General features: G+C 47.1%; 1 protein-coding gene across 1 annotated transcript; it reads right to left on the bottom strand.

Moving 5' to 3' along the window:
* Positions 1 to 15,329: 15,329 nt before the first annotated feature.
* On the bottom strand, positions 15,330 to 23,868 carry LOC115081155 (vomeronasal type-2 receptor 26-like). Its single transcript, XM_029585661.1, has 4 exons — positions 23,754 to 23,868; positions 23,476 to 23,554; positions 23,273 to 23,294; positions 15,330 to 16,280 (listed from the first exon to the last, which is right to left on the bottom strand). Exons 1-4 carry the CDS (start codon positions 23,866 to 23,868, stop codon positions 15,330 to 15,332), a joined length of 1,167 nt encoding a protein of 388 aa, XP_029441521.1.
* Positions 23,869 to 72,089: the final 48,221 nt, after the last annotated feature.

Below are 72,089 nucleotides of genomic sequence, written 5' to 3'. Positions count from 1 at the left end.
TCAACATTGAAAAAACAGAATTTATACATCTTGAACGAAAAAACATTGAAAGAATTCAAAATCCCATTCAACTTAAAAATGACAAATCAATAGAATTAACTGATAAAGCTAGAAACTTAGGAGTAATTATAGACACGGAACTGAGCCTTAAGCAACACATATCAATAAAAGCAAGAGGAGGCTACGCCAAACTAATGGTCCTTAGAAGACTAAAAGCCTTATTAAATCAGGAACACTTTCGTACAGTACTACAAGCATTAATATTTGCCAGCACGGACTACTGTAATTCACTTTTCCTAGGATTACCATACACCACTATCAGACCACTGCAAATACTACAAAATTCGGCTGCCAGAATACTTACTGGTAAAGGCAGAAGAGATCATATCACCCAAACACTTGCAGATTTACACTGGCTCCCAGTAGAACAGAGAGTTCAATTTAAAACATTATGCACAGTTCATAAGCTAATAAATGACGAAAATTCTGACTGGCTAAACACCGCATTACGATTACATGACCCTCAAAGAAATCTCAGATTGGCCAATAAAGCTCTGCTAACCATACCCTCAGTCAAAACAGCAAAATTGACCCAAGTTAGAGAGAGAGCACTATCTTTGGCAGGAACATTACTATGGAACACATTACCACTGGAATTAAGACTAATGAAGGAATTAAAACTCTTCAAACAAGGCTTAAAAACATGGCTCTTCAAAAAAGCATTTCACAATGAGGTAGCGGAATAACAACACATACACAAAGCAGAAAGCCACCAAGATAAAGCAGAACTGCTTATTTTTTTTATCTCCTCACAATTAAGTATTAAATGAGAGACAGTTAATCGTTAATGGTAACCACACCCATTCCCCATTTAGAGTATATTATTGAACTATGAAACCGTATAATAATGGCACCCCATGGATAATTTAGAAACCACATATTTGTGCCTAACTGTAAACCTTTGTGATGGTACACTACTAAACGACGGTACAGAAAAGCTTTAAATAAATAAATAAATAAATAAATGGACACTTACAGAAAATAAGGCCATCTTGAAAAGATAAAATGATTTCTTTGCTTCAGTGTTTACTGAAGAAGATATTGGAGAGAAACCCATCCCAGAGAAGATTTTCATGGGTGATGATTCAGATCAACTGAACCAAATCATGGTGAACCTGGAAGATGTGGTAGGCCTGATTGACAAATTGAAGAGTAGTAAATCACCTGGACCGGATAGTATACTCCCCAGGGTTCTGAAAGAACTAAAAAATGAAATTTCAGACCTATTAGTAAACATTTTTAACCTATCATTAAAATAATCTGCACCTGAAGAATGGAATATGGCCAAATTAACCCCTATATTTAAAAAGAAATCCAGGGGTGATCTGGGAAACTATAGACTGGGAAAAATCTTGGAAATGTTATAAAAAAATAAAATCACAAAAACATTTAGATAGACATGGTTTAATGGGACACAACCAGCATGGATTAATCCAAGGGAAGTCTTGTCTCACACATCTCCCACATTTTTTGAAGGGGTGAATAAACATGTGGACAAAGGTGAAACAGTAAATTTGTTGTATTTGGATTTCCCTCATGAGAGGATTCTAGGACAACTAAAAAGTCATGGGATAGGAGGTGATGTCCTTTTGTGGATTGCAAGTTAGTTAAAAGACAGGAAACAGGGAGTAGGATTAAATGGTCAGTTTTCACAGTGGAAAAACAGTGGAATGCCTCAGGGATTTATATTTGGACTGTTGCTTTTTAATATATTTATAAATGATCTGGAAAGGGGTACAGTGAATGAGATGATCAAATTTGTAGATGACACAAAATTATGCAGAATAGTTAAATCTCAATCAGATTGTGATGAATTGCAGGAGGATCTTGTGAGACTGAAAGATTGGTCTTCCAAATGGCAGATGAAATTTAACGTGGACAAGTGCAAAGTGATGCAAACAGGGAAAACTAACCCTTGCTGCATTTATACAATATTAGGTTCTATCTTAGGAGTTAACACCCAGGAAAAAGATCTAGACATCATAGTGGATAATACATTGAAATCGTCGGCCCAGTGTGCTGTAGCGATCAAGAAAGCAAACAATGTTAGGAATTATTAGGAAGGGAATGGAAAATAAAATGGAGGATGTCATAATGCCTCTTTATTATTTTATTTATTTATTTAGATTTATATTCCGCTTTCGCACTTTGTTCAGCACTTCAAAGTGGATTACATTCAGGTACTGTAGGTAGTTCCCTCCCTCCATGGTGAGACTGCACCTTGAATACTGTGTGCAGTTCTGGTCACACATCTCAAAAAGGATATTGCTGCACTGGAGAAAGTGCAAAGAAGGGGAACCAAAATAATAAGGGTTATGGAACAGCTGCCCTGTGAGGAAAAGCTAAAGAAGTTAGAGCTCTTCAGTTTGGAGAAGAAACGACTGAGGGGGGATATGATAGAAGTTTACAAAATCATGAAAGGACTTGAACAAGTTAATGTAAATTGGTTATTTACTCTCTCATATAATAGAAGGACCGGGGGCACTCCATGAAGTTAGCAAGTAGCTCATTTAAAACAAATCGAAGAAAATTCTTTTTCACTCAGTGCATAATTAAGCTCTGGAATTCATTGCCAGAGGATGTGGTTACAGTATTTAGTGTAATTGGTTTTAAAAAAGGTTTGGATAAGTTACTAGAGGATAAATCCATAAACTGCTATGACTGTAATTAATAAGCAATAGTAGTTTGTGATCTATTTAATTTTTGGGTACCTGCCAGGTACTTGTGACTTGGATTGGCCACTGTTGGAAACAGGATTCTGGGCTTGATGGACCCTTGATCTGACCCAGTACGGCATATCTTATGTTCTTATGTTCTAAGAGAGAGGAGCATCAAGGGGAATAGAAAAGACAACAACCGGAGATAAAAGGAGCAGTGAGGTGAGATGGGGCAGGGAGTGGAATAGCAGGGGCAATAACCAGAGATATAGGAGTAGTGAGGGGCAGGAGGAGTTAAGCAGGGGCAGTAACTGGAGACACAGACACTGCTGATGGCGAGAAAGAGAGGGGCAGGGAGAGAGGAAGCAGGTAGATCAGACACCGGAAGGTGAGTTTCCTAGAAAACCTCTAAATCATTTGAAATCTCTGGAGAAGAGGAATGCTCTTCCCATCCCCTGAAAGGCTATGGACCTGATTTAAATAACAAAGAAAACCAAGAAATTATCAGTTTCATTTGCTTTTCTCTTGACTGCAGCATCCGGAAGGTAAACAAATCTACGAAACTGAGTCTGCAGTCACCCTGGAGGGTCTTCTGCCCACAATGATTTTCTTTTACCCCAGGTATCTTATTTCTGAGCCCGGTAAATAAATCCCATCCTGCAGTTTTCTGTTCTGTGCTATCTTTCAGCTTAGTGACAGATTCTCAAATGTTATCTTAAAGAAATATTTTAAAATCTTACTCACTGCCTTCTGACGTCCTTCAGAGCAAAGCTGGAGCTCTCACACGCAGGGTCTGATGCAGCTGCTGCTGACTACCCTCTTATAACTTTCATTTATTCCCCATCACTAGGAACAATTTCCATGATGGGATAATAACTAATTGCTTTATGATTGTCGCAGGCCCTGGGGGGAGAAGATGTGATTGATAAACAAAGGAACAAAACTTTGAAAAGTAGATTGAAGGGACATTACTGCTTCATGAGTGTGCAGTGTTAAAAGGAGACCTGCCAGTGTCCATAGTCTGGAATCAGCATGAGTGGGGTGCAAAGGAGACCTGCACCTTCTTCTCAGGTTAAGGATGTTAGGAAGTTCCTGGCAAATTCAAACTTGAAAAGTCTGTTTCATGTCGCTCTCCCCACCAAAGCCTGTCAACATGCACTGAGCTACAGATTCAATGATTTGTACACACTCACCCCCAAAGATCCTCTTCCCAGGTAGTAACTCCTAATATGATGCCAGCACTTTGTACACATACGGGCCGATACAGTAAAGTGCGCTCCGGTGGAGAGCACTGTTAGCCCGTGTTTGGCCGCGCGTTTTCCATGCTCTATTTTTACCCCTTATACAGTAAGGGGTAATAGCGTGACAAAAACACGCGGCCAATCCCCCCAAAACGAATAGGTCCCACAACATGCAAATGCATGTTTATGGACCTATTAGTCATTCCCGTGCGATCCAGAAAGTAAAATGCGCAGCCAAGCCGCAGATTTAAATTTTGTCTGGCACCAGGAAAGTGTACAGAAAAGCAGAAAAAAAACTGCTTTTCTGTACAGCCTCTGACTTAATATCATAGCGATATTATTTATTTATTTATTTATTTATTTAAGTTTTTTTTATATACCAACATTCAGGACGATAGTCCCATCATGCTGGTTCACAAGAAACAGGGGTGTAATAATAATAAAACTTTACAATTTGAACAATAGTGCAGAAAAAGCAGTTACATATAACAAGGAAATCAATAACTTGGAGTGAGAAGGAAAATGAAGATCAGATAATTATATATAAGTATAGATAGCATTGAATAAATAACATTTATTAACGTTATTACTAGCGAAGCGTATTGATTGATGGGAGATTAAATAATGTTGGAGTTAGGAAATGCCTGCGTGAACAGCCACGTCTTGAGTTTTTTCTTGAATGTTGAGATGCTGGGTTCCATTCTAAGATCCGGGGGAATGGAGTTCCATAAAGTTGGACCGGCTGTGGAGAATGCCCGATCTCTAAGCGTGATGTGTCTGGTAGTTTTGGCTGGAGGTACTTGAAGTTATTTATTTATTTATTTAAGTTTTTTTTATATACCAACATTCAGGACGATAGTCCCATCATGCTGGTTCACAAGTCGGAGGCTTGCCTGGATACTTACATAAATGCCGCTGCACGCACATCTCAGAATTTCTGATAAAAGGGTGGGGTGAGGGCATTGTCAGGGCAAGGCATGGGCAGGACATTGATGTTCTGGGATTTTAATCTGATATTTGCATGTAAATGCTTACGCGCTCTGGCACACCCCTTTATTTCTACTATGGAAGATGTGTAAGTAATAAAACAAAAGACCTTAGAAGATCAGTGGGGAAAGGAAAGCTATTAAACCAAGGGGGTTTGGAAGAGCTATTTCCTTAATTGGGTGAACTGGAAACGAAATGGGAAAACTGGCAATGGTATTGAGTCAAGTTCCTTTTTAAATTCCAGTACTTATGCAGTAGAAGCAGGATTTGTATGCAGTTGTGCACGCACACTTAAAATTCAGCACACGTGCTCACGGCCAAGTTATTTTATAACATTTAGAAGTTAAACAATCAAAACTTTAACATTTGTTATCAACTCAAACAGTTTCACATTATCATTAACAGAAATTTGTAGAATACAACACTACAAATATGCTAATCAAATACCTTAAAACTTTTTTCTTTCCTTTCCTTTTAGAGGATCTTTGTATCAGAACTGATACTGCAGAACTGCCTATCAGATAGGAATATTTTCATGTCTTTGGACTGATAGTGACTTAGAATGTGATGTCAATAGTCACTGAATTTAAAGAATTTGATTCTTTGTTTGAACTTCTTTTTGCAGGTGTTCATGTGTTGCCTGTTGAAGAATTGTAGGTAAGTAGACATTATTATTCTCTTGTTGAATGTCTCTGTACTTTACTCTGTTTCTTCCTCTTTTATTTGTCTCAGAGTGTGTAAGCCTTGTGTTATTCTTTGGCTCAGTGTGTGCGCACACATAGCTGTCAATGGATAATAGTGTGGCCCTTTCCCCACTGAGGGCTGTTGGCGCACTTGGCTAACTTTCATGGCTAGTGCAGCTGTCAGACCCAGTGTAGGTTCTCATTTTCTCTCTCTGTTGTCCTGGAACCTTTGAGTGTGTTTTCTTCATTCGAGGTGGCCTTTTTCTGACAACAATGTAATCCCTATTCTTTAAATAAAACAATCTATCTACACCGAACCTGCAATTCTTCCACAGAGGGATCAACAAAGAGTGGAAGTAACAATGATCTTTTCCTCAGGCTCTCTTTCTCGTTTTTGGGGATGTTATATTCTTGGTGTAAGAATGTATGCTGTCACAGATCTGCTCTTATTGCAGTTCTGCTCTCTTCTGACATTATTAATGAAATGATGGGTTTCTCTTATCTTCAGTATATTCATTGCCAGTGGTAAAATATGTTAATAGATTTGATTTCAATCCTACTGCAGGCTCTTATTATTCAGAGATACTTTCAAAATCCTCCAATTATTTGAATAATCTGTTCCCTGATATGAGGTTACTTGCAGGATTATCACAGTAATTGTAAATAATTATCCAAAATTTAACTCAGATTTAGTTCAGAATCTGGTAGCATTCAGTATTTTTATGTGACAGAGAAGATGCCAAGCACATCTGTTGCTGAGCAGTGTGCATGGGTGTTCCTCGCCAAGATTTGTCCTCACCGATGCCTTTTCTGCTTAACAGTTATCCCTGCTTTCCCTATGATGTCACTAGGAAATAGACTCAGTGGGTGCTTTAACCAGATACTTATGGTGAAATAAACAATTGAAAACATTTCTGCTCTGGATTACTGCAAAGGATTAGAAATTTTAATGTACTTTAAATTAATTGTTTGGGTCCTAAATACTTTCAACTTGACAAATCACTATCTGATTGGCATTGTTCTTATGCTAACCTCTTCACATTGTTTCCTTTTTCTGCTTCCTTAAATGAGGACATTTGGAAAGTTGCCAAATCTTGCTTCACAGTAAGTGAAGTCATCACTTGCTCCAACCATGAAGCCCACACTTCCTTGTTCATCTGGGGGCTTCCCAAGGAACCCCAGACACCAAAATGAGGCCTCCCAAAGCAGTGGCAGTGTCCCCACAGCTGCCGGAGCAAACATGAATAAAACCCACAACACCCTTTAATTGTCCTGTAATTATGGGCAGCTGCAGCACACATCCTCCAGCACTGCAGGATACAGTAGAGCTCCTGTGGTTATTCTTCAGCCTCACCTGGGCTTGGCACCGTTGGGAAGGGGGGGGGGGGGGATAGAGGAGGGAGACACATGCCTCAGCCTCCCTGCTGCAGTTGCCATCTCTAGAACCCAACACAGTGCTGAGCTCAACAGCATTGTTGAGATGTGAACCTTTGGGCCAAGGCAGAGTTGACGTTACCATGTGGAGAGAACAAGCATGGGAATGAGAGACTGGTGAGTGTGTGTGAGAAAGAGAAAGTGATTATGAGCGTGAGAAGCCCATATATGTAAGTGGAACACGGGAGTGGGAAGCCTCTGTATGTGTATGGCATGAGAGAAACTGTTCAGGAAGGTGACTGGTGTGTTTGTCAAAGACTGTTTGGGAGATGATTGGTGTGTGAGAGACAGAAACTGGTCATGGGGGCATGACTGATATGGTGTGTGTGTGAGAGATATGGGCCCTAAGGAAGAGGACCATGAGTATAGAGCTTAGCCACTACTGCTGCTTCTGATGTGTGCTACAACCTGCATGGAAGAGGAGTAGGAGAGCTGCTGGAGGGGGTAAGTAAAGGTGGCTTTTTAAGTTTATTTTTCTTGATTGACTGCCATTTTAATTATTTAATATTATGTGATGTGTCTGCTTTTTTTGAAATATTTTATTGGTGTTTGGAGAATTTTTAATAGTTTTTATGAGTTTTTAATTGTTGGATGTTATACTGTTCATAGCTGTTTTGAAACATTTATTCTGCTTATTAGTATAGTTTTACAATTATTTCTGTGTGGGGATCTATAGCTGCTTGCTAGTTCTGTTTTCCTAATAAGAGGTGTATTGGTTTTTTAGGGCCTGATTTAATATTTGTAGTGTTGCCTTTTCATAGATAGGGTTGCTCCTGTTTGAGTGTATTCCATAATACAGGTGTAACTGTGTGCGGATTAGTTTATGTGCATTACTACAGATCCTAGGAGTATGTTAGGTCGGTTATGTGTGTGTTACCGAGATGAGATATTTTACCAGCATGTAAGCGTTTGTATCAGTCTTATTTGTTGTGTTTTCTCAAGAGGACATGCATTGGTGGTAAACTGCTGTCTTTTCATAAGTAGGGCTATTGAGCCTGGAAGTAGAAGGAGTTTGAGTTGCTGTTAGATGACACCAGAACCAGAATATCTTTTTTGTAGGGTGAGTTGTATGGGGAATGTCATAATTTTGCTTTACATCCATTATTGTGGGTCAGGGGGGTTCCCGTGGATGCAAACTGTACTTTTACATCTAGCCCCGTGACGATCATGGGTCAGTGTGTCACGCATGTGAGAACCATCTGTCAGGTGTGTCCCGACAGAAAAAAGGTTGAGAACCACTGCCCTAGGGGGAAGCTCCTGCCCTGTTCCTACTTCTCTCGGAAATTCACATCAACGGAAAAGAATTACGGAATAGGGGATAAAGAATTACTAGCCATTAAATTGGCATTCGAAGAGTGGCGTCAGTGGTTGGAGGGGGCCCAACAGCCGGTGATTGTTTATACAGACCATAAAAACCTGGAATACTTATGCCGTGCCCAGCGTCTCAACCCCCGGCAGGCCAGGTGGTCGCTATTCTTCAGCCGCTTTGATTTTCGTCTTCGCTACCAGCCGGCCGATAAGAATGTTCGAGCGGACGCTCTGTCCCGTACCGCTGAAATGGAAGATTTGCCAGACCCACCACGGTACATTCTTGATCCGGCCAAAGTGCTCCTCGCGGCTACCAACACGGTCCCGACAGGGAAGACTGTGGTATCCCTCAGACTGCGGAAAAAAGTTCTCTCCTGGGCACACAACTCTCTGACAGCCGGTCACCCGGGAGTAGCCAGGACCCAAGAATTACTTTCAGAATATTACTGGTGGCCCCAATTTAAGAAAGATGTTCGCCTCTACATTAACTCTTGCCCAACCTGTGCCAGACAGAAGATTCCCGTTGGTCGCCCCTGGGGGTCTTCTTCAGTCTCTGCCGATTCCCACGGAACCGTGGACTCACTTATCCACGGACTTTATTGTAGATCTGCCTGCCTCAGAGGGGAAGACGGTGATTTGGGTTGTCATAGATAGATTCTCCAAGATGGCCCATTTTGTGCCCCTCTCCAAACTACCTTCGGCGCCTGAACTGGCGAATTTGTTTACGCGACATATCTTTCGCCTTCATGGGCTTCCTCTCCACATTGCCTCGGACAGGGGTTCTCAGTTTATGGCACGATATTGGCGAGCACTGTGTGAAAAGTTCGGGGTTCAGCTTGACTTTACCACCGCTTTCCATCCCCAAGCTAAAGGGCAAGTAGAACGGGTAAACCGGTCCTTGAAGACGTTCCTTCGTGCCTTTGTGGGAGACCTGCAAGATGACTGGGTGGCCTTGCTTCCGTGGGCAGAATTTTCCTTTAATCATCACAAGCACTCTTCCACTAGCAAGTCCCCCTTCTACACGGTCTACGGCAGACGCCTGCGGCCTCCTTTACCGGTACCAGTAGATGTGCCGTCTCCCACCGTGCAAACCACCGCCCGACAGTTACGCCAGATCTGGCATTCCACTCGGAACAGACTCCAGCGTGCGGCGGTCATCATGAAGAAAGTGGCCGATCGTTTGCGACGGCCAGCCCCAGTGTTCCTTCCTGGTGAGAAGGTATGGCTGAGTACTAAATACCTTCATCTACGACTTCCTTCGATGAGGTTGGCTCCTAAGTACATTGGACCCTTCGCAGTTAAGGACAGGATTGGGGCTGTCTCCTATCGCCTTCAACTTCCACGCACGCTCAGGATTCACAACGTCTTCCACGTGTCCTTGTTGAAACCCTTGGTCCTTTCCCCGTATCATAAAAAGGTACCCACACCAGCCACACCTATGGCACAGGAAGATGCCATCTATCAAGTTAAAGACGTGTTGGATGTATGGCATCATCACAGGCGCTGGGAGTACCTTCTTTCCTGGGAGGGTTATGGTCCCGAAGAGTATTCCTGGGAACCCACCGTCAATATTCTGGACAAAAACCTCCACCATCAATTCCATTTGGATCACCCAAGTAAACCCAGACCTCCTGGGAGGGGGCGTAGGAGAGGGGGTACTGTTGCGGTCCCGGGCCGTACCCCGGTCCCTCCACCTACCTCGGGGGCGGCCTGGGCCGTTTCGAGTCCTCCCTGGGTTGTTTCCACCAGGCTCCGGGCCTGCAGGCCTTCCAGCGCGTCTCTCCCTCCTCGGGAGAGACGCCGACGCTCCGACGCGGCTGGCCCCACTCCCTGACGCGCGCGCATGGGGAGGAGCCCCATTTAAAGGGGCCAGCGCGGGAAATACCTCTCCTGGGCTGAGAATGATGTCAGACACCCTCAGGGTACAAGTACCCTGCAACGAGCTCTTTTCTGTGCCTTGCAACAAGGTTCCTGGTCTTCGGCCTGCTGTAGCTGTGTTCCTGGTTCTCTCTCTTCATCCTGCTTCTGCCTTGCCCTCCTTCCTGGATTGCTTCGCTGGACTTCGACCCCTGGATTGGCTTTGGACCGCTCGCTGGACACCGACCCCTGGACTGGCTGCGGACCACTCTTTGGATCCAGACTCCTGGACCGACTTCTGGATAACCTACGACCTGCTGGAGGCGCCAGCCGTCCGGAACCCACGACCTGCAGGAGGCGCCTGCATCCGCACCATCTTCCACCGTCGGGGAGTCGCCTAAGTCCCAGCGGCCGTGTCCCTACGGGCCCCCCCTGGAGGGACTTCGGCTTCCAGGGTGATTCTCCACAAGTCCCAGTGGCTGGATTCCTAAGGGCTCCTCCCGGGGGAGTACCGGTCTCCAGGGCGAAGAATCTTCAACTACCGGGGTCCAACGCCTGCCATCCTCCCAGTGGGTACAGAGTTCTTGGTCGCATAGGACTCCTCTGTAGTCCAGCATCCCAAAGCACTCCGGCTCTCCGAACCGCCTCCTGGTTGGGACACTTGCTGCAGACCGCACAGCACACCATCCTCTGTCCCAACCGGCCCAAGGGTCCACGAGTATAACATGGACTACCATTCACTACCATCCATCCTCTCCAAATCCTACAGAACACAGCTGCCAGAATTCTGACTGTATCAAAAAAATATGAACACATCACACCAACACTCATCTCATTACACTGGCTCCCAATAAAATACCGAATAGAATACAAAGTACTGACAACCCTGCATAAAATAATCATAGGACAACAAAACAATTGGCTAAGCAAATCCATTGTACACACTCCAAAATGGAACCTATGCTCAACGAATAAAGGCCTCCTCAAAATCCCTCGCACAAGAACCACTCGACTGAACACAACAAGTGAGAGAACCATATCCATCGCCAGCCCCACACTATGGAACTCAATACCAATTGGAATAAAAACTCAACCAAGCATTAAGATGTTCAAAAAAGAGTTGAAAACCTGGCTGTTCACCAGAGCCTACTCAAATTCACTCAACCAACCAGCCTGCCAAGTACACACGCAACCCAAAAACAAGAAAGATGAAACATCCCCAGATCTACCAAAGAACTCTTAACAATGGATCACCCAACCAACCTCATATAGTATATATTACTTCATATAAAGATACTTTGAATTGTTAAACCCCCTGCTGTTAGAGATCCAAATGTATAATACCTCATCCAACCTATACACATTCCTCTCTCCCTCACGTATTAACCCAAGCCTATATGTAACAACAGTGTCTATGTAATATCTTTGCTGTTTGTAATACCTTTACTGTATATAATAAGCCTTACAAGTAATAACTATTATATGTAATCAACTTACACTACATGATAAGATACTGTGATGATGTTTAGACAACCTGTTGCATGATTCTGTAAACCGTTCTGATGACGAAACCGAATGATGGTATACAAAACACGTCAACTAACTAAATAAATAAATAAATAAGTTAATAAATCTCTAAAATCCTGGCCACTAAGCACCAGTTTTCCCTAAAGACAGTTCTGTATCATTGGTGTAACAAAACATGCCATAAATTTTAGCCTGCTTAAGATATTAATACTAATGGCTAACTTACTTACACCTGATTCCAACTTCAAGAGATTCCTCTGTCTCCTCTGAAGCAGGTTCCGCCTGGAGAGCTGGAGAGTGTAGGCAGGGGAGATGATTGATTCCTGGGCTTTGTGCTGGCAGAGTAGGCAGGCTGTGCTGGATGGAGGCAGGCTTCTGGCTCTGGTGCTTGCTGGCTGTCTGGGCTGGTTCTCACCCTTACTCGTCTATGACTCCGTGTCACTCTTCGTACCTGAGCCGGGGTCTCTTCTCTCTGATCACCTGGCCACACCTGGTCTTCTCCCTTCTCGACAGCTATGAAGGCTGCTTTCTCTGGCCCCCCTTTGCTTTCAGGGATGCTTTGGCACAGGTTTCAGGTCACTGTCAGGATCCGCTTTCCGTGTTTTCTCCCAGGGTTTGCGTTCATGGTTTGTGCCTCCTCTTATTCTAGGGGTCCGTTGCTTGCCTTCCTTCTTCCTTGCCCCCGTGTCTTATACTTTCCAGCTGATGAATATGCATAACCATGTGTATAACCTTGTGGTGGGTGGAGGGTCTTTTGCTGCATTGCAGGTCTTTTCGCCCCTCCCATTCCTTCGGGAGGAGAACTGCCACGTCGGCTACCAAGCTGTGTGTCAAAGTGTTTTTCTCCATCTCAGGCAGCCCCACCCTCTAAGGGTGAGGATCTTGCTGATCTCTGCTTGCTTGCTAGCTGTCCCTAGCTCTTGCTTAAGATCTTAAGTTGTTGCCTCTCTGACTGCTTTATATTTGTACAGGAACTGACAAACAGGCACATCTGATTAGGTATCCTTCAGTGTATCAGGACAAGACCTCTTCATTTTCCACAGGGACAATGTTTTAAAGTTCACCTGGGCAAAGTTCCTTCTCTGCTGTTACAGTGCCTATGGTCTGTCAGAATTTGGCTTGTGCGTGTCTATTATAATTCACCTGATGTATTTGAGTTTATTTTGAAAAATTTCAAAACTCTTTTTGAACAAATTTTGGGGAGTTAGTCAGGAAAACTAAAACATCATAGGCAAATGTCGCAATTTTAATAGACATATTTTAAATACATTCTACCTTTCTTAATTAGGGGTCCATAATAGATATAAAAGAGGTGAAAGAGGAAAACCTTACCTTGTGCCCCTGTACAAAACCCTTCCTCGGACAACTGGCCATTAGCAATAACAGCAAATTTTGGATTTTTATTTTATATATATATATATGAAAACTGCATCTATGATAGTGGAGTTTGACGCCTGGAAAGCATTCGAATGAGCATCCTGATCGTAATTGTTTTCTGTGCTTCCAAGATATGGCTTTCATGACAGGATTTTACAGTAGAACATAAGAACTTAAGATATATATATATATATGTGTGTGTGTGTGGCCATCCAATTTTATAACATGCGCATCCATGTGCGTGCTTCGGAAACCACACAAACATGGATGCGTGCACGCTGCCTTAAAAATCTACCCCACAGAGAGGAGGAGAAAATGGCTTCTGGGAGGATACTTGCCCTGCTGGCAGAAGGAAGCCATGCGGGGGCAATCAGAAGCAGCCGGGGTGATCTAGCATTGGGAGACCATGCGGCCAGAGCCAGCTAATAGGTATGAGCCACGAGCCATGGAATGAGTTTGCGGGTCCACCAAATGTAACAGGTAAATCCCAGTTTACAGGATGAGAGAGAGAAATGGCTGTGAAAATGGATGAAGTGAACGTAAGGATGTAGTCTGGGTCACACAAACTTTGGATAGCGATTGATCTATCAGAGATGATACCAAGCTTTATGCATTTTAAGAGAAGTGTTTACTAGAGATGTGAATCGTGTGATCGATCGTCTTAACGATCGATTTCGGCTGGGAGGGGGAGGGAATCGGATCGTCACAGTTTGGGTTTTTTAAATATCGTGTAAATCGAAAACCGGCACACTAAAACATCCCTAAAACCCACCCCGACCCTTTAAAATAAATCCCCCACCCTCCCGAACCCCCCCAAAAATGCCTTAAATTACCTGGGGTCCAGTGGGGGGGGAGGGGAAGGGGGAGGGCGGGAAAACCGGCACACAAAAACAACCCTAAAACCCACCCCGACCCTTTAAAATAAATCCCCCACCCTCCCGAACCCCCCCAAAATGCCTTAAATTACCTGGGGTCCAGAGGAAGGGTCCCGGTGTGATCTTTTACTCTCGGACCTCCGGTGCGTTGTAGAAATGGCGCCGGCGCTACGTTTGACCTGTCATATGACAGGGCAAAGTTAGTGCCGGCGCCATTTTGTTTTTTTGTCCCTCGACGGCAGGAGCGTAGGAGATCGCTCCCGGACCCCCGCTGGACCCCCAGGGACTTTTGGCCAGCTTAGGGGGGCCTCCTGACCCCCACAAGACTTGCCAAAAGTCCAGCGGGGGTCCGGAACGACCTCCTGCAGTCGAATCGTGTTGCCGTACGGCCGGCGCCATTTTGCGCAAAATGGCGCCGGCCGTACGGCAACACGATTCGACTGCAGGAGGTCGTTCCGGACCCCCGCTGGACTTTTGGCAAGTCTTGTGGGGGTCAGGAGGCCCCCCCAAGCTGGCCAAAAGTCCCTGGGGGTCCAGCGGGGGTCCGGAAGCGATCTCCTACCGCGAATCGTTTTTCCGTACGGAAAAACGATTTGCGTGCAGGAAGTCGTTCCCGGACCCCCGCTGGACTTTTGGCAAGTCTTGTGGGGGTCAGGAGGCTCCCCCCAAGCTGGCCAAAAGTCCCTGGGGGTCCAGCGGGGGTCCGGGAGCAATCTCCTACGCTCCTGACATCGGGGGACAAAAAACAAAATGGCGCTGGCGCTACCTTTGACCTGTCATATGACAAGGCAAAGGTAGCGCCGGCGCCATTTCTACAACGCACCGGAGGTCAGAGAGTAAAAGATCACACCGGGACCCTTCCTCTGGACCCCAGGTAATTTAAGGCATTTTGGGAGGGTTCGGGAGGGTGGGGGATTTATTTTAAAGGGTCGGGGTGGGTTTTAGGGTTGTTTTCGTGTGCCGGTTTTCCCGCCCTCCCCCTTCCCCTCCCCCTTCCCCCGATTTATGATTTTTTGACGATAAATCGGGGGAATTGTTATTGTATCGCGGCTCTAACGATTTTTGACGATTTAAAATATATCGGACGAAATTTTAAATCGTCAAAAAACGATTCACATCCCTAGTGTTTACAATCACTGGTAGCACCAGATTGGCAGAGATAATATTATTTCTACGTACCAATGTTAAGTTTCACAGAGGGGTGATTTTTGTTTAGATCTTTTTTATTTTACTAGGGCTGTTGCTTCAAGAAAAAGTATTTTCAGAAAAAAAGATTACATCGTGTAAATTGAGATATCTATTAATCAATATGCTACAATTCAATTACTTTGATTTCTTGAGGCTCCCTGGGGCTTTTCCCATTAGGAATTCCTTGGTGTTCATGTCTGGTCTGATTAGGATGATATAACATTTGGGGAAGAATATACAACCCAGCAACCCAACACTGGAGGTCAAAATTGCAAATATTTCCACAGCCACTGTGTATTTCCCTGCTGTGCTTAGATAAGCAGGAATGAAAGAAAGCCAGACAGCAATGAATATAAGCATGCTGAAGGTGATGAACTTAGCCTCATTAAAGCTGTCGGGCAACCTTCTAGCTAAAAAGGCAACAATGAAGCTGATAATAGACAACAAGCCCATGTAACCCAGCATGAGGCAGAATGCAAACAATGACCCTTCATTGCATTCAAGGACTATCTTTCCCATCTGGGATTTCATGTTCATTTGGTAAAATGGGGGAGCCACTATCAGCCAAGTGACACAGATGAGGACCTGGATCAGGCTGCAGGATAATACCAGGGCATTGGACAGTCGTGGTCCCATCAATAACTTTAGGTTGCTGGTTGGCTTGGTGGCCTTGAAGGCTATGACTACCATGATGGTCTTTGCGAGCAGGCAAGAGATGCAGATGGCAAATACAATTCCAAATGTCATCTGTTGCACCATGCATGTCAGTGTTGTGGGGTGGCCTATGAATACTAATGAGCACCCAAAGGACAGGATGAGGGCTAATAACAGGAGGTAGCTGAGTTCACGGTTGTTTGCTTTTACAACTGGGGTGTTGCGGTTCTGGATGAAGATAACAAGGATAGAAGCTGGCATCAGGGCACCAAGCACAGAGATAACTGCCAGGACCATGCCCAAGGGTTCTACATAGGACAGAAATTCAATGGTCTTCTTCTGGCATCCATCTTGTCTCTTGGCTGGCCATTGGTCTTCTGGGCACTTCATACACTCCTTGGCATCTGTAAGAAGAAGCAATTCCAGGTCTGGCTATGATGAGGATAATCATAATGGGAGTATCATTCATCTTAAGAAATTAAGAACATAAGAACATGCCATATTGGGTCAGAACAAGTGTCCATCAAGCCCAGCATACTGTCTCCAACAGTGGCAAATCCAGGCCATAAGAACCTGGAAAGTTGAAAAAAACTAAGTCTATCCCATGTTACTGTTGCTAGTAATTGCAGTGGCTATTTTCTAAGTCAACTTAATTAATAGCAGGTAATGGATTTCTCCAAGAACTCATCCAATCCTTTTTTAAACCCAGCTACACTAACTGCACTAACCACATCCCCTGACAACAAATTCCAGAGTTTAATTGTGCGTTGAGTGAAAAAGAACTTTCTCCGATTAGTTTTAAATGTGCTACATGCTAACCTCACTGAGTGCCCCCAAGTCCTTCTATTATCCGAAAGAGTAAATAACTGATTCACATCTACCCATTCTAGACCTCTCATGATTTTAAACACCTCTATCATATCCCCCCTCAGCAGTCTCTTCTCCAAGCTAAAAAGTCCTAACCTCTTTAATCTTTCCTCATAGGGGAGCTGTTCCATTCCCCTTATCAGTTTGGTAGCCCTTCTCTGTACCTTCTCAATCACAATTATATCTTTTTTGAGATGCGGCGACCAGAATTGTACACAATATTTAAGGTGCGGTCTCACCATGGAGCGATACTGTTGCATCCATCAGTCACAGACGGCTGCGACTTCTCTGCCTCACCTCTCTTCTGTCATTCTCCTCCTCCCTTGGAAGGATGGTTGCCTTCGCTGCTGGTTGCCGAAGTCCTCGGTGTCTCCGAGACGGCATGGGCGTCCCCATCCACCATTCTTCTTCATGAGGCCTCCTAGGGCACGTGTGCGCATGCTGCCTAAGCTTTTGAATACGTCATTGCGGGAACCTCGGGGGTGTCCCCACCGCATGACGTCAGTACTTCCAGGTATTTAAACCTCAGCTCCACTCCACTACAACGAATTAGCAAGGACTTCAGGTTTGTTACTCTGACCACTTCTAAGCTGCTCACTTGGATTCCTCCCAACCCTCCGGGTATCTCGCTCCTTCAGAAGCTCTGGGTACCCGCTTCTCAGGGGCCTCTCGCTACCACCTGCCTTTGGGGTTCAACTACCTAACATTAAGGATACCTGCTCCTCAGGGGTCCTGTCTGCTTTCTTTCAGGAATCTTCAGCGCTCATAGGTACATGCTTCTTGAGGGCCTATTCTACCCAGGGTATCCTGCACCTCGGACCACGGGTCCTTCTCTACATGCTTCTACCAAAGGATGCTTATCAGCACTGCAATGTTGTGTCTCTACGCTCCAGCTCTTCCTATTCCACCCTTCAGGTTCACGGCCTATCCCGCGCTGCGGAACACTACAGGACCTTTGCTACAACTGGGTGAGCCCATCTACTACAGTCTGAGCTTACTGCAATACCACTGGACTACATACTGCCTATTCCTTGGGCAAGATTCAACCTTAACTACAGGAGTATAATAAAGGTTTCTTTCCTCAGTGTCTGCTTACTAAGAGTCTAGCCAATCATTGTGGCTCCCCACGGGGCCTCTCCCCGTGGTATGAGTCATCACCACCTCGACCAAGAGTCCACAAATATGCCACAAACCCAACAGATTGCTAACTCCATGGACTCGGCTCAGCTTGCAGCCTTGAATGCCATTCCTGCCCTAGCCCAGCGGATCACTGAGCAACAAAAGTCTCTGGAAAGCCTGGCTGCTGCCTTCAATCAGTTACATGCACAACTGAATACTTCAGCAACTCCAGTGAAAGAAGTGCTGTCTCCAGTGGTTACTGTCAAGACCACCGTACTGCTATCCACGCCTACCCGCTTCACGGGTGAAGCACAGATGTGTAGAGGGTTTGTCAACCAATGCAGTATGCATTTTTCCTTACAACCTACCCTCTTTCCCACAGAAGCATCCAAGCCCACCTATATCTTATCTCTACTAGAAGGAAGAGCCTTGGCTTGGGCTTCACCGTTATGGGAACATGAAGATCCTATCCTGAATGACCTATCAGGAATTCTGAAACTTTTTAAGTCTGTCTTCGATGATCCGGCTTGCCATACCGTTGCTGGATCTGCTCTGCTTAATCTCCAGAAAAGTAATAAGCCACTTTCAGACTATGTGATCGAATTCAAGACTTTAGCATCCGAACTACACTGGGACACTGGATGTTAAGAACATAAGAACATAAGAAATTGCATGCTGGGTCACACCAAGGGTCCATCCTGCCCAGCATCCTGTTTCCAACAGGAGCCAAACCAGGCCACAAGAACCTGGCAATTACACAAACAATAAGAAGATACCATGCTACTGATGCAATTAATAGCAGTGGCTATTCCCTAAGTAAACTTGATTAATAGCCGTTAATGGACTTCTCCTCCAAGAACTTATCCAAACCTTTTTTGAACCCAGCTACACTAACTGCACTAACCACATCCTCTGACAACAAATTCCAGAGCTTTATTGTGCAGTGAGTAAAAAAGAATTTTGTCCGATTAGTCTTAAATATGCTACTTGCTAACTTCATGGAATGCCCCCTAGTCCTTCTATTATTCGAAAGTGTAAATAACCAATTCACATCTACTCGTTCAAGACCTCTCATGATCTTAAAGACCTCTATCATATCCCCCCTCAGCCCTCTCTTTGCCAAGCTGAACAGCCCTAACCTCTTCAGCCTTTCCTCATAGGGAAGCTGTTCCATCCCCTTTACGTGTTTACGTGCTATCTTCTTGGAGGCCTCAACTCTCACTTAAAGGACGAACTGGTGGCTCGCGACCTGCCTGATACCCTTGAGTCTCTTATGGAACTGGCTGGGAGATGTGACCGCCATATTCGAGACCGAACTCAAGAGGTTAAGAGTCCTCCGAAGCCTGTCCTGGGAGCTAACCGCCCTAAACCTGTGCCAATTGCCTCAAGCCGCCCGTCTGTTCCCTTAGAAGATGAGCCTATGCAACTAGGACGAAGTCATTTAACTTCTAAAGAAAGATGTTTTTGCAAACGCATGGGGTTATGCATGTACTTTGGCTAATCAGGCCCCACCGTCCAAACCTGTCCCATCTGTCCGGGAAACTGACTGGCCTAGGATCTGCAGGAGGACTTCTCCTAGGTCTCACCGCTCCAACTCTTTCATTATCTCTACCAGTCTCACTTCTCTGCGGAAGCCTTGAATTTCAGACCCTGTCCCTCATAGACTCTGGTGCCGGAGGAAATTTCATCTTAAAATGCTTAGTAGAACATCTATGGATTCCTACCACACCAATAGCTAAACCATTGCTATTATCTTCAATCCATGAAGAACCACTTCCTGGAGAGGTTTCATTAATTACTCAGGCCATTGGCCTGCGAACCGGAGCTTTACACTCTGAATCCATCTCCTTCCTCATATTGGAAAAGGCCATACATCCAGTGCTACTTGGACTGCCCTGGCTGCAAGATGATATGCCACAGTTCAATTGGGCAACGCTGGAATTATCGCGGTGTGGACCTGGCTGCCATGGCCAGTGTTTCACGGAAGTCTCGCCGCTAATGTGCATGCCCACTACACCATCGTTACCAGGCTTACCTCCACAATACGCCTCCTTCCAGGATGTCTTCTCTAAACAAGCAGCAGATGTACTTCCACCTCACAGAGTTTTTGACTGCACTATAAACCTGAAACCCAATGCGGATCCTCCAAAACCTCCGCTCAGCAAACAAAGCACTACTAACAATCCCTTCAGTAAAGTCAGCAAAATTAACCCAAGTGAGAGAAAGGGCTTTATCATTGGCTGGGCCCATACTATGGAACACGATGCCCCCCGAACTCAGATTACAGAATAATCTCAAAACTTTTAAGAAAAATCTAAAAACATGGCTCTTTAAAAAAGCCTTCACTAAAGAGTGTGGAGGGTAGAGAATGAAAGTACAAGGTAATGCAGATGAGAATGAATTTACTCAATTCTACATTTAAGAAGTAATATTTCAAAGCGATAGTAACTCAATAATATACCTGGACTTGACCAACATTACTCAAATAATGATTTTATTTATGAAATTGTAACCGAACTTTATTGGCACCTGTTAGAATGTAAGATATCCTACATTTAATTACCTTAGTCTATGTGCCTATTTGTAAACCGTTGCGATGGTATATAACTTAGCGACGGTATAGAAAAGTTTTTAAATAAATAAAATAAATAAATAAACAAAATGAAGAGTTTACTAGGGATGTGCAGCCCGAAAGTTTATGTTCATAAGTCGATAAGTCGAATGGGGGGCTCATTTGCGGTCAATATGGACATATGGAGAATTCCATAAGTTGAGTCTATGTCCATATGTGCAAATAAAAATTTAAATAAAAATTTAAACCCCTCACCCTCCTTAATCCCCCCCAAAACTTACCAAAATTCCCTGGTGGTCCAGCGGGGAGTCAGGAAGCCATTCCTCCCAGTGGTTTTGTGAGGAGCACGTGACGTCCGCGTCATGTCGATGACGCGGCCGTCACGTGGTCCACCGGGGTTCCGCTCCCGGAGCCCTCGTTTTGAACAAACTGAACTTTTGGCCAGCTTGGGGGGGTCAGGAGGCCCCCCCAAGCTGGCCAAAAGTTCAGTTTGTTCAAAACGAGGGCTCCGGGAGCGGAACCCCGGTGGACCACGTGACGGCCGCGTCACGTCGATGACGCGGGCCGTCACGTGGTCCACCGGGATTTCGCTCCCGGAGCCCTCGTTTTGAACAAACTGAACTTTTGGCCAGCTTGGGGGGGTCAGGAGGCCCCCCCAAGCTGGCCAAAAGTTCCTTTTGGGCCCAACGAGGGTTCCGGGAGCGGACCGCGATGGACCACGTGACGTCGGCGTCACGACGGAGTGACGCCGACGTCACGTGATTCCCCTCAGGTCTGCTCCCGGGACCCTCACGGAACTTTTGGCCAGCTTGGGGAGTTTTGGTAAGTCTTGGGGGGGGGGGAATTAAGGAGGGTGAGGGGTTTAAATTTTTATTTAGATCAACAATCGCGATTTCCAACGTATTCAACATAGCTATGTTGAATAAGTTGGAAATCCGATCGTTTACGCCTCATCATTTTTTTAAGTTAAAAAAAAAAAAAAAGTTGCGTTTTCCATTTAAGTTCAAAACGAATGCACACCCCTAGAGTTTACCCTCTTTCTGCAATTGAGACTAAGGCCATGTCCACCTATTTACAAGAGAACCTTCAAAAGGGATTCATCAGACCCTCCAAATCCCCTGCTGGTGCAGGTTTCTTTTTTGTGGGGAAAAAAGATGGCACCTTACGTCCCTGCATTGACTACAGGGGTCTAAATGAAATTACCATCAAGGACAGGTATCCCCTGCCCTTAATTTCTGAACTATTTGACAGAATCCAAGGAGACAAGATATATTCTAAACTGGATCTCAAAGGAGCTTACAACTTGGTGTGTATTCGTGAAGGAGACAAATGGAAGACAGCTTTTAACACCCGCGATGGACACTTAGAATATCTCGGCATGCCCTTCGGACTAAGTAATGCACCTGCAGTCTTTCACAATATGATGAATGACATCTTATGAGACTTACTATATCAATGTGTAGTAGTATACTTTGATGATATTTTGATCTTCTCACAAGATCTACAAACACATCAAGAGGATGTCAAGAAGGTTATAAGATGCCTGTGGGAGTACCACTTATATGCGAAAATAGAGAAGTGTGAGTTCCACAAAGAGTCTGTACCCTTCCTGGGCTACATTGATTCTAAAAATGGGTTTCAGATGGACCCCAAGAAATTAGAAAGCATCCTGGATTGGCCCCAACCTACAGGCCTGAAGGCACTGTGCCACTTCTTGGGCTTCACGAACTACTACCATTCCTTTATCAAGAACTACTCATCATTGACGGTCCCTCTTACTGCTATGACTGCCAACTGGTCTCCTGAAGCCATATCAGCCTTTCTGACTCTCAAAGAGGCTTTTCCAAAGAAGCCATGCCTCTGCCATCCAGACCCACATCACCCATTCATCATCGAGGTTGATGCATTGGACGTCGGCGTGGGAGCAGTTTTGAGCCAGTACAGTGAATCCAATGTGCTCCATTCCTGCTCCTTTTCTCAAGGCAGTTCTCGCCTGACAAAAGAAATTACGGAATCAGAGACAAAGAGTTACTCGCAATTAAGTTGGCCTTTCAAGAGTGGCATCCTTGGCTGGAAGGCGCAAAAACATCAGATAGTAGTGTACACCGATCACAAGAACTTGGAGTACCTCATACATGCACAGCGACTCAATCACCGTCAAGCAAGATGGTCACTGTTCTTTAACAGATTAGACTTCTTTTTGAAATACCGTCTGGGAGAGAAGAACACCCGGGCTGATGCCCTGTCACATCCTCTCTCCCCTCAGGATGTGCCTGACAAAACCCCATCACATTATTGACCACGGGAGGGTGGTTCTTGCAACCACTCATATTGTACCAGCTAGGAAGACAGTTATGGCTAGAAATCAAAGGAAAAATCTGTTGACGTGGGCACACGATTCCTGCCTGGCCAGCCATCCTGGACAAAGTCGTACCTTGGCCATGTTACAACAGTATTACTGGTGGCCAACCATGAAAAAGGATGTACAAACTTATGTGGGTTCATGCGCTGTCTGCGCCAAGCAAAAACCACCAGACGGACGTCCTTGGGGTCTGCTTCAACCCTTACCAGCACCGGATGAACCCTGGACCCATATAGCAACCGATTTTGGGGTAGACTTACCACTTTCCAATGGGAACAATAGCATTTGGGTCACAGTTGATCACTTCTCCAAGATGGCACATTTTGTAGCCTTACCAGGATTACCCTCTGCCATGGAGTTAGCGAGACTCTTCATCAAACATATCTTCCACATTCATGGAATGCCTAAGCATATTCTGTCCGACAGAGTAGTACAATTCACTGCTAAATTCTGGAGAGCCTTATGTCAAAGTTTGACATTTCCTTGGACTTAACTTCCACTTACCATCCGAGGTCGAATGGACAGACTGAAAGAATGAACATAACGCTTAAACATTTTCTACGATCCTACGTTAATTCAAGACAGAGTGACTGGGCGGAACTGCTGCCTTGGGCAGAATTTGCTATCAACTCGCATCCTGCTACATCTACAGGGTCTTCTCCCTTCCAACTCTATAGATGACAGCTGCTTCGTCCTCTGCCAGTTACCTTGTCAGTGGCTTCTCCAGCTGCACAGGCGACTGCAGCAGAGTTGTCTCAGCTTTGGAAGCAAACGAAGGATCTGCTCCTTAAGGCAGGACAGAAAGAAAAAAAGATCTATGATGCTCATCATCGAGAGGCACCTCAGTTTCAGCCAGGAGACAAGGTCTGGCTGAGTACCAAGTTCCTCCATCTTAAACTACCTTCAGCACGTTTTGCACCTCGCTATGTAGGACCCTTTGCAATCCTTTGGCGCCTGGGAAATCTGACGTACAGTTTGAAACTACCTCCATCAATGAGAATACACAACACCTTCCATGCCTCTCTGTTAAAACCTTTGATGCTCTCAGAGTTCTCTAAGAAGACCCCAGAACCCACGAACATGAACACGGAGGACGACATTGAGTATGCTGTATATGACATCTTCGATGTTCGTAAGAGAGGTAAGACGTGGGAATACCTCATCTCCTGGGAGGGTTATGGACCATAAGAAAACTCGTGGGAGCATCTGGCCAACATCATGGATAAAGACATTGTATGTAAATTCCATCTTGCATACCCCCGAAAACCCAGACCACCAGGAAGAGGACCTGTAGAGGGCCCTTTGAATGGGGGTACTGTTGCGTCTATCAGCTGCAGATGGCTGCGACCGCTCTGCCTCACCTCTCTTCTATCATTCTCCTCCTCCCTTGGAAGGATGGCTGCCTCCGCTGCTGGTTGCCAAAACCCTTGGCGTCTCCGAGACGGCATGGGCGTCCCCGTTCGCCATGCTTCTTCCTGAGGCCTCCTTGGCAATGTGCGCGCACGCTGCCTACACTTTTGAATACGTCATGGCGGGTACCTCGGGGGCGTCCCCACTGCATGACGTCAGTACCTACGGGTATTTAAACCTCAGCTCCGCTCCACTACAACGAGTTAGCAAGGACTTTGGTTTTACTACTCTGACCGCTTCTAAGCTGCTCTCTTGGATTCCTCCCTACCCTCTGGGGTATCTCGCTCCTTCAGTAGCTCCTTGGGGGCCTCTCGCTTCCACCTGCCCTTTGGGGTTCAACTACCTAACCTTAAGGATACCCGCTCCTTGGAGGTCCTGTCTGTTTTCTTTCAGGAAACTTTGACGCTCATAGGTACTCGCTCCTCAAGGGCCTATTCTTCCCAGGGTATCCTGCACCTCGGACCATGGGTCCTTCTCTACATGCTTTTACCAAAGGAAGTTTATCAACACTGCAAAGTTGTGAGAATCTCTACGCTCCAGCTCTTTCTATTCCACCCTTCAGGTTCAAGGTCTATCCCACGCTGTTGAACACTACCGGACCTTTGCTACATCTGGATGAGACCAGCTACTACAGAGACTGTCTGAGCTTACTGCGATACCACTGGACTACAGTACTGCCTATTCCTTTGGCAAGACTCAACCTTATCTACAGCATTATAATAAAGGTTTCTTTCCTCAGTGTCTGCTTACTAGGGATGTGCAGATGGACGCCATACGTTGCATTCGTGATTCGGATTCGTCGGGGAGCAGATGCGTTGCATTCGGCCGTATGGCGCCCCGATGCATTAATATGGCGATTTCTATTTGTGTCCCAGCTAAAATTAAAATTAACTACAACCCCCCACCCTCCTGAACCCCCAAGACTTACCAAAACTCCCTGGTGGTCCAGCGGGGAGTCCGGGACCTATCCCCTACACTCTCACACTCTCGGTGCCGGTTTCATCATGGCGCCAATAGCCTTTGTCACAGGGGCTACCGGTGCCATTGGTCAGCCCCTGTCACATGGTCATCGGCACCATCTTGTGCTCCTGCCATGTAACAGGGGCTGACCAATGGCACCGGTAGCCCCTGTGACATAGTATGGGCAAAGGCTATCGGCGCCATTTTGAGTACTGGCATTGGACGGCCGGCATGCAGGAGGTCGCTCCTGGACCCCCGTTGGACACCGAGGGACTTTTCGCCAGCTTAGGGGGGGCCTCCTGACCCCCACAAGACTTGCCAAAAGTCCAGCGAGGGTCCGGGAGCGACCTCCTACACTCCGGCCATCCGATGCCAGTACTCAAAATGGCGCCGATCACCTTTGCCTTCACTGTGTCACAGGTACCGACGGTCGGCCCCTGTGACATAGTGAGGGCAAAGGCGATCAGCTGCCAGTATTCAAAATGGCACAAGTAGCCCCTGTCCCATGGTAAGGGCAAAGGGCCACTGGTGCCATTTTGATTCCTAGCAGACCCAATGGCCCGACTGCTCTCTTCTGCTCATTCGCTGCATGTCAATCACCGCTCAATTATAAGAGAGTTTGAAAAGTATGGGTCCCAATACAGATCCCTGAGGCACTCCACTGCCCACTCCCTTCCACTGAGAAAATTTTCCATTTAATCCTACTCTCTGTTTCCTGTTGGAAATTTGAATCAGTTACCAACAAGGGCCCTGAACTTGGTGGTTGATGAAACAGATAAGTATGGGAAAATAAGTGTGGGAGCTTGCTGGGCAGACTAGATGGGCCGATTGGTCTTTTTCTGCCATCATTTCTATGTTTCTACATTTTAGCCAGTTTGTAATCCACAAAAGGAAATCACCACCTATCCCATGACTTTTTACTTTTCCTAGAAGCCTCTCATGAGGAACTTTGTCAAACGCCTTCTGAAAATCAAAATACACTACATCTACTAGTTCACCTTTATCTACATGTTTATTAACTCCTTCAAAAAAGTGAAGCAGATTTGTGAGGAAAGACTTGCCTTGGGTAAAGCCATGCTGACTTTGTTCCATTAAACCATGTCTTCCTATATGTTCTGTGATTTTGATATTTACAACCCTTTCCACTATTTTTCCTGGCACTGAAGTCAGGCTAACTGGTTTGTAGTTTCCTGGATCACCCCTGGTGCCCTTTTTAAAATATTGGGGTTACATTAGCCACCCTCCAGTCTTCAGTTACAATGAATGATTTTAATGAAAGGTTACAAATTTTTACTAATAGCACTGAAATTTCATTTTTTGGTTCCTTCAGAACCCTGGGGTGTATACCATCCAGTACATGTTATTTACTACTCTTCAGTTTTTCAATCAGGCCTACCACATCTTCTAGGTTCACCGTGATTTGGTTCAGTCCATCTGAATCATTACCCATGAAAACCTTCTCTGCTATGTGTATCTCCCCAACATCCTCTTCAGTAAACACAGAAGCAAAGAAATCATTTAATCTTTCCATGATGGCCTTATCTTCTCTAAGGGCCCCTTTAAACCCTCGATCAGCTAACGGTCCAACTGACTCCCTCACAGGCTTTATGCTTCAGATATATTTTTAAAAGTTTTTACTGTGAGTTTTTGCCTCTACGGCCAACTTCTTTTCAAATTCTCTCTTAGCCTGTCTTATCAATGTCTTACATTTAACTTACTAACGCTTATGCATTATTCTATTTTCTTCTGTTGGATCCTTCTTCCAATTTTTGAATGAAGATCTTTTGACTAAAATAGCTTCTTTCACCTCAGCTTTTAACCATGCCGGTAATCGTTTTGCCTTCCTTCCACCTTTCTTAATGTGTGGAATACATCTGGACTGTGCTTCCAGGATGGTATTTTCTAACAGTGAGCACGCCTCTTGCACATTTTTTACCTTTGTAGCTGCTCCTTTCAGTTTTTTTTTCACACTTCGACTTCACTCTCTGCTACCGACTCGCAGCCAAGAATTTCAAGGCAGACGCTCTCTCCCGCACCTTCAACACCAAGGATGTCGAGGAACCGCCTCGACATTTCATTGATCCATCCTGAGTCCTCATAGCCGCCACCCACGACTATACCTCTGAGGAAGGACTATGGGTCCTCGAAGACTCCATGATAAGATACTCCGTTGGGCCCATGACTCCCGCACCGTGGGACAACTTAGATGTGCTCACACCCTCACTTCAATCCTCAAGTTCTACTGGTGGCCTACCATGTGGACAGATGTGAACCGCATGGATTCTTGCCAGGTTTGTGCCCAGCAGAAGCCTCTTCCAGGTCCTTCTCCAGGGTTGCTTCAGCCACTACCTGCTCCCGTGAACCTTGGTCACACACTGCCGCCGACTTCATCATAGAGCTACCGCCTTCCGAGGACAAGACGGTCATCTGGATTGTGGTAGATTGGTTCTCTGAAATGGCACAATTCATCGTCCTGGCAGGTTTACCTTCTGCTCCTCAGTTGGCACAACTTTTCGTACAGCATGTCTTCCGCCTCCATGGTCTCCCAAAGCATGTGGTGTATGACCAGGGAACTCAATTTACAGCCAAGTAGTGGAGGACTCTCTTCCGGAAATTTGACATCACCCTGGACTTTACCACGGCGTTCCATCCGCAAGCCAGTGGTCTGGCTGAAAGGACCAATCGTACATTAAAGCAATTTCTACGCAGCCATGTTAACCTTCAGCAGAATGACTGGGCCTCATTCCTCCCATGGGCCGAGTTCGCTTTAAACTCCCATGTCTCTGTGGCTACCAAATCCTCACCTTTTTAGCTGGTCTACGGCTGACAGCCACTGCCTCCGTTACCAATACCTCTCACGGTGACCTCCCCAGCAGCCCAGCTGATGGCTCAGGAGCTACACCGGCTATGGGAGCGCATAATCTAAATTGAAGATAGTGACAGCCGCGAACAACTGTTATCTCCATATCGTTTTCTTCAAAGAGGAAAATTTGTGAAGAATTATTTTACAAGTGACTAAGTAGAAATTATCACATTTAATGAATTTGAAACATGTTACAATTTAATTTTTGTATGTGATTAACATTGTCTTACTTAAGAAAATTGTGCAATAGATACACCTTAGTGTTTTAAATGGTATGTATGAGAAGTATGTGTGTGTTAGTATAGTTTTTATATTGTTTAGATAGGTGGGCATGAAAATATGCTGAATAAATACTATACACATTGTTAATATGTGGTCTCTCTTAGGGATGTGAATCGTGTCCTCGATCGTCTTAACGATCGATTTCGGCTGGGAGGGGGAGGGAATCGTATTGTTGCCGTTTGGGGGGGGTAAAAATATCGTTGAAAAATCGTTAAAAAATCGTTAAAAAATCGAAAATCGAAAAACCGGCACATTAAACCCCCTAAAACCCACCCCCGACCCTTTAAATTAAATCCCCCACCCCCCCCGACCCCCCCCCCCCAAATAACTTAAATAACCTGCGGGTCCAGCGGCGGTCCGGAACGGCAGCGGTCCGGAACGGGCTCCTGCTCTGAATCTTGTCGTCTTCAGCCGGCGCCATTTCCAAAATGGCGCCGAAAAATGGCGGCGGCCATAGACGAAAAAGATTGGACGGCAGGAGGTCCTTCCGGACCCCCGCTGGACTTTTGGCAAGTCTCGTGGGGGTCAGGAGGCCCCCACAAGCTGGCCAAAAGTTCCTGGAGGTCCAGCGGGGGTCAGGAGCGATTTCCCGCCGCGAATCGTTTTCGTACGGAAAATGGCGCCGGCAGGAGATCGACTGCAGGAGGTCGTTCAGCGAGGCGCCGGAACCCTCGCTGAACGACCTCCTGCAGTCGATCTCCTGCCGGCGCCATTTTCCGTACGAAAACGATTCGCGGCGGGAAATCGCTCCCTGACCCCCGCTGGACCTCCAGGAACTTTTGGCCAGCTTGTGGGGGGCCTCCTGACCCCCACGAGACTTGCCAAAAGTCCAGCGGGGGTCCGGAAGGACCTCCTGCCGTCCAATCTTTTTCGTCTATGGCCGCCGCCATTTTTTCGGCGCCATTTGGAAATGGCGCCGGCTGAAGACGACAAGATTCAGAGCAGGAGCCGTTCCGGACCGCTGCCGTTCCGGACCGCCGCTGGACCCGCAGGTTATTTAAGTTATTTGGGGGGGGGTTCGGGACGGTGGGGGATTTAATTTAAAGGGTCGGGGGTGGGTTTTAGGGGGGTTTTAGTGTGCCGGCTCACGATTCTAACGATTTATAACGATAAATCGTTAGAATCTGTATTGTATTGTGTTCCATAACGGTTTAAGACGATATTAAAATTATCGGACGATAATTTTAATCGTCCTAAAACGATTCACATCCCTAGTCTCTCTATGTTTGTTGTTGATTCACACACAGATTAATAAAGAGTTATTTTTGAAATGTTACCCTCTGTATCGTTATACAGTTGTGCTCGATAAGCATTTAGATGTGTAGGAGTTTTGTTGATCCTTCAGGTTTTTTCTTTTTTTCTGAGTTCGCGTTTGGCTGCTCTGATGTTTTCATTGTACCATTGGTTTTGGTGTTTTGTAACTAAGTAATAACACCTTCCTACAGTCTTCCTTTTAACTTCGGGATTTGTAGACATGGTTTCTTTTGACAATCTTGTCTGTGCTTCTACTAAGTTGGTGCTTGAACTAAGTTTGACTAAGCCTATATTTATTATGTGATACAATCTTTTCATTTATTGATATCAGTGGAAGATATATTTTTCTTTTATTATGTATGTTTCTTGAACCCTGCTGAGTATGCTGGATTGCAAATGTACATGTTTTTATGAAATAAATAAATAAAGCACAAGGCAATTCTTCACTAGAAAATCTACTTTTTAAGATTTTAATATATATGCTGGAACATGTTTGTCTATAAACATTTGCTCAGAACTAAATGCATACCCTGCAATGCTTTTGTCCTTTAAACTGACGTAGACAGAACCATTGTATCCTCTAATACCAACCTTCCATCCTTCTAAATATGCTCACTAATGAGTGGACTTAATAACACTCACCGGTTTGGTTACTAAACTCTTCTTGGAGCAGGGGATGCAGTCAAAGCAGCAGGCAGGTTGTCCTTCCAGAATGGCCTTCTGGAACCCAGGACCACAGCTCTCACTGCAGATAGAGACAGGAGCCTTAATGGAGAGAAATGTGGAGGGGAACAGAGCAAATTTATCTATTAATAATGTACAAAAGAGGCTCTTTATTTCAGATAAGAGTGGTGCATAGATTAGACACACACTGGAAAAGGTAAAAAAAAATAAAGACTGGAAAAGTGATCTGAGGGGATGGAAGCAGTTGAGAATAGGGCTACTAAAATACTAAAGGCCTGAAACAGAAACTCTGAAAAAGAGATCTTAAGGCACGCAAAATGAATATGCTGTAGGAAAGAGGGGAATGTGAGGATATGATAGAAACATCAAATATGTGTCAGGCTTCAATAGTACAGTGTGGTGAAATCTTGCATAGAAAAATAACTTCAAGTTTAATGCCCCCCTTTGTGTGTGGCAACCCTCCCACTTTCAGTGGCTGAGTATAACAATTTGATGTTTTAGGTACTCGGGTACAAGAGTGGGGGGTCAGATACAAGGGATACTCTCCTCCCAGTCGGGGCACCTAACCAGGACTAAAGGGTTAAAATCCACCTGTACATCCCTCAGGGATACAGAGGGATGGAAGACATTTAAGAGGAAGTAATCGGATGAGAACACAAGTATTATGCGTATAACATTTAGGGATAGATTTTAAAACATGCGCGTGGCGCACATGTACACCTAATTTTATAACCTGTGCGTGCAAGTTATAAAGTCTGGGATCGGCACACGCAAAGGGGTGCACAATTATGCACCTTACGTGCACCGAGCCACGCTGCCTTCCTCCGTTCCTTCCCCTAACCTAACCTTCCCATCCCTTCCCCTAACCTTCCCCCCCCTAGCCCTACTCTAACCCCCACAAAAAATCTTTATTTCACCTTTTGTGCGTACCTGGAGGCAGGCGCAAGTTGCGCGCACCGGCAGCCTGCCGGCACGTGATCCTTTGACACAGCGGCAAATGGACGCTGTGTCAGAGGCCTCTGGCCCCGCCCCTGCCCCGCCCAGGACCACCCATGCCCTGCCCACGCTCCACCCCTTTTTGCAAGCCATGGGACTTACACGTGTCCCAGGGCTTTACGCCCATCGCTGGGCCTTTTGAAAATAGGCCCGGCGCGCGCGTAACCCATTTAAAATATGGCCCTTAATGCATTAGAGTCAATTATTAATGAATCTTTCAAATAAATTATGTGTTTTGCAAAAGTACTTCTGTTTTTTCTTTCTTTTAGCAAACTATACCTTCTCTAATCACATTCTGTGTATATATAACAATAGATTCTATAACTTTCTTACATGGAGCAAAGAACTCCAGGATTCTAGTAAGTAATAAGGATGTGCAGAAGGAAAAAATTCATTTCGATTTGGTTTTTGTTTCACCGGGACCCAAATTCATTGCATTAGTTTCATAGGGGGAAAAACTAATTTGTTGGTTAGTTTAATTCGTTTTTCGTTTTCCCATTAAGTCAGTGGGGGAAGTATTTGCAGCCTATTTTTGACTGCAGAATTGGGGTTTTCTTATCAATTCTGATGAAAACTACTGGGGAGCAATCATCAGAATGAGAAAAGACCTCCAAGGTACTTAGACTGTGGCAAAGTGGTATGAATAGCCTAAGGTACTGTAAAGGGCAAAGGGGTACCAGGAGTGGCAAGAGTGATTTAGCAGAGGTGCAAAGCAGCAATGAGAGTGTCAAAAACTAGGGATGTGAATCGTTTTTTGACGATTTAAAAAAATCGTCAGATATTTTTTAAATCGTCAAAAATCATTAGAGTGCGCGAAACAATAGAAATTCCCCCGATTTATCGTTAAAAATCGTTAATGGGGTTAGTGTCCACTAACGGGGGTTATTTGGGGGAGGGCCGGAAAACCGGCACACCAAAACTCCTCCTAACCCACCCCGACCCTTTAAAACTAATCCCTTACCTTCCCCCACCCTCCCGAAACCCCCCAAAACCTTTTAGAAATACCTGGTGATCTACTGGGAGTCCCGGGAGCGATCTCCCGCTCTCGGGCCGTCGGCTGCCATTAATAAAAATGGCGCCGATGGCCCGATAAAAAAAACCCACCCCGACCCTTTACAATGACCCCTTTTGCTTCCCCACCCCCAAAAACCTTTTACATGTACCTGGTGGTCTAGCGGGGGGTCCGGGATCCATCCCCTGTACTCGTATCCTCGGTGCTGGACTGGTTTCAAAATGGCACCGATCGCCTTTGCCCTCAATATGTCACAGGGACCGACGGTCAGCCCCCCTGACATAGTGAGGGCAAAGGCGATCGGCGCCATTTTGCTTACTGGCAGCTGACGGCCCGAGTGAAGGAGATCGCTCCCGGACCCCCGCTGGACCCCCAGGGACTTTTGGCAAGTCTTGGGGGACCCTCCTGACCCCCACAAGACTTGCCAAAAGTCCAGCGGGGGTCCGGGAGTGATCTCCTTCACTCGGGCCGTCGGCTGCCAGTAAGCAAAATGACGCCGATAGCCTTTGCCCTTACTATGTCACAGGGGCTACCGGTGCCATTGGTCAGCCCCCTGTCACATGGTAGGAGCACAAGATGGCACCGATGGCCATGTGACAGGGGCTGACCAATGGCACCGGTAGCCCCTGTGACATAGTAGGTCAGAGGCAAAAGTAGCGCCGGCGCCATTTCGAATATTGGCAATACGGCCCACGTGCAGGAGGTCGCTCCCGGACCCCCGCTGGACTTTTGGCAAGTCTTGTGGGGGTCAGGAGGCCCCCCCAAGCTGGCCAAAAGCCCTGGGGGTCCAGCGGGGGTCCGGGAGCGATCTCCTGCACTCGTGTCGTTGGGTGACAGGAACCAAAATGGCGCCGGCGCTACCTTTGCCCTGTCATATGGTAAGGGCAAAGGGCCACCGGCGCCATTTCTTTTAACGCAGCCGTGGCCCGAGAGCGGGAGATCGCGCCGGGACCCCCCCCCCCCCACTGGACCCCAGGTAATTTAAAACATTTTGGGGGGCTTCGGGAGGGTGGGGGATTTATTTTAAAGGGTCGGAGTGGGTTTTAGGGTGCCGGTTTTCCCGCCCTCCCCCGATTTACGATAAAAAAAAAACCAAAAACCATGAAGATCAGATTTCCCTCCCCCCCCAGCCAAAATCGATCGTTAAGACGATCGATCACCCGATTCACATCCCTAGCATGAACCCTCGAAGGCAGCACGACAGGCAAAGTGGCAAGACAAGTGGCATCAACATCTTACAGCACAATGAAGGGGAACATAGCAAGCAGAGTGTCAGAAAAAAAACACAAGGCGCTGATAAAGGGACATAGCAGCAGAAAGACAAGCTCCAACACACTTGTTGCATCCGTTGGACTCAGACGGCTTCATCCCACATGCCTCACCTCTATTTCTGCTTTCTCCACCAGCCTCGGGAGAATGGCGCCCTTAGTGTCTCCTTGCCGCACCCTCTGGCGTCCCTGGAGCGGCTATGGTGCAGTGTCCCGCCACGTTCTACCTGAGGGCCTCCTAGGGCGTGCTTGTGCGCCCACCTCACATCTTTATTGCAGTGTTGGCGCGAACCTCGGGGGTGTCCCCCTCGAGTGACGTCACTGCTTCCGACTATTTAGCCTGCCCATTTGCTAACCTCCATTGAGTTAGCAAGGATTGAATTTGTCCGGTCTAAGCTGCTCTGCCGCTTCTCGCTGCTGATGGAAGCTATCTACACCCTCCGGGGTTTTACTAACGTGGGTACCCGCTCCTCGGGGGCTCTCTGCTTACTTACAGGTGCCTATCCTGAATCCAGGTACTCGCTCCTTGAAGGCCTGTGTTGTCTATCCTGGTGCCTGCTACCAACTCTTCTGCCTGCTGGGAACTCTATCATTACAGCTACAGGAGAGTGAGTACTAACATCTCCAGTCTGTCTCACCTACAGCTCCTCACTAAATATCTGCAACAGAGCCTTACACCACCATTGTGGGACGGGTCTCCTCTGCCGAGGATCCCAGACTGTTGCTACAGAAACTCCTCTCTACTGCCACCTCTGCTGAACTCTACAAGCTGCATAATAAAGTTACTATCTCTGTGTTTGTGCATCTGAGTCTAGCCTGGTGCTACAGTTCACCACAGGGCTCCTCCCCGTGGGAGTCTCTATCACTGTAGCCCTAAGAATCCACCAAACACCTCGAAAACATAATAGATTGCTAACTCCATGGATTCTGCTGAGCTCACCGCGTTTCAGGCCATTCCAGGCCTGGCCCAACGAATCTCCGAACAACAGAACTCGCTGGATAGCTTGACTGTGGCCTTTAATCTACTGCACTCGCAGATGAACACTTCTACTACCACAGGTAAAGAAAAGACACCGCCAGAAGTGACGGTTAAGACTGTTGTACCTCTTTCCACTCCTACACGCTTCTCAGGGGAAGCCTGGAGATGTAGAGGATTCATCAACCAATGCTGCATGCATTTTGCTCTTCAACCTAACCATTTTCCTACAGCTTATGCCAAGACCACGTATATCCTGTCTTATTTGGATGGAAGAGCACTATCTTGGGCTTCTCCACTGTGGGAGCGCAATGACCCCATCCTGAGAGACCTTGCTGGGTTTTTGGAACTATTCAAATCCGTATTTGATGACCCTGCCAGGTACATGACCACAGGATCTACATTGGTTCATCTCAAGCAAGGTGATAAACCTTTACCCGACTTCGCCATCGAGTTTAAGACTTTGGCTTCTGAGTTGAATTGGGACTCAAGATGCCTGAAGACCCTTTTCTTTGAAGGCCTGAACTCCTGGCTGAAAGATGAATTGGCAGCTCGAGAAATGCCTGAGACCTTGGAGGACCTGATGAAGTTAGCCACAAGGATTGAGCACCAACTTCGGGATAAGGTTCAAGAGATTATACTCAAGCCTACTCAGTCTAATTTGGTTGCTGGCGACATTGAACCTATGCAACTAGGCCGCAATCACCTGACTTCTAAAGAGAGAAAAACACGGAGAAGGTTAGGCCTCTGCACGTATTGTGGACAAGGTGGACATGCGGTACAGACATGCCCTATCTGTCCGGGAAACAGCCAGACCTAAGTCCTGTGGGAGGAGTCTTCTTAGGTCTAACTGCACCTTCTCCTCCACTCTCTCTCCCAGGCTCTTTGATAAACGGTCCACTTGAATTCCAGACTCTTGCCCTAGTGGACTCCAGGGCAGGAGGGAACTTTATACTAAGACGACTAGTAGAAAATTTACGAATCCCCACTACTACCTTGAAGCCTCTGCTTCTGTTATCCTCCATCCACGGGGAGCCCTTACCGGGTGAAGTAACCCTACTTACAGAACCAGTAAGTTTAAGAACTGGAACTCTACATACAGAATCCATTTCTTTCTTTGTACTAGAGAAGGCTATTCACCCCTTGGTACTCGGGTTACCATGGCTACAAAAGCACATGCCTCAATTCAACTGAACTACCCTGGAGCTTTCACATTGGGGTCCTGACTCTCATGGCAAGTACCTGAAGGAAGTTTCACCATTACCCTGTGTGCCTACAATCCCGTTGATGCCTGGGTTACCACCTCAATATGCATCATTTCAAGATGTGTTCTCTAAAGAAGCTGCTGATATACTGCCTCCACACAGATCTTATGACTGCGCTATCAATTTGAAACCTAATACCGAACCACCTAAGGGACGGGTCTACCCCCTCTCGGTGGAAGAAAATAAAGCGATGTCTAAATACATCCAAGAAATCTTCAAAAGGGTTTCATAAGACCATCTAGGTCCTCCTGCAGGAGCAGTTTTCTCTTTGTGGGGAAGAAGGACGGAACCCTACATCCATGCATTGATTATCGTAGTCTAAAACGAGATCATGATCAAAGATCGCTATCCCTTACCCCTTATCTCAGAGCTGTTTGACAGATTACAGGGACCAAGATCTTCTCCAAGCTGGATCTTAAAGGAACATATACCTTGCTCATATTCGTTCAGGTGACGAATAGAAGGACAGCTTTTAAAAACAAGGGAAGGATACTTTGAGTATTTGGTGATGCCCTTCGGCTTATGCAATGCCCCAGCTGTACTTCCAAAACATGATGAACGACATCCTGCGTGACCTACCTCTACCAATGTGTTGTTGTATACTTGGACGATATCCTGATCTTCTCGCAAGATCTGAATACCCACATTGAGGATGTCAAGAGAGTGTTACAGAGACTGCGGGAGAACCGTCTATATACGCTAAGCTGTCCAAATGCGAATTCCACAAGGAACTGTACCTTCTTGGGATACGTAGTATCTAAACAAGGCTTCCAAAATGAATCCACAAAAGCTGGAGAGCATTCAAAAGTGGTTTCATACCTACTGGCTCTCAGAAGGTTTCTGGGGTTACAAATTATTATAGAACCTTCATTAGAATTTCTCATCACTAACTGTGCCTTTCACAGCTCTGACAAAGAAGGGTGCCAATGCTGCCATTGTCTATAGAGGCTGTCACCACTTTCCAAAAGTTAAAAGATGCTTTCTCCAGCAAGCCGTTGTCTCTATCACCATAATCCTACATGCCCCTTAATCGTAGACGGTGGATGCCTCTGACGATGGCGTCAGGGCTGTGCTGAGTCAACCCAGTGACTCCAAGATCCTGCGGCCATGTTCCTTTTTCTCTAGACAATTACATCGGCTTGATGAAAGGAATTATGGAGTTGGAGATAAAGAATTGTTTGGCGATTAAGATGGCATTTGAAGAGTGGAGACCCTGGTTTCGAAGGGCTCAACACTAGATTACGGTTTTTACAGACCAAAAAAACCTAGAAAACCTTCATCACGCCAAGCGCCTCAATCATAGACAGGCAAGGTTGTCCATGTTCTTTAACAGGTTGATTTCATCATGAAGTACCTACCTGGCGATAAGAAACATCAGAGCAGATGCCCTATCTCATTCTTTTACTTCTGAGGATGTGTTGCGTCTGTCGGACTTCCACAGCTTCACACCCCGCTTGCCTCACCTTAATCTCGGCTCCTCCCACTTACCTGGGTAAGATGGCTACCGCAGCATCTACATGCCAACCTCCCGGGCATCCCCAGAATGGCTATGGTGCAGCCTTCCACCATTGCTCCACCCAGGTACCTACTAGGGTGCGCGCGCGAACGCATCACCACGTCTTTACGCTACCCTTGGTGCGAAACCTCGAGGGCGTTCCTCATCCTGACGTCACACCATCCGGGTTGTATTACCTCCACAGAATTTCTAGCTCGTTGAGTTGGCAAGGATTCAAATCCGTTCCTGTCTGCGCTACTCTGCTCTGCCGCTTCCGTTGCTGCCACTGGAAGCTCTCCCTGTGCCCTTCGGGGTATCAACTAACTTAGGTAACCACTCCTCGGGGGCCCTCTGCTTTATTTCAGGTGCCTTTCATGGAACAGGTACTCGCTTCTTGGGGACCTGCTCTCCCTGCCTCGGTGCCTGTACCTCCTATAACTTATCTGGTGGAATCGCATACCTACTGCTAACTATGAGTGAGTACTCTAACCTCTCCAGTCTCTCATCCACAGTATCTCCTTGCTGGGTATCCTGCTGTGGAACCTCCTGACGTCATCTAGGAGAGAAGGGCTCCCTCTGCCGAGGTCCTGAGACTGCAATTCACTACTGCCACCCAGTGGCTATCTTCAAGCTGTATAATAAAAGAGTTAAATTCCGGTGTTTTTGTGTACAGAGTCTAGCCCAGTGCTGTGGCTCCTCACGGGGCTCCTCCCCGTGGGCGTGGTCATCTCCACAGCACCCAAGGATCCACCAAAGCACATGTAATAACAACAGATTGGCCAGCTCCATGGATCCGGCTCAGCTCACGGCCTTGGCAGGCCATTCCGGGACTGGCCCAGCGGATCATCGAACAGCAGACTGTGCTGGAAGGACTGACCGCTGCATTTAACATACTACACATACAGATGAACTCGCCTTCCACCTCAGAAAAAGAAGCTAAACCGTCAGAGGTGACGGTCAAGACTACTGTGCCTCTAGCAGCTCCCATCCGCTTCTCAGGAGAAGTTTGGAGATGCAGAGACTTCATTAACCAGTGCTGCATGCACTTTGCATTACAATCTGGCCATTTCCCCATGGCCTATGCCAAGACTACTTATATCCTGTCGTATCTAGATGGACGAGCCCTGTCTTGGGCCTCTTTGCAGTGGGAGAGTGAGGACCTGATTCTTCACAACATTGAAGGATTCCTCGAACTGTTTAAATCAGTTTTTGATGATCCTGCCCGATATACCATTGCAGGATCTTCCTTGGTTCACCTGAAGCAAGGGAACAAGACCCTAGCTGACTTCGCCATCGAATTCAAGACACTGGCATCTGAATTATCCTGGGACCCATGATGCCTGAAGACTTTATTTTTTGAAAGACTGAACTCTCGTCTGAAGGACGAGCTCTCCGCACGAGAGATGTCTGAGACCTTGGCTGAACTAGTGAAACTGGCAACCAGGATCGATCAGCTTCGCAACAAAGTTCAAGAGACCAAGACTCCCAAAAGACCCTTTCTGAGTCAAGTCTGAGTAAAGTCAGCACCCAGGCCTGCTCCTGCGGTCCCAGCAGCCGGCAAAGAAGAACCTATGCAGTTAGGCCGTAGCCACTAGAGATGTTGAATCGTGTCCTCGATCGTCTTAACGATCGATTTCGGCTGGGAGGGGGAGGGAATCGTATTGTTGCTGTTTGGGTGTGTAAACTATCGTGAAAATCGTTAAAATCGTGAGCCGACACACTAAACCCCCTAAAACCCACCCCGACCCTTTAAATTAAATCCCCCCCCCCCCCGAACCCCCCCCCCCCCAATGCTTTAAATAACCTGGGGATCCAGCGGTGGTCCAGAACGGCGGCGGTCCGGAACGGCCCCCTCAATTGAATCCTGTTGTCTTCAGCCGGCGCCATTTTGCAAAATGGCCGCCGCAAAATGGCGACGGCCATAGACAAAAACGATTCGACGCAGGTCATTCCGGACCCCCGCTGGACTTTTGGCAAGTCTTGTGGGGGTCAGGAGGCCCCCCCAAGCTGGCCAAAAGTTTCCTGGGAGTCCAGCGGGGTTCAGGAAGCGATTTCTTGCCGCGAATCGTTTTCCGTACGGAAAATGGCGCCGGCAGGAGATCGACTGCAGGAGGTCGTTCAGCGCGGTCTGGAACCCCCGCTGAACGACCTCCTGCAGTCGATCTCCTGCCGGCGCCATTTTCCATACGGAAAACGATTCGCGGCAAGAAATCGCTTCCTGAATCCCGCTGGACTCCCAAGAACTTTTGGCCAGCTTGGGGGGGCCTCCTGACCCCCACAAGACTTGCCAAAAGTCCAGCGGGGGTCCGGAATGACCTCCTGCGTCGAATCGTTTTTGTCTATGGCCGCCGCCATTTTGCGGCGGCCATTTTGCAAAATGGCGCCGGCTGAAGACAAACAGGATTCAATTGAGGGGGCCGTTCCGGACCGCCGCCGTTCTGGACCACCGCTGGATCCCCAGGTTATTTAAAGCATTGGGGGGGGGGGGGTTCGGGGGGGGGGGATTTAATTAAAGGGTCGGGGGTGGGTTTTAGGGGGTTTTAGTGTGCCGGTTTTCCTGCCCTCCCCCTTCCCCCGATTTACGATTTTTTAACGATAAATCGGGGGAATTGGTATTGTATCGTGGCCCTAACGATTTTTGACGATTTAAAATATATCGGACGATATTTTAAATCATCAAAAAATGATTCACATCCCTAGTAGCCACTTAACCTCAAAAGAGAGAACACAGAAGAAATTAGGGCTGTGTATGGACTGAGGACAAGCTGGTCATGCTGTCCAAAATTGCCCTATATGTCCGGGAAACTGGCAGACCTAAGTACTGCGGGAGGACTCTTCTTAGGTCTCACCACTCCTTCTCCTCCGCTCTCTCTTCCTGTATCCTTGATCTGCGGACCTTTACAATATCAGACTCTTGCCTTAGTGGACTCAGGGGCAGGAGGCAAGTTCATTCTTCATATAGATAGAAACATAGAAATGACGGCAGAAGAAGACCAAACGGCCCATCCAGTCTGCCCAGCAAGCCTCACACATTTTTTCTCTCATACTTATCTGTTTCTCTTAGCTCTTGGTTCTATTTCCCTTCCACCCCCACCATTAATATAGCGAGCAGTAATGGAGCTGCATCCAAGTGAAATGTCTAGCTTGATTAGTTAGGGGTGGTAGGGGTAGTAACCGCCGCAATAAGCAAGCTACACCCATGATTATTTGTTGTACCCAGACTATGTTATTCAGCCCTTATTGGTTGTTTTTCTTTTCCCCTGCCGTTGAAGCAGAGAGCTATGCTGGAAATGCGTGATGTATCAGTCTTTCTCCCATGCCGTTGAAGCAGAGAGCCATGCTGGATATGCATCGAAAGTGAAGTATCAGGCACATTTGATTTGGGGTAGTAACCGCCGTAACAAGCCAGCTACTCCCCGCTTTGTGAGTGCGAACCCTTTTTTCTTCTCCCCTGCCGTTGAAGCAGAGAGCTCTGCTGGATGTGTGAAGTATCAGTTTTTCTTCAGCCCTGCCATTGAAGCAGAGAACTATGCTGGATATGCATTGAAAGTGAAGTATCAGGCTTATTTGGTTTGGGGTAGTAACCGCCGTAACAAGCCAGCTACTCCCCTCTTTGTGAGTGCAAATCCTTTTTTCCATATTTCCTCTTGCTGTTGAAGCTTAGAGTGATGTTGGAGTCACAGTAACCATGTATATGTTTATTGAATAAGGGTATTGTCTCCAGGCAGTAGCCATCATTCTGGCGAGTCCCCCACTATTCATTGGCGGCCTCTTGAATTTATGGATCCACAGTGTTTATCCCAAGCCCCTTTGAAGTCCTTCACAGTTCTTGGTCTTCACCACTTCCTCCGGAAGGGCATTACCAGGCATCCACCACCCTCTCCGTGAAGAAATACTTCCTGACGTTGGTTCTGAATCTTCCTCCCTGGAGCTTCAAATCGTGACCCCTGGTTCTGCTGATTTTTTTCCTACGGAAAAGTTTGTCGTTGTCTTTGGATCATTAAAACTTTCAAGTATCTGAAAGTCTGTATCATATCACCTCTGCTCCTCCTTTCCTCAGGGTGTACATATTTAGATTCTTCAATCTCTCCTCGTACGTCATCCGATGAAGATCCTCCACCTTCCTGGTCGCTCTTCTCTGTACCGCTTCCATCTTGTCTTTGTCTTTTGTAGATAACGGTCTCCAGAACTGAACACAGTACTCCAGGTGAGGCCTCACCAAGGACCTGTACAAGGGAATAATCACTTCCCTTTTCTTACTCGATATTCCTCTCTCTATGCAGCCCAGCATTCTTCTGGCTTTTGCTATCGCCTTGTCGCATTGTTTCGCAGACTTCATATCATTAGACACTATCACCCCAAGGTCCCTCTCCTGCTCCGTGCACATCAGCCTTTCCCCCCCCCATCGAATACAGTTCATTCGGATTTCCACTCCCCATATGCATGACTTTGCACTTCTTGGCATTGAATCTCAGCTGCCATATCTTCGACCACTCTTCCAGTTTCCTTAGATCCCGTCTCATTCTCTCCACTCCTTCTGGCGTGTCCACTCTGTTGCAGATCTTAGTGTCATCTGCAAAAAGACAAACCTTACCTTCTATCCCATCCGCAATGTCGCTCACAAAGGTATTGAACAGGACCGGTCCCAACACCGATCTTTGCGGTACACCACTTAAAACCGCTCTCTCTTCAGAGAAGGTTCCATTTACCATCACACATTGTCTTCTGTCCGTCAACCAATTTGCAATCCAGGTCACCACCTCGGCACTCACTCCTAAGCTTCTCGTTTTATTCACCAGTCTCCTGTGCGGAACCGTATCAAAAGCTTTGCTGAAATCCAAGTATATGATATCGAGCGCTCTTCCTCGATCCAATTCCTTGGTTACCCAGTCAAAAAAGTCAATCAGATTTGTCTAACAGGATCTTCCCCTGGTGAATCCATGTTGCCTCTGGTCCATCAATTCTCCGGACTGTAGATAGTTCACTATTCTCTCTTTCAGCAGTGACTCCATTACTTTTCCCACCACCGAAGTGAGGCTAACCGGTCTGTAACGACTAGTGGAACATCTATGTATCCCCACTTCCACTGTGAAACCTCCACTACTTTTTTCATCCATACATGGAGAACCCTTGCCAGGTGAAGTAACACTACATACCGAACTACTGTGTCTACGAACCGGTTCTCTCCATATGGAGACCATCTCCTTCTTTGTTTTAGAGAAGGCCATGCACCCTATAGTGCTGGGATTACTTTGGCTGCAGCAGCATATACCTCAATTCAATTGGGCTACTCTGGAACTGTCAAGATGGGGTCCAGACTGCAATGAGAAATGCCTGATGGAGGTCACGCCTTTACCCTGTATGCCTACCACTCAGTAATGCCAGGGTTGCTGCCTCAATATGCAACTTTCAAAAGAAGCTGCAGATATACTTCCGCCTCAACAGACCCTATGACTGCACTATAAATCTGAAGCCAAATACGGAGCCACCCAAGGGCAGAGTGTACTCCCTGTCCGTGGCAGAGAACAAAAGCCATGTCTGAATATATTCAGGAAAATCTCTAAAAGGGCTTCATACGACCATCCAAGTTCCCTGCGGCACAGGCTTCTTCTTGTGGGCAAAAAGGATGGCCACATTGTGTCCTTGCATAGATTACAGAGGCCTCAATATAATATCAATAACGAATTGTTATCCCCTGCCTCTGATTTCAGAGCTATCGACAGACTACAAGGAGCTCAAATCTTTTCCAAACTAGATATGAAAGGAGCCTACAATTACTTCGCATTTGAGATGGCAATGAGTGGAAGACGGCCTTCAATACCCGAGACAGCCACTTTGAATATCTAGTGCTCATTTTAGCCTGTGTAATACTCCAGCTGTCTTTCAAAATCTCATGAACGACATCTTTCGGGACCTCCTCTATAAGTGTGTTGTTATCTACTTGGACAACATCTTGATATTCTCTCAAGACATGACTACCCATCAGGAAGATGTTAAGAGTACTACAGAGGCTCCGTGAAAACCAACTCTATGCCAAGCTATTCAAATGTGAATTTCACAAGGAATCAGTACCTTTTCTAGGCTACATCGTTTCCAAGAAAGGCTTCCAAATGGATCCACAGAAGCTGGAGAGCATTAAGAAATGGGCACAACCCACCGGGTTAAAAGCTCTCAGATGCTTCTTAGGCTTCACCAACAGTTACAGGAACTTCATTAAGAATAACTCTTCACTTACAGTGCTGCTTACGGCTATGACCAGGAAAGGTGTCAATGCTGCTAAGTGGTCTCCTGAAGCGATAGCTACATTCCAGAAGCTAAAGGACGCTTTTTCAAGCAAGCCGTGTCTTTGACACCCAGACCCCTCCAAGCCTTTCATCGTAGAGGTCGACGCCTCAGATGTTGGCGTAGGGGTAGTATTAAGCCAGGCTGGTGATTCTAAGGTTCCACATCCTTGCTCATTTTTCTCCCATCGCTTCTCTACTGCCGAGAAGAATTATGGAGTTGGAGACAAGGAACTTCTGGCTATCAAGATGGCATTCGAAGAATGGTGCCCTTGGCTCAAAGGAGCGCAACATCAAGTAACGGTCTTCACAGACCATAAGAATCTGGAGTACCTCCGCTGCGCTCAGCAACTGAATCATAGAAGAGCGAGATGGTCACTGTTTTTCAACAGATTCAACTTCTTGCTCAAGAACCACCCCAGAGATAAGAATATCAGAGCCGACGCTCTTTCTCGCTCTTTCCTCTCTGAGAACATACCTGAAGAGCCACAACACATCATTGACCCAGAGAAGGTCATATTGGCAGCTACCCACTCGGTACCAGCAGGAAAACCTATCGTACCCAAGAACCTCAGGAAAAAATTATTGGCTTGGGCCCACGACTCCAAACTCTCAGGACATCCTGGGCAATGTAGAACCCTGGCTAAACTGCAAATCTTTTATTGGTGGCCCACCATGAAAGAGGATACATTCACCTACGTCACTTCTTGCGCAAAACAGAAGACTCCACCAGGTCGTCCATGGGATCTACTCTAACCCTTGCCAGTGCCTGAAGAACCTTGAACACATATTGTCACAGACTTCATGGTAGATTTACCTTCTTCAGGAGGGAACATCATTTGGGTAACCATTGATAGGTTCTCGAATTGGTGCATTTTGTGGCTCTCCCAGGCTTACCCACTGCCATAGAGTTCGCCAAGCTATTCATTACACACATCTTCCGCCTGCATGGCTTGCCTAATCACATAATCTCTGATCGCAGAGCCCAGTTCACAGCTAACTTCTGGAAGGCACTATGTAAGAAGTTCGATATAGCCCTCGACTTCACATCGGCATATCATCCTCAATCCAATGGGCAAACAGAGAGGATGAACAGGAAACTCAAGCAGTTCATTCATGCCTATGTGAACACCCGACAGAATGATTGGAGTGAACTGTTACCGTGGGCAGAATTTGCCATAAATTCTCATCCAGCAACATCCACTGGATCAACACCATTCGAAGTGGTCTATGGACGACTACCACTGCCACCACTGCCACTTCCGTTATCAGTGTTGTCCCCGGCAGCTCAATCTACTGCAAGAGATATCCAACAACTCTGGACTCAGACAAAATAGATGTTTATCAAAGCAGGACTACGGGCTAAGAAAGGATATGATGCTCATCACTGCAAGGCTCCAGACTTCAAGCCTGGTGACAAAGTCTGGCTTTCCACTAAACACTTAAGACTTAAATTTCCTTCAGCTCGTTTCGCTCCTCGCTTCATTGGACCATTTCCCATTCTCCAATGACTGGGCAATCTCACCTACAGTCTGAAGTTACCATCTACTTTAAAGATCCATAATGCATTCCACGTCTCACTATTGAAACCAGTGATACTTAGTGAATTCTCCAACAAGATACCTGATTCTACACCTGTAGATGCAGAGGAAGACATCAAATACAAAGTTGACGCAGTTCTCAATTTAAGAAGACGAGGCAGAGTATGGGATTACCTCCTGTCATGGGATGGTTATGGCCCAGAAGAAAACTCTTGGACTCCAATGTCCAATATCTTGGATAAGAAGATGCTACAGGACTTTCATCATCTACTTCCTCAAAAACCAAGACCTGGTAGGAATCAGCGTAGAAGCCCTTTGAAGGGGGGTACTGTTGCGTCTGTCGATCTTCGACGGCTTTGACCCACTTGCCTCACCATAATCTCGGCTCCTCCCGCTTACCTGGGTAAGATGGCTACCACAGCGTCTACATGCCGACATCTCGGGCGTCCCCAGAACAGCTATGGTGCAGCCTTCCGCCATTGCTCCTCCCAGGTACCTACTAGGGTGCGTGCGCACATGTCACCCACGTCTTTACGCTACCCTTGGCACGAACCTCAAGGATGTTCCTCATCCTGACATCACACCATCCAGGTATATTACCTCCACAGAATTGCTAGCTCTTTGAGTTGGCAAGACTCAAATCCGTTCCTGTCTACACTACTCTGCCACTTCGTGCTGTCACTGGAAGCTCTCCTCCCTCTGCCTTTCGGGGTATCAGCTAACTTGGGTACCCACTCCTCAGGAGCCCTCTGCTTTATTTCAGGTGCTTTTCAGGGAACAGGTACACGCTCCTCAAGGGCCTGCTCTCCCTGCTTCGGTGCCTGTACCTCCTACAACTTATCTGGTGGAATCGCATACCTACTGCTAACAATGAGTGAGTACTCTAACCTCTCCAGTCTCTCACCCACAGTATCTCCTTGCTGGGTATCCTGCTGCGGAACCTCCTGACGTCATCTAGGAGAGAAGGGCTCCCTCTGCCGAGGTCCCTGAGACTGCAACTCACTACTGCCACCCAGTGGCTATCTTCAAGCTGTATAATAAAAGAGTTCAATTCTGGTGTTTTTGTATACAGAGTCTAGCCCAGTGCTGTGGCTCCTTTTGGGGCTCCTCCCCGTGGGCATGGTCATCTCCACAGTACCCAAGGATCCACCAAAACACACGTAATAACAACAAATGTGCCTGATGCTCTGCAACACATCATTGACCCAGAGAGAGTCATGCTATCAACCACTCACCCAGTGCCTGCAGGAAAACGATTGTGCCTACCAACCTCCGGAAGAGAGTACTAGTGTGGGCTCATGATTCTAAATTGGCTGACATCCTGGTCAATGGAGAACTCTGGCAATAATCCAGAAATATTACTGGTGGCCGTCTATGAGAGAAGACAGCTTTGCCTATGTAGTGGCCTGTACCAACTGTGCCAGACAGAAGCCTCCACCCGGCTGTCCTTGCAGCCAATTGTAACCATTACCAGTCCTGGATGAGCCCTGGACTCACATCACCACGGACTTCGTGGTGGACTTACCTCTTTCAGGGGGCAATAACACTATATGGGTAACTGTGGACAGATTTTCAAAAATGGCTCACTTTGTGGCACTTCCTGACTTACCATCTGCCAGTGAACTTGCGAGACTGTTCATCAGCCACATTTTCTGCCTGAATGGAATACCCAAGCACATCGTCTCAGATAGAGGTGTATAATTCACGGCCAAATTCTGGAAGACTCTATGCAATGATCCGTGGGAAAATGAGTTTTCCCACGAAGTGCCCGTACCGAAACCTGACCAGAGCCAGAAAAATGAAGCTCATCAAAACTGGAATCCAAGCTAAAAGAGACTATGACATTCATCACAGCAAGGCTCCTGAATTTAAGCCTGGTGATAAAGCCTGGCTGTCTACGAAGTATCTTAGACTCAAATTGCCACCTGCCCCACTTCATTCCACGCTATGTCGGACCATTATCCATCGTCCGATGTCTGGGCAATCTCTCCTACAGTCTCAGACTTCCCCCAGCTATGAAGATCCACAACGTTTTTCACGTCTCATTACTGAAACCGCTCATTCTCAACAAATTCAGCACCAAGACACTAGATTCCCTTCCTGTTGACGCAGAAGAGGACATCGAGTACAAAGTTGACGCTATAATGCATATTCAGCATAGCTCTCTGCTTCAACGGCAGGGGAGAAAGACTGATACTTCACGCATATCCAGCATAAATCTTTGCTTCAACAGCAGGGGAGAAAGACTGATACTTCACTTTCAATACAAATTCAGCATAGCTCTCTGCTTCAACAGCAGGGGGAATGAAGAAAAGTGGATCTATATACAGACAATAACCAACAAGGACTGAATTACATAGTCTGGGTAAACAAACAAGCATGGGTGTAGCTTGCTTATTGTGGCAGTTACTACCCCTAACTAATTAAGCTAAATATTTCACTTAGATGCAGTTCCATCACTGCTCTCTACATTAATGGTGGGGGTGGAAGAGAAATAGAACCAAAAGGTTACTAAGAGCCAAGAGTAACAGATAAGTATGAGAAAAAAAAAGTGCAAAACTTGCTGGGCAGACTGGATGGGCCGTTTGTTCTTCTTCTGCCATCATTTCTATGTTTCTATGTTTCTATAAGGAAGAGAGGCAGAGTTTGGGAATACCTCCTGTCATGGGAGGGCTATGGACCAGAAAATAACTCGTGGGAACCTATGGCTAACATATTGAACAAAGAGATGCTGAACCAGTATCATCAATTGCATCCACAGAAACCAAGACCAGGTAGGGGGTCTGAGGGAAGACCTTTGATGGGGGGTACTGTTGCGTCCATTGGACGCAGACGGATTTGTCCCACATGCCTCACCTCTATTTCTGCTCTCTCCACCAGCCTGGGAGAATGGTGTCCATAGTGTCTCCTTCCTGCACCTTCCAGCGTCCCCGGAGCAGCTATGGCACGGCATCCCACCATGTTCTACCTGAGGGCCTCCTAGGGCATGTGCGTGCACACACCTCACGACTTTATTGCAGTGTTGGCACGAACCTCGGGGTGTCCCACTCGAGTGATGTCACTGCTTCCGACTATTTAGCCTGCCCATTTGCTAACCTCCATTGAGTTAGCAAGGATTGGATTCATCCGGTCTAAGCTGCTCTGCCGCTTCTCGCTGTAGCTGGATGCTATCTACACCCTCCGGGGTTTTACTAACTTGTAGGGATGTGAATCGTTTTTTTGACGATTTAAAAAAATCGTCAGCTATTTTTTAAATCATCAAAATCGTTAAGAGTCGCAATACAATAGAAATTCCCCCGATTTATCGTGAAAAATCGTAAATCAGGGGAGGGGGAGGGTGGGAAAACCGGCACAACAAAACCACCCCTAAACCCACCCCGACCCTATAAAACTAATCCCTTACCTTCCCCCACCCTCCCGAGCCCCCCCAAAACTTTTTACAAGTACCTGGTGGTCCAGTGGGGGCGCGGGGACCGATCTCCCGCTCTCGGGCCATCGGCGCCATTTTGGCTGCCACTCAAAAATGGCGCCGATGGCCCGATAAAAAAAAAAAAAAAACACCCGACCCTTCAAAAATGACCCCTTAGCTTCCCCCACCCTCCCGAGCCCCCCAAAACATTTTAAAATTACCTGGTGGTCTAGTGGTGGTCCCGGGAGCAATCTCCCGTTCTCGGGCCGTCGGCTGCCACTCATAAAGATGGCACCGATGGCCCTTTGCCCTTACCATGTGACAGGGTATCCGTGCCATTGGCCGGCCCCTGTCACATGGTAGGAGCACTGGCTGGCCGGCGCCATCTTTAAAGATGGCCGCTGCCGTCGTAAAGATGGCCATTGTAAAGATCATCGTAAAGATCAGGTGGGTGTGTAGTAAAGCCCACCTCCACCTTGATACTTGTTCACTAATAGAGCTGCTGCCTGCCCCTGCCTCAGCCAGGTCCCACCAGTATGCTGTCAGGGAGAGGTTAGACTATGCAGCATTCAGTGCAGTCCAAATATTGCAGGTGAAATGCACACTCCCCTCTGCCTTAGCTAGCAGCGTTTGGATGCGACTGTGACACTGGTTGTACAGGCTGGGGATTACCTTTCAGCTAAATGTAATTTGGAACTAAGACTTTCAGCAAATGCTTGAAACCCACATTCTCCACTATCTGCAAGGGCTGATCATCAAGGGCAATCATTTCCCTGATGTTACTGGTTACAACTTTTGAGTCTGCCTGCCTCCTTCCCTGCGATAGCATTATCGAACACCAACCCATTTCCTCCATGGTGGGTTGTCGCTTCTGACACATGACAAGGGGCTGCTGGCCTGCCACCTGTCTGCTAGAAGGGGCTGAGGGCATGGGGTGACTCTGATCCTTTTCAACCACTTTATGCTGCCTGGTAAAAGGGGTCCCCTGACTGGTACTGCCACCATCCCCAGATAGCAGTACTGTTGGGTGTTGCTTCTGCATATGATGCATCGTGCCAAAATTAGTTCGATGTCCCATTTGCTTGCCTCTGCTATTAGCCCTGGCACAGTAATTACACTGAGCAAAACGCGGGTCCTCCGTCACTTTAAAGTGGCTCCAGATCACATATTTCTTTCGTGATCCCTTCTCTATAGCCTTCGAGGTGAATGCTGGCACTGGAGTTGAAGTAGTGGGTGCACCCTGAGAAGCAATGCCAGGGGCATCAGTCACACTCTGTGCCTGTGCTGACTGCTCTTCCTCCTCCTCCTCATCATCAGTTTCATCTCTCCCCTGCAGCACTAAAGTGGAGGCTAAAACAGAACATCCCCAGCCTCCGAAACCTTTTTCAGCTATTACTTCTTCCATTTCTGATGATGAGAATCCCACACAAGTTGATTCTTCATCAGAATCAGAAGCAAACAGTGCCTGCACTACATTTTCAATGCTAATTTGAGTCTGCTATCGCACTGCTGCTTTTGCGTCTCACCCTTTTGTCTTGCGTGACTCAGCCTCCCCTTCCCTCACCTCCAAAACTACAGGGTCAGAAACAGGTGGTGGCGATGATGCATCATCTTTAAATTTCAGTTTTTTCCAGATGGAACTGCCTGCCCCTCCAGAGATTTTAGATTGGAACAGCTCCCTTTTTAACTTTAATAGGGGACTGGCACTGCCTTTTGAAGTGCCTCCTCTGCTAGTGCCTCCTCTACAGTCCCAATCACTCAACCATGTCTAGCTTTCCCTGACACCATGGATTTAATGTTACTGCCTTCTAGGGATTTCAATTAAAATAATTATTTCCAAAAGAGACCTACTGGGGATTTGGCTTCAAAGAGCACCACTGTCCCAATATATGTGAGTTTGCAAAAACTGCCCACAGGTGCACAATGCAGTGTCTTGATGTACAGTACAACTGAGACCGCTGGTACAACAAACTTGTAACTACAAAAGAGGCCTACTGGGGATTTGGATTAAAAGAGCACTGCAGTCCCAATATATGTGAGTCTCCAAAACTGACCACAGATGCAGTGCAGTGCCTTTATGTGCATTTCAACTGGGACCACGGTATGTGCAAACAACAAACTTGTAACTGCAAAAGAGGCCTACTGGGGATTTGGATTAAAAGAGTACTGCTGTCCCAATATATGTGAGTCTCCAAAACTGCCCACAGATGTAGTGCAGTGCCTTGATGTACAGTACACTACAACTGAGACTGCTCTGTGTGCACAATTCCTAGTGATGCTGCTTCTTGTTTAAAAATACCAACTCACACTATCTCCCACACACACCCTGCCTGTGCATGCAACTACCTACCCCAGGGGGGTAAGATAAGCAGCAAAATGCCACTTCTAGCAGCTTGTCTCAGTGGGAGAGACAGAAAGACCATCTGAGATCAATTAAAAAAAAGTGCGGTCAAAAAAAGCCTGGCTGGCTGGCACTGCAGCAAAAACGAACAAATATATTTCTCAATGGAAAATTCTATCAAAATAGCTAGCTCTGAGTAAAGCCACCATCTCCGGACCACCTCCTCGGATCACCCCCGCAAAGAGAGCGTGGCACGCTGCGTGCTTAAGGTATAAATAGTGCAGCATCATCAGGAACAATATCACAGAGCACTGAGTGAGGGCAGCAATTGGCTGCATTACAAAAATGCTTAGCTCTGATAGGTTGCATTCTCGTCTCCTTGCCAACCTGTCTGACCCACTCTATGACAGGGCGTGAGGTCACTTATGACTCAAAGGAAAGGGCTGGTTTTTCTTATGGATAATCCCACATGCCTTCTCCTCTTTCAAACGGCTGCTAAGAAATCACTGCGAACCAAAAGAATGAAACTAATATATGTTTTATTCGTGGGGGATCACCATGCGTTTCGCGAACCCACGAATAAAACGAACAGGGACTTATGCGATGCAGATTGCACATTCGTTGAAAACAAATGCACATCCCTGGTAAGTAACACAGTCAGATTAATGTCTTTGTATGCAATTGTAATTTTTGTTTCTTTTATGTCTGTTTCATAAATTAATCTAAAGGAATTGATCATTTTTTTCTTTCTCTTTTATGTTTCCAGAGATGAATACGTACTCCTCCTTCAGAAGCATTCCTGGCTAAGCATCTTTGCTTTTTATACTTTTTCATTCATTATTCTTTCTTTTCTGATTTGTTCTTTCTTGTTTCTAATTATCTGGGATGCACACACTTAACATTATTTTTCATTTTTTGATTTCTCTTGTGTTCTTTGAGTTTTTTGCTAGTGTTTGGATTTTTCATGTTATTCTTACTGTCGCAGCTCTATACATAATGCCTCACTCTTTATAAAATCAATAAGGAAAACTGATTCCCTGGGTCCAACAGTTCCCTAACTAAATTCTTGTCAAGAAGAATAATAGGTAACCAATTCATTTCTTGTCAGACAAAACTTATACTCTGTTACATGATTTCTTTTCAATTTCTTTATCTTTATCTGTAAAGGGATATTTTCTTACTTAACTCATCTGTTTAGAAACAATGAGGGGTTTAGTCTCCAAGACCAAGACAAATTGTATTTACTTTTCTTAGAACTCCCGGTTAGAACTCAAAGCTTACAATAATATCTTTTAGGATGAAAATAAAAGCTCCTTTTTCAATCTCTCAGACATTTATCAAAGAAAGTTTATTTTTTCCCATTTTATATTTATTGGCTTTTATACAAAATTGTATAAAAAGCATATTCAGGAAAAGAAAAGAAATTGAGCCAGGACATATCAAGAAAAAAATCAATATAGAAACAATAATGATTATAATATTCACTGTCTCCAAATCCACATTATGGAGCCTTTGCAAGAAAAATACATACATAAATAAAATATTGCTAAATACAATATTTTGCTGTCAGTTAAAGATCATTTAACAAACCCTAAATCACTTATACTTTCTATATTATGGGTGAATTATATATTTTAGTAGTTAAGTGGTACAGCAGGTGTCAAAACTTGGTTCGCTTCATTTTGACAGGTGGCCATGCCCACTTCTGTTTTAATCCCTGCCTACTGGCACCCCCTTATGCACTCACAGCTTACTTCTGGGTTAATCCACACCCCTTTCCTCCCACTATACCCATCCCTTTGTTAATATCCATCATAGCCCTGCCCAGGCCCCACCCCTTTGTCCCTTTTTGATGATGTCACTTCCGGTAACGCTCCCTCTGTGGCATTTGTGGATGATGCAGACCAGAAAAAGAAATATATTTTTGAAGATGGCAACAGGTGCCTGTGGACACAAAATGATGCACCTACAAGATGGCAGCTTTTATAGAGGGTCCTGAAATTATGTCACAGTCATGTATGCATAGTAAAACTAAACAGAGTTTTAATTGTGATGCTGTGAGCCATGCTGCATTTCAGCCATTTTGATATGCCATCACAGGCCATGACATCATCCCTGTGTATGTTCAAACCTCTTTGTTTATCAGGTAGGCCGCCAAGTTGGAAGGAATGAGCATGCTGTTGCGTCCGTCAGTCTCAGACGACTTCGACCTCTGTGCCTCAACTTTCTTTCTTCTCTCTCTTCAAGCCTTGGGAAGATGGCTGCTGCCGCATCTTCATGCTGCTCTCTCCGGCGTCCCTGGATCAGCAGCGGCGACGGTGTTCGCTATGTTTCTCCTGAGGGCCTCCTACGGTGCGCGCGTGTGCGCCTGCCACCCACGTCTATATTCACGTCATGGCAGGAACCTCAGGAGCGTCCCCTCCAAGTGACGTCATCCTAGCCTGATATTTAGCCTGCCCTTCATTTGCTAACAAACCAAGTTAGCAAGGATTGGAATGCCTCCAGTCTACGCTGCTCTGCTGCTTCCACAGCTGCCGCAGGAAGCTCTCTCTGCCCCTCGGGGTAATCTCTCTAACCTGGGTACCCGCTCCTCAGGAGCCCTTCTTCTTTATTTCAGGTACCTATCCTGGGACATTGGGTACTCACTCCTCGAGGGCCTGCTCTCCATAATCTGGTGCCTGCTACGGACCAACTTCTGCCTGACTGGAACTCTATCACAGCTTCAGCTTCAGTAAGTACTAACCCTCTCAGTCTGTCTTCAGCTTCAGCGCTCCGCTCTACATCCAGGACCTGTTCCTGCTACACTGAGCTGTCTACCATCTACTTGACTGTGAGACTGGTCTCCTCTGCTGAGGAGCATTGGACTGCTTCTTTGGGTTACTTCCACTGCTGCCCGCTCCCCGGGCAGTGCCATCAGTTGTATAATAAATTCAACTTCTCTGTGTTTTCGTGTCTCGAGTCTGGCCTAGTACTGCGGTTCCTCACGGGGCTCCTCCCTGTGGGAGTGGCCATCACCGCAGTACAAAAGAATCCAAGCCAACACCTCAAAACCATAACACATACTCTCTAAGCAGCTGTGGGCTTTGAAAGGGTAGTATGTATCAGTAATTAAAATACTTCTGTTTTCTGTCAATAAAATATTAAAAAAAAAATCCTTTTTAATTTTTTTTTGCAACAAGCCATACATTTTTGTGCCTGTGTTTTATGTTTGTTTTCACTAATTTCCACTCCTTCCTCTGAACTCAGTCTGTTTTGACAAAAGAGAAGAGACTAGTTTTTTAAAACTAAAGTACTTGCTTCCAGTTGTAATTTTATCTCTGTAGATAATTTCTGTAGCAGAGTTAAAATTGACTATTCCCACCCACCCTTCCCCCACACTACCCATGGTTATCACAATTAGAGATGTGAATCGGATCCGGAATCATGTTCGTAGAACCGCGGGAAATCTTAATTTACCATGGTTCTGACCGCTTTTTTTTTTTTCGGCTGTCCCGAAAAAACCCACCCCAACCCTTTAAATCTAATTAATTAGAAGACACCCCCCCCCCCCCAAAAAAAAAAAAAACAACTTTTCTAAAGTACCTGGTGGTCCAGCGGGGGTCCCGGGTGCGATCTCCCGCTCTCAGGCCATCGGCTGCCAGTAAACAAAATGGCGCCGATGGCCCTTTGCCCTTAACATGTGACAGGGGCTATTGGTGCCATTGGCCGGCCCCTATCACGTGGTAGGAGCAATGGATAGCCGGCACCATCTTTAACGGGTTAGGATGGGTTTGGGTTTTCTTTTCTATGTGCCCATTCTCCCCCCCCCCCCCCCCCAACAAAAAGAATAAGAAAACCACACAAAACTTTTATGGGGTTTTCCTATCGCTTTCGGGGGAACCCCCCCCCCCCCCCGATACCTGATGGATTTGAAAATATCGTACGATATTTTCATCCATCAGAAAAATGATTCACATTCCTAATCACAATGAAGTGAGAAAGGGAAATTAATTTTATCGCTCTCTTTTTTTTATTTTTAAAATATTCAAAATGTATAGTTCCAAAAAGGAGTATAAGCCAGACCATATTATTTTTTTGTGAAAAGCAAGCCAGCAAAGACCCTCTTTTATTTGTAAAAAGCAAAGAAGCTGCTTTCATCAGCAAGTCGTAAATGACTTTAGTGTTTTTCTTTGACATTCCAGAACTCCCTTCCTCCTTTCAACCCCTCTACTTCTTCCACTAGAGCGCTGCTGCTTTTATTCAGGCACAGAGCATTGTTTTGATGGATGGAACAGAGCACACTATGCACAGGAACATAGAAAAAAAGACATTAGTTAAAAGCTGAGCTGCTTTTCAAAGTAAGTGAAATATTTTATTAGCTGAGGAAAAAGAAAAGGAAGAAAGAGACCACACACTTGGAGCTACACAGGAAGCCTTAATGGAATGTGCAAGTAATCTTGGGAAAAAGAGATGCATCCAGGGTAGTTACTAAGGAAACCCATCACATGGACCCCCTATTGTTTGCAATGCACAGACCAGACACAGTACTAAACCCATAACCACACACCAACCCTTCTTCCTTTTTATTATATATATATTTAAATTTTTGTTTTAAACATGAACATAAGAACATGCCATACTGGGTCAGACCAAGGGTCCATCAAGCCCAGCATCCTGTTTCCAACAGTAGCCAATCCAGGCCATAAGAACCTGGCAAGTACCCAAAAACTAAGTCTATTCCATGTTACTGTTGCTAGTAGGGATGTGAATCGTTTTTCAACGATTAAAATTATCGTCCGATAATTTTAAAATCATCTTAAATCGTTAAAGAACACGATACAATAGGAATTCTAATGATTTATCGTTAAAAAATCGTTAATCGGGTTAGTGCACACTAACCGGGAGTTAGTGCGCACTAACAGAAAATGATACAAATTGACACTTTTCAGGTCAGTTAGGAATGAATATGTATTCCTATTGGCTGCCCTCTTATTTATTGATGTTACCAAGGTTCCCACTGAGGTGATGGTTGGGGGGATGGGAAATGGAAACAGTTGGTAGCTTGACAAAAAAAGTAATGTGATCAGTAAATGTGACTAGAACTTGTGCCTATCCCTGATACCGGGAGTGTTGTGATCTTCCTGTACACAGTTCCCTAACCCTGATACCGGGAGTGTTGTGATCTTCCTGCACGCAGTGCCCTAACCCTGATACCAGGGGTGTTGTGATCTTCCTGCACACAGTGCCCTAACCCTGAAACCGGGAGTGTTGTGATCTTCCTGCATGAAGTGTCCTATCCCTGATACCAGGGGTGTTGTGATCTTCCTGCACTGAGCAGGGATACGGCACTGCATGCAGGAAGATCACAACACTCCCGGTATCAGGGTTAGGGCACTGTGTGCAGGAAGATCACAACACTCCCAGTATCAGGGATATGGCACTGAGTGCAGGAAGATCACAACACCCTTGGTATCAGGGATAGGGTACTGCGTGCAGGAAGATCACAACACTCCCGGTATCAGGGTTAGGGCACTGTGTGCAGGAAGATCACAACACCCCTGATATCAGGGTTAGGGCACTATGTGCAGGAAGATCACAACACTCCCAGTATCAGGCATATGGCACTGAGTGCAGGAAGATCACAACACCCCTGGTATCAGGGTTAGGGCACTGTGTGCAGGAAGATCACAACACTCCCAGTATCAGGGATATGGCACTGCGTGCAGGAAGATCACAACACTCCCAGTATCAGGGATATGGCACTGAGTGCAGGAAGATCACAACACCCCTGGTATCAGGGATAGGGCACTGCGTGCAGGAAGATCACAACACTCCCGGTATCAGGGTTAGGGCACTGTGTGCAGGAAGATCACAACACTCCCAGTATCAGGGATATGGCACTGAGTGCAGGAAGATCACAACACCCTTGGTATCAGGGATAGGGTACTGCGTGCAGGAAGATCACAACACTCCCGGTATCAGGGTTAGGGCACTGTGTGCAGGAAGATCACAACACCCCTGGTATCAGGGTTAGGGCACTATGTGCAGGAAGATCACAACACTCCCAGTATCAGGGATATGGCACTGAGTGCAGGAAGATCACAACACTCCCAGTATCAGGGATATGGCACTGAGTGCAGGAAGATCACAACACCCCTGGTATCAGGGATAGGGCACTGCGTGCAGGAAGATCACAACACCCCTGGTATCAGGGATAGGGCACTGCGTGCAGGAAGATCACAACACTCCCGGTATCAGGGTTAGGGCACTGTGTGCAGGAAGATCACAACACCCCTGGTATCAGGGTTAGGGCACTGTGTGCAGGAAGATCACAACACTCCCAGTATCAGGGATATGGCACTGAGTGCAGGAAGATCACAACACTCCCAGTATCAGGGATGCGGCACATCATGCAGGAAGGTCGCAACACTCCCAGTATCAGGGATAGGGCACAAGTTCTAGTCACATTGACTGATCACATTACTTTTTTTGTCAAGCTACAAACTGTTTCCATTTCCCATCCCCCATATATTGTCAGTGGGACCCTTGGTAACATGAATAAATAAGAGGGCAGCCAATAGGAATACATATTCATTCCTAAACTGACCTTAACTGACTTGAAAAGTGTCAAATTGTATCATTTTCTGTTAGTGCGCACTACCAATGGTTAGTGTGCGCTAACTTCCTGTTAGCGCGCACTAACTCCCGTTAGTGCGCACTAATCGGAAAAAACCGATTTTTTAACTAAAAAATCGTGCCAAACACGATTTTCTTCTCCTGCCAGACAATTTCAATCGTTAAGACGATCGGGCACACGATTCACATCCCTAGTTGCTAGTAATAGCGGTGGTTATTATCTAAGTCAACTTAATTAATAGCAGGTAATGGACTTCTCCTCCAAGAACTTATCCAATTCTTTTTTAAACACAGCTATACTAACTGCACTAACTACATCTTCTGGCAACAAATTCCAGAGTTTAATTGAGCGTTGAGTGAAAAAGAACTTTCTCTGATTAGTTTTAAATGTGCCACATGCTAAATTCATGACATGTCCCCTAGTCTTTCTATTATCCGAAAGAGTAAAAAGCTGATTCACATCTACCCATTCTAGACCTCTCATGATTTTAAACACCTCTATCTTATCCCCCCTCAGCCGTCTCTTCTCCAAGCTGAAAAGTCCTAAGCTCTTTTAGTCTTTCTTCATAGGGAGCTGTTCCATTCCCTTTATCATTTTGGTCGCCCTTCTCTGTACCTTCTCCATCGCAATTATATCTTTTTTGAGATGCGGCGACCAGAATTGTACACAGTATTCAAGGTGCGGTCTCACCATGGAGCGATACAGAGGCATTATGACATTTTCCGTTTTATTCACCATTCCCTTTCTAATAATTCCCAACATTCTGTTTGCTTTTTTGACTGCCGCAGCATACTAAGCTGACGATTTCAATGTGTTATCCACTACGACGCCTAGATCTCTTTCTTGGGTAGTAGCATCTAATATGGAACCTAACATTGTGTAACTATAGCATGTTGTGGAGCGCTAGGAGAGCGGTCCCACTTACCAAAAGATGTGTGCTCTGGGGCCACGGCTCGACCCCAGAGAAACTCTGAAGAGGTGCCGTGGTAGGCGAGGCATGCCCGAGCAAGGGCTGGACAGGAGCGAGGCTGGACTGAAGACTGGAGATACTCATCCTCCTCTGGACCTGCATGCTTTGGAAGACCAACAACGCAATGATGGTCTTATGAACAGTCCTCCAAACATTCCAAGCCCTTTCAGACCTGCCGCAGGGTACGGCAAGAAGCGGCAGGCCTGATGGAGACCAGGGCAACGAGGACCGGAACATGGAGATTCAGACGAGACTCAGGAACGAGGTACTTGGATGCACAGACGTAGACTCAGGCACAGACAGACTCAGGAACGAGGTTCTGGGATGCACAGACATAGACTTAGGCACAGACGAAGACTCAGGAATGAGATACTTGGCTTTCGGAAGACTCAGGAACAAGGTACTTAGCTTTCAGAGGACTCAGGAACAAGATACAAGGCTTGTAACATGAAGCGCCCTACTCAGCCCACCTGTGGCGCTGGTCGCGGACCACGACATGGCTTGCCGCGAGGTACCAAGCGTGCAGAAGACTCAGGAACAAGGTACTTGGCTTTCAGAAGACTCAGGATCAAGGTACAAGGCTTGCAACATGAAGCGCCCTACTCAGCTCGCCCGTGGGGCTGGTCACAGACCATGACATGGCTTGCCGCGGGGTACCAAGCTTAGAGAAGACTCAGGAACGAGGAACCAGGGATTCAGGAGAGCAAGAAAGGATTACGGACTTCAGGATCAAACATCTGGACTGGAACACAGATACTGGATCAGGAGACAGACCTTAGGGCTGGAACACGGACATCTGGAACAGCAGGTGAACATCAGGACTGGAACGTAGACAATAAGACAAGACGAGGAGCTCCAACGAAGAACAGGAAACACAGGACCTTGAAGAAGTGCTGGAACAAGGACGACTCCTGGAGCGAAGGACAGCAGGATCCCAAGATTGACCAACTCCTTGCAAAGGCAAAGCTGGAATGGACGCTGAGCCCTTTTGTAGGGTTGAAGAGGACAATACCCAGGGAGGGGTCAGCAGGGGGCCACACCTGGATGGCCCTTGAAGAGGAGGAGAGAGACGCGTGCCTGCGCCTTAGGAAGCTGGATGAAGAGAGGCAGGAACGTTGGTGGCATTCCCAGTCACGTGGAAGGCCCTAGGAAAACCAGGCATGCAGCAAGAGCAGCCCTGGAGGAAGATAGGCTGCTGGAGCAGCTCCATGCCGCAAAGACAGAAGCAGGAAGACTGCAGGAAGCAAAGGATGGCTGCAGGCACTGGCAGGGACGGCCTCCCTGCCGGCCAAGGACCCAGGCTGAAGCAGGCATCGGCAGGGACGGCCTCCCTGCCGGCTGAAGACCCCGGGAGCGGCTGAGTTCGTCGGGGAGAGGCAGGAGCAGGAACAAAGGTCCCAGCCGTGAGGGAGAGCTCGCGGCGGGTCGGCCCCGCCGTGCAGGGCAAGAAAGAACGCGGCCTCTGCACCGCGGAGGATGGCGACAGCGGTGGCTTGCCGCGCCGAACAGCTGGGGATCCGTGGGGGCAAGTCAGAGGCCCAATTGGCCGCAAGGTAAGAGCCTGCCCACAGTCCTCGCGGGGAGGATCGCAACAATGCATGGGTTATTTTTCCCTATATGCATCACCTTGCACTTGTCCACATTAAATTTCATTTGCCATTTTGATGCCCAATTTTCCAGCCTCACAAGGTCTTCCTGCAATTTATCACAATCTGCTTGTGATTTAACTACTCTGAACAATTTTGTATCATCAGCAAATTTGATTACCTCACTTGTAGTATTTCTTTCCAGATCATTTATAAATATATTGAAAAGTAAGGGTCCCAATACAGATCCCTGAGGCACTACACTGAGCCACTCCCTTCCACTGAGAAAATTGTCCATTTAATCCTACTCTCTGTTTCCTGTCTTTTAGCCAGTTTATAATCCACAAAAGCACATCGCCACCTATCCCATGACTTTTTATTTTTCCTAGAAGCCTCTCATGAGGAACTTTGTCAAATGCCTTCTGTAAATCCAAGTACACTACATGTACAGGTTCACCTTTATCCACATGTTTATTAACTCCTTCAAAAAAGTGAAGGAGATTTGTGAGGCAAGACTTGCCTTGGGTAAAGCCATGCTGACTTTGTTCCATGAAACCATGTCTTTCTATATGTTTTGTGATTATGATGTTTAGACTACTTTCCACTATTTTTCCTGGCACTGAAGTCAGGCTAACCGGTCTGTAGTTTCCCGGATCACCCCTGGAGTCCTTTTTAAATATTGGGGTTACATTTGCTATCCTCCAGTCTTCAGGTACAATGGATAATTTTAATGACAGGTTACAAATTTTTACTAATAGGTCTGAAATTTCATTTTTTAGTTCCTTCAGAACTCTGGGGTGTATACCATCCAGTCCAGGTGATTTACTATTAAGTTTGTCAATCAGGTCTACCACATCTTCTAGGTTCACCGTGATTTGGTTCAGTCCATCTGAATCATTACCCATGAAAACCTTCTCCAGTACGGGTACCTCCCCAGCATCCTCTTCAGGAAAACTTCTGAAAATACAGGGCGATAGTTGATAATATAGCACATTTTAGCCAAGGGTTTTGAAAAGCAGTGTTATGATTAGTGTGCATGTGGACCCTTGGCCCGAGCTGCGAGTTGATACAGACTGTGGGGAGGAGCCCCACAGGTCCGCACTGTCAGGAGACAAAGTGCTGGAGTGTAGGGACGCTCTGTGCACAGTTGAGGGGAGAGCCCCAGAGACCAGAAGATGACCCCTGTAGGGTAGCAGTCTGTAGATGGCACTTGGAGAGACTGAAGAGAGAGGGTGCCAGGCAGATCACAGGATGATGGGCACCCGAACAGCCAAGCAGGATATTCTCTGATGGTGCAGCCTGAGGGGGCGGAGCCACAGCGCAGTGGGTGTAGAGGGAGAGTGTAGGCGAACCCCCCGGGGCGGAGAGCCCAAGCCCAAGTCCAGTGGCTCACGTAGACAGGTACATGGAGTTCGGAGGGTAGCTGGCTGAGTAATGGAGAAACAGGCCCATGGAGTGGGATGGCTGTCAATTGTAGAATCACAAGGAGCAAGCCCCAAGGAGCAGGGAAGCTCAGGGTGGTCTTGGAGTAGGTGATCATAGCCCGAGGAGCGGGAAGGCGCAAACAGTCTTTGAAGGATACTGCACAATCCCGAGGAGTGGGGGAGGCCGGCTGAGAACTCACAAGTCACTGCAGTAGTTTCCAAGGAGAGTCGAGATAGAGCAGGAAGCCAGATGGAACCCAAGAGGCGCGGGGCCAGCCCAAGGAGTGGGGTAGGCCAGGGAACAGGTCCCCGTAGAGCACAGACTGACCCACAAGGAGCGGGTGCCGGATAGGGTCCACGATACAAGCAGGAATGGTGTCTCAGGAACAAGGCAGGCGTAGGACTCCTATGGAACTTGTTGCTAGGTCGGCTTGCTAGGGGTGAAGCAGGAGTTTAAATACCGGAGTCCGATGACATCATCAACAGGGGATGCCCCCGAGGTTCCCGCCAAAGTGGCTTCAAAGGTGGGACTTGTGACACGCGTGCACGCGCACCTAGGTGGACCCGACATCGGAGCCGGAAGTAATGGCGCCCATGCTTCCGCGAGGAGGCCCGCAGAACACAGCGATGTAGAGAGGCCCATGCAGCAAGGAGACCTGGGGAGGGGAGGAAAGCAGAACAATCTGTGAGTACTCGCGGTCGCAGCCGTCTGCAACCGACAGGCATAACAAGTAGATATGTACAAGAAGTTGTTAAAAAATCTTTATTAAAATCATGGGGCCATAGGCAGTGTGTGTGACATCACTTTCTCAGGCCATTAGGAAGCACCATAAATATGTGAGTAGAAAACAAGTCGTAGAATGTCTCAGGGGACCATCCAGAGTGCAATTTAAATGAAATAAAACAATCATCTCACACGTGGATGCTCAATGGCAGGCTGATTTAGTGGATATTATGGATGTGCAGCCAGAAAGTATTTGTTGCATTCGGGATACGTATTCGTCGGGGCCCAGATACGTTGCATTCGTTCAATGGCGCCCCGATACATTGATACGTGCATTCGTTTTCCGGTTCCCATTAAAGTCAATGGGGGAAGTATTTGCAGCTAATTTTTGGCTGCAGAATTGGGGTTTTATTATCAATTTTGATGAAACTTCTGGGGAGCAATCATCAGAACAACAAAAGAGCTCCAAGGTACTTAGACTGTAGCAAAGTGGCACCAAAGTGGTATGAATAGCCTAAGGCACTGTAAAGGAGCAAAGGGATACCAGGAGTGGCAAGAGTGCTTTAACAGAGGCACAAAGCAGCAGCGAGAGTGTCAAAAACACAGCACAGCTTCAAAAGAGAGCACCGATAACAGATACATGAGCCCTCGAAGGCAGCACTACAGGCAAAGCGGCAAGACAAGTGGCATCAACATCCTACAGTACAATGAAGGGGGAACATAGCAAGCAGAAAGACTAGCACCAACGCACTGAGGAACCATGATAGTGGCAAGAACACCACAAGGCGTTGAGTGAGTCATCTGGTGATTGGCAGCAAGGCAGAGTGGCAGAAAGTTGATAGGGGCAAAACAGGCTGGCAGAGCTGAGGTAGTCAGGTCGCTGTGGTGTTGATAAGGGAAAGACAAGGAGGCAAGACAAGATGAGTCTCAGCATGTGGCAGGACTGTCAACCAGGAGTACTGTGCACCCGACCCGTCTTGAAACAGGGACCAGGGAGTCTAACACGAGTGCTAGGACCTGAAACATGATGAACTATGACTGGGTGGGATGGAGCATCTGCGGGTGCAGATTTTGTTGGTAGCAGCAAATATTCAAACAAGATCCCGGGGGAGAGTTCCCTTTCCTATGAGCAGGAAAGGGCTCCCTAGAATGGGTTCGCCCCTAGAGTGGGGTGTTTCCATTGGCATCTAGTGAGCTCTCGCTGGTCTTCTACAATCTGGTGGAGTTAGCAGATATACAAACGAGAATTTTCAAGGCTGAGGCAGAGGCGGTTAGCATGTAAACAGTGGTTCAACATGGGTCAGAGGGTAGATACAGGTTGGCTACACCCGGGGAGAGTTCCCTTTCCTTTGCACAGGAAAGGGATCCCTAGAATGGGTTCGCCCCTGGCGTCTAGTGAGCTCTCACTGGACTTTTAAAATCTGGTGCACATAGCTGATATACAAATGAGAATTTTCAAGGCTGAGGCGGAGGAGGGTGCATGTGAACAGCAGTTCAACATGAGTCAGAGGGTAGATACAGGCTGGCTACACCGGGGAGAGTTCCCTTTCCTTTGAGCCGGGAAGGGATCCCCAGAATGGGTTGGCCCCTGGAGTGGAGCATGACCCTTCAAAGCGTGGTGTCGTGGAGCAGGGTGCCATGTGAACAGCGGTTCAACATGGCTCAACCGGTGCTAAGAAATAGGCTGTAACACTGGGGAGAGTTCCCTTTCCTATGAGCAGGAAAGGGCTTCCTTGGAATGGGTTGGCCCATAGAGTAGAAAATGAGCCTTCAAAGCGTGGCGTCCTGAAGCAGGGTCTTACTGTACCTTGGAGATCTTTTCTCATTCTGAACATGTGTTAACAGGTACTAAGAGATAGGCTGCAACACCGGGGAGAGTTCCCTTTCTTTGAGCAGGAAAGGGCTCCCTGGAATGGATTGGCACCTAGAGTGTATAATGGTATAAATTGTTAGGATTTAAGCATTTGCAAACAGATCATGACTTCATAAGCAAGACGGAGGAAGTTCTCTTCTCTGCCCTGAAACTAAAGAAAATTGTTTGTTTTATTTAAGGATCTATGCTGTGAAGGATTAATAGTTTTAATTGCCAGAAACTGAGGTTTCCCTTTGCAACGAGGGTTCATCCGTTAGGACTGGACATAAGGCCTGGACAAACAAGCACAGCATTCGAGGACAAAGGTCAAACACTTGTAGGGACAAAAGGCCTGGACGAACAGGCACAGCATTCGAGGACAGAGGTCAAACACTTGTAGGGATATAAGGACTGGACGAACAGGCACAGCAGTCGAGGACAGAGGTCAATACCACCTAGGCACATAAGGCCTGAACGAATAGGCACAGCAATCGAGGTTCAACCCTTGTCAGGAAATAAATCCTGGACGGACAGGCACAGCAGTCGAGGACAGAGTCAATCCCACCTAGGGACATAAGGTCTGGACGGACAGGCAAAGCAATCAAGGTCAAACACTTGTAGGGACATAAGGCCTGGTCGGACAGGCACAGCAATCGAGGTCAAACACTTGTAGAAACATAAGGCTTGGACAGACAGGCACAGAATTCGATGACAGAGGTGTACCCCACTTAGGGACATAAGACCTGGACGGACAGGCACAGCAGTCGAGGAGAGAGTCAATCCCATCTAGGGACATAAGCCTGGATGGACAGGCACAGCAATCGAGGTCAAACCCTTGTAGGGACATAGGGCCTGGACAGACAGGCACAGCAGTCGAGGACAGAGTCAATACCACCTAGGGACATAAGGCCTGGATGGACAGTCACAGCAATTGAGGTCAAACACTTGTAGGAACATAAGGCCTGGACAGACAGGCACAGCAATCGAGGACAGAGGTGAATCCCATGTAGGGACATAAGGCCTGGATGGACAGGCAAAGCAATTGAGGTCAAACCCTTGTAGGGACATAAGACCTGGAGGAACAGGCACAGCATTCGAAGACAGAGGTCAAGTCCATGTAGGGACATAATGCCTGGACGGACAGGCACAGCAATATTTTTCTTAATTTATTTATATTCCTCTTTTCAAGCTTTTCCAGCACTTCATAGTTGATTACACTCAGGTACTGTAGGTATTTCCCTATCCCCAGAGGGCTTACAATCTAAGTGTGACAGGGTCACTATGCTAAAACAGAAACGGCATCTAAAAGCCCAGGAACTAAAGATGCAGGAGAAAGGGGGAAGGGAAATAAGGCAACTCCCAGCTGAAGACGTCCCTTGGTTCCGCCCACCAGAGGCTATAAGTGCAGAGGAGCCGCAGGTGTGGGAGATGGAGGGTGGAGCTGCTGAGCCCAATCCCTGGGGCCCAGGGGAGGGGCCAAATGAGGAGGGGCCGTACCGAGCCAACCAGCTACAAGGGGAGGAGGAGTCTAGGGAGGATAAAAAGGCCACGCCAGGAGAGCAGTCTCAGTCTCCTGCAGGGGACTGAGGGAGGAAAGTCGGGCTGCCTGGCTGCTCGGGGAAACTTGGACACTGGATATCCCTGATGGTGTGAAGGACTTCAACCACTATCACAAGGAAGGTGAGCGTGGGGACTTCTGTTGTTTGGACATACAACAAGGACACTTTGCCTGGAGAACTGCCGGTGGGTGGCTGTATCTCTGGGGAAGTGTTGAGCTCCCAGAGGTACGGAGGGAGGTGGCAGTTAGGCCCAGTGGGGCCGGACTCTTGAACTATAGACATTGAGAGAGACTTCTGAAGCCAGTGGTTGGACAGTGAGTTGCTGGCTCAGTGGGGAAGGCATTGGCCTTCCATCCAGGTGGTGAGGGTTCAATTCCCACCTGGGGACTTGTAGGATAAATACTACTATTTTGAGTTTCCAAGCGACCAGGGAAGCTCTGCAGGGATTGGATCCCGGGAACAGACGCAAGAGACGGTGTACAGACCGGTGAAAGCGTCACACTAAGTCAAACCCTTGTAGGGACATAAGGCCTGGAAGGACAGGCACAGTAATCGAGGACAGAGTCAATCCCACCTAGGGACATAAGGCCTGGAGGGACAGGCACAGCAATTGAGGTCCAACCCTTGTTGGGACATAAGGCCTGGACAGACAGACACAATACTCGAGGACAGAGTCAATCCCACTTAGGGACATAATGCCGGACAGACAGGCACAGCAATCGAGGTCAAACCCTTGTAGGGACCTATGGCCTGGATGGACAGCCACAGCAAACAAGGTCAAACACTGGTAGGAACATAAGGGCTGGACAGACAGGCACAGCAATCGAGAACAGAGTCAATCCCACTTAGGGACATAATGCTGGACAGACAGGCACAGCAATCGAGGTCAAACCCTTGTAGGGACCTATGGACAGCCACAGCAAACAAGGTCAAACACTGGTAGGAACATAAGGGCTGGACAGACAGGCACAGCAGTCGAGGACAGAGTCAATCCCACTTAGGGACATAATGCCGGACAGACAGGCACAGCAATCGAGGTCAAACCCTTGTAGGGACCTATGGCCTGGATGGACAGCCACAGCAAACAAGGTCAAACACTGGTAGGAACATAAGGGCTGGACAGACAGGCACAGCAATCGAGGACAGAGTCAATCCCACTTAGGGACATAATGCTGGACAGACAGGCACAGCAATCGAGGTCAAACCCTTGTAGGGACCTATGGCCTGGATGGACAGCCACAGCAAACAAGGTCAAACACTGGTAGGAACATAAGGGCTGGACAGACAGGCACAGCAGTCGAGGACAGAGTCAATCCCACGTAGGGACACAAGGCCTGGACGGACAGGCACAGCAGTCGAGGTCAAACCCTTGCAGGAACATAAGGCCTGGACGGACAGGCACAGCAGTCGAGGTCAAACCCTTGCAGGAACATAAGGCCTGGACAGACATGCACAGCATTCGACGACAGAGGTGAATCCTACCTAGGGACATAAAGCCTGGACGTACAGGCACAGCAATCAAGGTCAAACACTTGTAGGAACACAAGGCTTGGACAGACAGGCACAGCATTCGAGGACAGGTGAATCCCATGTAGGGACACAAGGTCTGGACGGACAGGCACAGCAGTCGAGGACAGAGTCAATACCATCTAGGGACATAAGGCCTGGACGAACAGGCAAAGCAATCGAGGACAGAGGTAAAGCCCATGTAGGGACATAAGGCCTGGACAGACAGGCACAGCATTCAAGGACAGAGGTGTATCCCACCTAGGGATATAAGGCCTGGACAGACCGGCACAGCATTTGAGGACAGAGGTCAAGCCCACGTATGGACATAAGTAGTTGCCAGCCCTCCAGCATCTGTCTGATGCATGCTAGAATATTGGCTGCGGTATAGGCCTGGTCAGTCAGGTGAGTGTGCAGTAAAGCCCATCTCCACCATGATACTTGTTCAGTAATAGAGCTGCTGGCTGCCCCTGCCTCAGCCAGGTCCCACCAGTGTGCTGTCAGGGAGAGGTAAGAGTGTGCAGAGGACGGTCAGGCACAGCGTTAGAGTTCAGGCACTTGTAGGGACATACTGCCTGGACAGTGGACGGACCGGCACAGCGTTAGAGTTCAGGCCCTTGTAGGGACGTACAGCCTGGACAGTAGACAGACAGGCACAGTGTTAGAGGTCCGGCCCTTGTAGGGACGTGCGGTCTGGACAGTGTATGGTCAAGCACAGCGTTAGAGGTCAGGCCCTTGTACGGACGTATGGCCTGGACAGTGGATGGTCAGGCACAGTGTTAGAGGTCAGGCCCTTGTACGGACGTATGGCCTGGACAGTGGATGGTCAGGCACAGTGTTTTCAGGTCAGGTACATGTGCTGCAGTGCTTATATTATCTGGAGCATAGGAGGCAGTTGGAGCTGCTGCAAGGCTTTCAATTGCTTTTATTCATCTTGCCATTCACAGGTAAAATTTGGAAACCCAAGCAAAGGCAGGTTTACTTTCAAAAACACTAGCATTTCCATCAACTCTGGTGCCAGCCTTGAGCAGTGAGGGCTCATGATATCCCCTGTCATTGAAAAGACATGTTCACTGGGCACACTGGTTGGTGGACATGACAGATATCGCTGAGCCACTTTGGCTAGGTGTGGCCAGACAGTGGACTTGTGTGCCCAATATGCCAGCGGATCTGTCTGCATGTTCTCTATCGGCTCTGAGAGATACCGTGTCACTGACAGCTGTGCTAGTGTCTCCTTTGCTTGGGCGGGCTGAGAGTCACTCATGCCAGCTGCTTTCTCTCTCGCCTGTCGCACAACAGATGAATCTTTATGGGCAACATGCCTTTGGCATACTGAAGTAGAGGAGGAGGTACTATCTGTCGCTGACACAGTGCTGCTCCTGCTTGGACTAGCAGCACAACTCTCTGAAGTGCCCGCTGTTTCCACCTCTGCTTCACGCCTAATCTGGCTCTGCCTATGGCGCTCCTGTTCATGGACTTTTGCTAACAGCAAGTCCTTCACCAATAAGAGACAATCGTACTGTAGGGCGAGTTTCCCTTTTACACGGGGATCACAGACTGTGGCGAGCATGTATGTGTGGTCTTGTGTTAAAGGCCTTAATCTCTCTTCCACCTGCTGCTGCAAAACGTCCAGACAATGCAGAACCTCAACTGTCATTCCCTCTTCCTGTTTAAAGGCCTCCAAAAGTTCATCCAGGAGATTAACTATAGGGATGATATCAGCCAAAGTGGCACTTCTGGAACTCAGCTCCTCCGTGACATCCTTGAAGGGCTGCAGGATTTTTACCAGCTGACTCATGACTAACCAATCATGATGCCCTAGGGGATTCTGCACACCTTTGTCCATTGTACCAGAAAGTTCATGAAGGGGTGTCTGCAGCTGCACTAACCTCTTGAGCATCATAAAGGTGGAATTCCACTGGGTGGCAATGTCTTGAATTAGACGCTTGTGAGGCATCTCCAAATCAGTCTGCTTTTGTCAGAGAACCTGCCCCGCCTTCACACTTCTGTGGAAGTGCGCTGCTATGTTCCTGCACTTCTGTATTAACCTATGCAGGTATTCATTCTCTTTGTCATTGTAATCCAACCCCAGAGCTGACTTCACTACCATGTGCAGTGTGTGTGCAAAACATCGGATTTTCTTAAAGTGCCCGTCGTTTATTGCCTTAACCATGTTTGCACCATTGTCTGTGACAATGACCCCTGCCTGAGTATTCCTGTCTCGATGGTGTAGTTGCCAGCCCTCCAGCATCTGTCTGATGCATGCTAGAATATTGGCTGCGGTATGGGCCTGGTCCGTCAGGTGGGTGTGCAGTAAAGCCCACCTCCACCCTGATACTTGTTCAGTAATAGATCTGCTGGCTGCCCCTGCCTCAGCCAGGTCCCACCAGTGTGCTGTCAGGGAGAGGTAAGAGTGTGCAGCATTCATGGCGGTCCAGATATCGCAGGTGAAATGCACACTCCCCTCTGCCTTAGCTAGCAGCGCTTGCATGCAACTGTGACACTGCTTGTACTGGCTGGGGATGACCTTTCTGCTAAATGTGGTTCTGGACGGGACTTTGTAATTTGGAACTACAACCTTCAGAAAACGCTTGAAACCCACATTCTCCACTAACTGCAAGGGCTGGTCATCAAGGGCAATTATTTCCCCAATGCTCCTGGTTATAACTTTTGAGGCTGCCTGCCTCCTACCCCGGGATAGCGTTACTGCACTCCACCCCATTTCCTCCATGGTGGATTGTCACTTCTGCCACATGTCAGGGGGTTGTTGGCCTGCCACCTGACTGCTAGAAGGGGAAGAGGGTGTGGGCTTACTCTGCTGCTTTTGAACCACTTTATGCTACTTGGAAGGGGTCCCCTGACTGGTACTTCCACCAAACCCAGATGGCAATAATCTTGTTGGGTGTTGCCTCTTCATATGATGCATCATGCCAAAATTAGATAGATGTTCCATTTGCTTGCCTCTACTAATATCCCTGGTACAGTAATTACACGGAGCAAAACGCGCGTCATCCGTCACTTTAAAGTGGCTCCAGATCGCAGATGTCTTTCGTAATCCTCCCTTCTCTAAAGCCTTGGGGGTGGATGTTGGCACTGGAGCTGAGGGAGTGGGTGCACCCTGAGAAGCAATGCCAGGGGCCTCAGTCACCCTCTGTGCCTGCACTGACTGCTCTTCCTCCTCCTCATCAGTTTCATCTCTCCCCTGCTGCACTGAAGTGGAGGCTAAGACAGGACTAACTGATCCTCCCAAAGATTCGTCACCTATTACTTCTTCCGTTTCAGATGAGAATCCCAGACAAGATGATTCTTCATCTGAATCAGAAGCAAACAGTGCCTGCACTACATTGTCAATGCTAAGTCAAGTCTGCTGTTGCACTGCTGCTTTTGGGTGTCGACATTTTGCCTGGCATGACTCAGCCTCCCCTTCCCTCACCTCCAAAACTACAGGGCCAGAAACAGGTGGTGGCGATGGCGATGCTCATGGTCAGATTTCATTTTTTTCGGGATGGAACTGCCTGCCCCTACAAAGAGTTTAGATTGCGACAGGTGTCTTTTTAACTTTAATTGGAGAGTGGCACTAGTGTCTTTTTAAGTGCCTCCTCTGCCAGTCCCAATCACTCGACTACATCTAGCTTTCCCTGACATTATGGATTTAATGTCACTGCCTAGTGCCTACCCACTGCCCACTGTCATGGTGCCTTACCGTGCAATAATGTGACGCGTGAGGTGTGCCCACACACTCAGCTTGCTTGTAAGCACAAAAGAGGAAGACTGGGCACTTGACTGCACAGACCGTCCCAAAAATAAAGTTCAGTCTGTTAAAATACCCACTGCCCACTGTTACATTAGTGCATAGCAAGGCACTGTAACGTGTGTGGTGTGCACACACACGCAGCTTGCTTGTAAGTACAAAAGAGGCAGACTGGACACTTGACTGCCCAGACCGTACCAAAAATAAAGTTCAGTCTGTTAAACTACAAACTGCCCACTGAAGCCCAGTGCACAGAGAGACTGAGTGACTTGAATTAAACAAACTCAGTTTAAAAAACCTGGAATTGTTGGCACACCAGGAAAATGGATGAAAATATATCTCTCCCAGCCAGAATACCCAAATGGTGTTTACTTGCAGACTAGCCCACAGGGTGAATGAAAAAAAATGGCACTGCTAGCAGCATCTCTCCCTGGCACAGCATCTCAGATCACCTAAATAATAAACTGCTACAAAAAAACACAAACAGGGCTAGCTGCCAAAGACACTGCAGCCAAATTAAGAATAAAAATCTGTTTTCCTCTTTCCTAACTAGTCAAAATTGCTCTCAGTGCAGCCTCCTTCCACAAAGCCCACCTCCCCACACCACCCCTGCAAAGAAAGTGCGTGGCACGTCTCGTGCTGATGTGTATATATAGTGCTGGCTGATCAGTAAAATCCTCACAGAGCACTGAATGACAGCGCGATTGGCTGCATTCAGTGCATTTCACAAAATGTCAGCGCTGATAAGCTGCATTCCGGTATCCGTGCCAACCTGTCCGACCCTTTCCTGTGAAACCGGAATGCAGCGTTTCAGCGCTGACATTTTGTAAAATCATTCCAAATGACGGCAAAGAAAGTGCGTGCCGTGCAATGCATTAAACCAGAGCTTTCCAAAGTGTGTGTTGCGACACTTTAGTGTGTCGCCTGCAGTGTGCCGGTGTGTCGCGCAAGCCCAGTGCACGTGACACGCCGGCAAGTGGGAGCCAATGTGGCCGCCGGTGGACCTCATCCCGCTGGCGGCTTAGTACTGAAGTATCACTGTGCTGTGTGCCGGAGTCACGCAGCAGGAAGATCGGCAAGGCCATGGTGGAGCTCACGTCACCACGGCCCAAAGAAAAAGGTGACATCTAAACGTGCAGGTGCTCTTCCTCCTTCCTGCCCATGCGGCCCCGGAAGAAAAATGTTGAAGGAGCCGCACGGGCAGGAAGGAGGAGGAGCATCGGCCACATGCAGAAGAGGAGCAGCGTTGTTGCTGCCAGCTGAGAAGAGGAGGAGGCCCGGTAGCAGGGTCCCAGC

Source organism: Rhinatrema bivittatum, chromosome 19 (assembly GCF_901001135.1).
Source record: "Rhinatrema bivittatum chromosome 19, aRhiBiv1.1, whole genome shotgun sequence".
In the NCBI taxonomy this organism is placed as follows: Eukaryota; Metazoa; Chordata; class Amphibia; order Gymnophiona; family Rhinatrematidae; genus Rhinatrema; species Rhinatrema bivittatum.
Note: the sequence above shows the minus strand (reverse complement) of the source record. Positions and strands in the feature narration are given on the sequence as shown.

What these genes read in the sequence shown, in the direction of transcription:
- LOC115081155 (XM_029585661.1), bottom strand. Translation starts at nt 23,868, where the DNA reads ATGTCGTCCTCCGTGTTCATGTTCGTGGGTTCTGGGGTCTTCTTAGAG. An exon ending in CTGGAGAAGCCACTGACAAG is followed by an intron (nt 23,295 to 23,475) that starts GTAACTGGCAGA and finishes TCATTCTTTCAG; the next exon opens with TCTGTCCATTCGACCTCGGA. An exon ending in TGTCCATTCGACCTCGGATG is followed by an intron (nt 16,281 to 23,272) that starts GTAAGTGGAAGT and finishes TCCTCATCATAG; the next exon opens with CCAGACCTGGAATTGCTTCT.